At 41.9% G+C, this 72,089-nt stretch overlaps 1 protein-coding gene across 1 annotated transcript; it reads left to right on the top strand.

The window, feature by feature from the left end:
• Positions 1-21,329: 21,329 nt before the first annotated feature.
• On the top strand, positions 21,330-48,200 carry EGLN3 (egl-9 family hypoxia inducible factor 3). Its single transcript, XM_061182430.1, has 5 exons — positions 21,330-21,993; positions 42,721-42,840; positions 44,437-44,573; positions 46,351-46,424; positions 47,291-48,200. Exons 1-5 carry the CDS (start codon positions 21,637-21,639, stop codon positions 47,320-47,322), a joined length of 720 nt encoding a protein of 239 aa, XP_061038413.1. The 5' UTR covers positions 21,330-21,636; the 3' UTR covers positions 47,323-48,200.
• The last annotated feature ends 23,889 nt before the right edge of the window (positions 48,201-72,089 follow it).

Here is a 72,089-nt window from a genome sequence, read left to right as displayed (position 1 = left end):
TTCTTTTTCTGTTTCATATATTTACACAAGTTCAAAATGATATTCACAGCATCTTCTAAATTTTGGCCAAGAGTCAGAAAAATGCATTTAAACTTTGGAGCATTCCCACATAGACAGGAAGCTGACACAAACAGTAATTGGGGCAGATGCCCGAGAACCAAAGAGCCAGGAAAATCAGGAACATCTGAAAGGATCTTCAGCCAGTTTATAAACTTGGTACAGTGGGACCTCCAGGCTGAGACATTTACACCAGAGATGTGGTACCATCTAACTGGCATCCTTCCCTTCTATTACAATTATAAACCTACATCATCATTTTTAATAGCTACATAGAATCATGTAACTTACTTAACCAACATCCTATTGCTGGATATTGAAGTTGTTTCCAATTTTTAGACAATGCTGCAATAAGTATTCTAGCACGGATATCTTGTAACAAAAGTTTTGAATGTTTCTCTTCCCTGAAAATTTTTGAAATTAACCACTTTACCACACGTTTTACACTTATGGGAATCTATTTTGCTGCACATTCTTAAGTTCTTTAAGATGCACTTGTGCAGTCATTTTAGAAAATGATGGTTATCAAAACAATAGCATGTTGTTGCATCGTGAGGTAATGGCAGCTCTTTAAAAATTCAAATAAAGGCTTTTTTGCATATACTGCAATATATTATGCCATGTTAAAAATATTCTCTATAATTATTATTGGTAAGCCTCATAAGGGTAATTTTTATCAGTTTGCAGCTCATTTTGCCACTCTAGGAAAAGTTGGAATAAGCTCAATCTCCTATAGGGAAATCCAATTTACACGAAGTTATGTGTCCATAAAAAAACAGCTGGAGGGGCTTCCCTGGTGGTGCAGTGGTTAAGAATCCGCCTGCCAATGCAGGGGACATGGGTCCGAGCCCAGGTCCGGGAAGAGCCCGCATGCCGCGGAGCAACTACGCCTGTGTGCCACAACTACTGATCCTGCACTCTAGAGCCTGCGAGCCACAACTACTGAAGCCCACGTGCCTAGAGCCCGTGCTCTGCAGCAAGAGAAGCCCGCGCACCGCAATGAAGATTAGCCCCTGCTTGCCGCAACTAGAGAAAGCCGTGCGCAGCAACGAAGACCCAACGCAGCCAAAAAAAAAAAAAAAAAAAAAAAAAAAACCCAGCTAGACTGTGATCCAAATGACTGTAATGAAGCCAATACGATATTTAACAATAAAGTTTTCTCTAATCAAATTGAAGTGAGCTCCAAAAATTCTACCTAGAAAAAAATTCTCAAATGTCCTCAAATGAGTTCTAATAGCAGGATTTCCTCTGTTTGGAAAAGAGAATTCTCTTTGTTAATGCATTTGGGTTGATTAATCTGAGTTTGTGGTATGACCCAGAGGCTATATATAACAGTCAGAAGTAGCTTTCTGGGGAATTCCCTGGTGGTCCAGTGGTTAGGAGTCGGCGCTTTCACTGCCAAGGGCGCAGGTTCGATCCCTGATCGGGGAACTAAGGTCCCACAAGCCGTGCAGTGCGGCCAAAAAAAAAAGCAAAAAAGAAATAGCTTTTTGGTTACAAGTATCAGAAATCAGTTCACACTCTGAAGCTAAAATGGGAAAATTTGTTATGGGAATACAGAGGTGTCTTGTCGATGGGGTCTCGGGGAGGTTCTGACACAAAGATCTGGAAAGCTGGGCAGCCACTCGCACGGGGTATGCTCTCTGCTTCTTCTTAAACATCAGCTCATTCTCTCTTTCCCTGCACGCTGGTCTTTCCTGACTCTGCTGTGGGAGAGGATTGCCCCAAAGCTCAACCACACCCTTTACAATCCAGCTTTCTGAAGAAGGAAAGTCAATGGCTCTTCTGCCATCTCTCCCTCAATTCCAAATTGATAGAAAAGGAGATGCTGACTGGCCCAGGCTGGCTCAGATGACTGCCCTGACCCAACGGACTGTGGCCGGGAGGCAGGCACACAGGGCACAAAATGGCAGCTCGAGGGGCCACTGTGAGCTGGGAACGTTCTCAGAAGAGTTCCCTGTGAGTATGAAGCTTAGGAGAGGAGAGTCCTAGAGAGTTGACAGCCATTAGATTCTAGGTGTTGATTAGAAACATGGGAATAGACGAGACCGGGCAATGAAGTTTTAGCTGGGTGGCGTAAGGAGGGAAGGAATCCTGAAGAATATGACATGAGGGCTGAGCCAAGGAAGAGGAGCCATTTCTCCCAAACCGACCCTGACTTGTTAGGGAGGAGAACTCCAGGGATGTGTCAAGAACTGCCAAAGGCACTTTCTGCTTGCTCTTCCTTTCTGGAATGTATCAGGTTTGCTGCTTGTTTCTCTCAGGGGATTTTCCAGATTCTCTGTCTGCTCCCCTTCCCACCTGTGGGCTCTGTGAATTTTTCACCTTGACTAATGATGACTCGGTTATCTAGTTCGGGGCTCCTCCACGCAGGGACAGATCCAGGTTTGGATGGGATCTTGAAGCCCACACGATAGTGGGGAACATTTTTACAAAATTATAAATTTTGTATAACATACGAAATTATAAATACAAAATAAGTCACAAGATAAATATTTATTTGGAATGAGACAAGAAATGACAGTAGTTACAAAGTTTTGAAAGTTAAATACCACAAAAATCACAAAATCTAGAAAGTCACATAATTTAAAAAATTAATGCCTTTAAATACGTCTAGAACACTTTCACCTGATTTTTTGACTTCATAGATTTTAATCACCCCTTCATACGACAATGATTTTGTAATAATCATTTTCCATAGAGTACATAGAAAGGTAATTCAATCTTTCCTTTAGTATAGTTGTTTAAACTTTCAAAAATTGATAGTTCAGAAAGGTTTTTTTTTCAGCATCACAGAAATTATTGATGATGCCATGTAAGTGTTTAAGATTGTTGTCAGATCTAGGAAAACCATCAGGTTTCTTTCCTATATGAGCTGTGAAATTCAGCTAGCCTAGCTTCTGGCTCCAAACATTTCAATCCTGCTTCTCCTCCACTAAACACAGGCATCCAGTGCTGGGCTCTGTAGCATGCCTTTATTCTGCAGGACAGCCACTGGCTCAGCTCTTTGGTGTCGGGACCTCTCACACAGGAGATGGCTGGGGAAGGGGGTTGGTCTCGAACAGGCTAGTCACTGGGGTGGGAGAGAGCCAGGTGAGGATGTGTCTTAAGGTAGGTAAATCTGGAGAGGAGATGACAGGCAGTTGAGGGAGTTCCTGCTAATGACTTCAGATTTTACTGTGAGACAAAGTTGGCTATGAGAGAGGGCAAGAGAGGTTAGGGGTAGGGTAGATTTAGTAAATAAAAATAGAGGATGTGTTAAATATTGCATGGGACATACCCTAAATTTTATTCATTGTTTATCTAAAATTCCAATTTAACTGGGCATTCTGTATTTTGTCTCACAGTCCTAGGTGGGGCCTTAAGAGAAAAGTGAAGCTCTGGAATCGTCATTGAGAGGATGAACGAGCTGACCAAAGATTAGTACAAGGAGGGCTTAATTGAGATTAGAAATCAGAAACCTCCTGGTGGCGGTCGAGGTGTTTCTCTAATGGAGCTCCGACGCTCGGGTACATTGGTATTCATACAACCTATGATTACAAAAACAAGGTATCAAGTATATGATAAAAGATGGGATTCAGCTAGCTTTCTCTTCTTTTTATGCCCACTATTTGTGCTTTCAGTAAAACCAAGGCAGAAATTTTAAAAAGAAAGATGTGCTGATTATAGATTGGCATCCAAATCACAGAATATATTAACATAAGAATATTTTATTCTATGCTTCCCAAACATGCCATAATATATTCACCCAAAGAAATAAATCCCAGGCTGCACAAGCAAATTATAAACAAATGATACAAGATGAAGCTTCCTCTCAAAAGAGGCTAAAGAACAGATAATTTAGAAAGAACAGATTTTATTGGAACGTCAATAGTTTTCATGACACAGATACTTAAACTACTCGTTTTCAACATACCCATATAAAGAAAATTATAAAAGGATTTTTTTTTTTAAAGAAAGGATAATTTGACAGATGGAGTCTTTTTATGGCATCAGTAGAAGTGATAAAATTGAATAAATTACCAAGATTTTATCTCCATTTCTGTAATTCTCCCTAAAGATTTAGAGATGGCAGATTGAATCAACTGGGAAATAAATTTGCATGTTTATAACATGTCTAAAACAGGAATTAAGGACAAGAACTTCTATGTTGTTTTCAAGAGTGGTTTGTCTTGAGGAAACCTGCTTGTATGAGATCACACATTTCCTAACCAAGTATCAAGGCTCATAGAAAGGACCTGCACTGCCAAGGTTACACAAACCTGGGTTCAGTGAACAGTTTACCGTCTATTATGATAATCAGTGTCAAAGGACAAATAATAATAATGGAGAACTAAAAAATATTGGGACAACTCAAAACATGAACTAAATTCTAGGTAATTTTATATGTGAGATGATTGTCTTATGACCAGGCTAGACTAGATTTTATAATGTAAACTGAGCAAATCATTAAAAATTTAGGATGCTTTATGCTTGTGTATCTAATTGTTCTGCAATGTGTTTAAAGCAAGACAACCCCCATCTCCAACTAAATCCATGGTGGGTAAAAAAAAAAAGGATTTTAGGGTTTATTTTCCTATTGGGTGTTTTTCCTCTGTGTAGGATCCCAATTCCAAATTTTCCTGGTTGGTCTGTGTGGATGAGAGAAGTGTTGAGAGAATGTGTCCCCAGGGAAAGAAGAAATTGGAAAGAAATCCGTGCCTCTAAACTAAGCACATTGATGTCTTCCTTTGAGGAAACACTAAGATGTCATTTGGATAAAACATGGCTCTAGAACAAACATGTTGTTGACCTGGCTATAGAGAGAAGCTGAGAACACGGTAGTAGGTGCGTTTTTCTTTTCCTCCTGCCAAGAGCAGAGCATATCTGCCAGCCCAGTTCACCTGGCTGAGGGCACATCCTACCCTCACCTGGAGACCTCCTGGTCTCTTCTTGGGCTGCCCGGCCAATGTCTTGCAGTAACAGGGGACACTCACTTTTTATTGATGGCATGGAAGGAGTGAGGCCTTGGAATCAGACTGGGTATAAATCCCTACGCCATCACTCACCAACCATGTGACTTTGGGGAAGTCACTTTTCTGAGCCTCAGTTTCCACAGCTGTAAAACAAGGATGATAATTTGTAATTTGCAGAGCTGCCATGAAATTAAATGAAGCAAAATATGTACAGGCCTTAGACGTTTCTGGCCTTCCTAGCGAAGGCACTGGCTCAGTATAAACACCTCTAACCCCTCTTCCCCCCAAGTCCCCCACTGGGTTGCTTCAGTTCTGGTGCCAGGTTCTGGGAACAGCCTAATTCACCCTCCTTTTCTTTTTTTTCCTTCTCATCTCAGTGTCACCTCCTACCCTGGCCCCTCTCCAAATCCGGTGTCACGTGACATTGTCTGCCTCAAGCTTTGGAGATGTTCCTAGGCTAGAAATCTCAGGAGTGTCTTCTCTCTTTCCTTGTCCCTCTACACCTGCTCCCCGACATTCTGACTTAGTGATCCCATCCATAATTGAGGCTTTACCTCATCTATAGGGAAGGCTCTCAAATCCATTTCATGCCCTGACTCCTCAGGCCAGGCTCTGCCCTCCCTGTTCCTAGATCTCAAGCATAGCACAGGGAGATCAGCTCAGTGCTTTGTGACCACCTAGAGGGGTGGGATGGGGAGGGTGGAAGGGAGGGAGACACGAGGGAAGAGATGTGGGGATATATGTATATGTATAGCTGATTCACTTTGTTATAAAGCAGAAACTAACACACCATTGTAAAGCAATTATACTCCAATAAAGATGTTAAAAAAAAAAAAGAGGAAACTCTACCATCTGCACTTAGTCATTTTGCAGACGCAGCCTGTGAAGGCATATTAACATCACCTGTTTATTGAGCACCTAGTGGGTCCATGTCTCTGCACCAGGATACAACACAGGAGGGAACAGATGTGGTTCTTGTCCTCAGAGACTCCTGGGTCAAAGAGGGTTCCAGTGCCAAGTACGTGCACAGCATAGCTATAAGCAGGTACCACTGGAAATAGAAAGTTATTTCCATGTAGACACTATGTCACTGTGGCCTTTAATGCTATCAGTGGAGCCAAGAATAAACCATTGGCAGTACTATCACATGGGAGAAGATAATGGAAAGAAAGAAAGAAGGAAGGAAAAGAAGAAAGAGAAAGAAAAGAAAAGAAAGGAAGGAAAGAAGGAAAGGAGAAAGAAAGGAAGGAAGGAGGGGTAGGAGGGAGGGAAGGAAAAGGAAAGGAAAGGAAGGATTTAAGAACAGAAAAGGAGAGAAGCCGTGAGAAAAGTGAAAAATAGGGGTCTGTACAATGAATGTCTCCTAATCGAACTCCCATATAATGCTGAGTTTCCTCTACAGTGTTTGCACCCAGGTGTGTTACACTTCTGCCTGAAAAATTCCAGGGACAGGAAACTCACCCATAAATACTCTTGGAACCCATTCCACGGTGGACGGTGTAATTATTAGAATGTTCATCTAATAATGTAGAACCTAAACTTGCCTTCCTATCACTTTTTTCATTGGTTTTCGTTCCCCTCTTGCTCCTAAAGCCAAGCCACACTTCCTCCCCTGGGCTTCACAGCCTTCACCATCTGGGCCCCGTCTAGTTCTCCCACTTTATCGTGTGCCGTTTCCTTCTTCGGCGCTATGTTTGCTGGGGCTCCTTTCATTTCTAACACACCAAGCACGTTCCTGCCTGAGAGCCTTCTGACCAGAGCTCTGTCTCCTGCTCTCTGCATGAAATTTAGGCTTCAGCTCAAGTGCCACCTCTCTAGAGGAGCCTTCCCTACCAGCATAGCTAAAATAGCCCCCTCTGGGAGGCTAAATTTGATGACATATAAAAAAAAAACCCAAAACCCTGATGACAAAGCACCTATAAGCTAAGTCAAAAGCCAATAAAAAAACCTGGGAAAATATTTGCATATTAGGTATTACATGGCTAATTTGGTATTACATGGCCTTTAAAATATAAAGGCTTTCTACAGTTCAGTAAGATAAAGACCAATTGGGCTATTGGTCTAATGTGAAAAAAATGGGCAAAGGATAGGAACCGTTCACGAAACAAACAACCCACATATGCTGCTCAAACATGTATAAAAGTACTCAAACTCTCCTATGGTAAAAAAAAGGAAAGAGAGAGAGATACTTTTTTATCTATCAGATTGGCAAAGGTAATAATAATATTGTATCAGCAAGGTTATGGCAACAGTAACCCTCATATCCTGCTGGTAGGAGTGTAAACTGGAACAATTTTTATAGAGGGTGATTTGATAATATTTATCTAAGTTACAAATGCACAAACCCTTTCATCCAGTGATTTTTACTCCTAGAAATTTGCCCTACAGATATGCTCCCGAGTGTGGAAATTGATATGGGTACAAAGGTACTCATGGCAGTGTTGCATGTGATAGCAAGAGGCTGGAAACAACACGTGTATCAATCAACTGGGGAATGGATACGTAAATTACAGTGCATTCATACAGTAAAATAGTACTCAGTTATTAACAAGAATAAGGCAGATGGGTGGCACTGGGGTGCACTGAGTGTATTTTGTATTGGCTTGCAGGCATTTTTTATTTGCTATTTTGTTTTGTTTTTTTTTAAGAGAGCCCCTAAAATTGTATCAGCTTCAGGCCCAACAAAACCGGGATATACCCCTGCAACACAGTGGGGAGACAGACACATTCCTGTCAATGACAGAGGTTTGCTCCACAGTGATGGGAGGGGGAGGAGGATATGGAGGGATATAGGGGTGGGTGGGGATGGATCAGAGTGTGAAAAAGTTCCACAGGTGTCTACTATATATAAAATAGATAAACAACAAGGATCTACTGTATAGCACAGGGAACAATATTCAATATCTTATAATAATATATAATGCAAAGAATCTGAAAAAGAATGTATATATATATATATCTGAATCACTTTGCCGTACACCTAAAACTAACACAACGTTGTAAATCAACTATACTTCAATGAAAAAAAAAGTTCCCCAGGTGATTCTGATATGCTCCACCTCTTTGAGATTCACTACTACTCTGTGTTCAACCGCAAGTCCCCAGTGTTGTACAGCCCTTCCCATGCCCTAACTTCTCCTTTTAATTTTTTAAAATTTAAAAAAAATTTTTTATTTTTTGGCTGAGCCATGCGGCATGCAGGATCTTAGTTCCCTGACCGGGGATCGAACCTGTGCCCCCTGCATTGGAAGCACAGAATCTTTTTTTTTTTTTTTTTTAAATAAATTTATTTTATTTATTTATTTTTGGCTGCATTGGGTCTTTGTTGCTGCCTGCGGGCTTTCTCTAGTTGCGGCGAGCGGGGGCTACTCTTTGTTGCAGTGCACGGGCTTCTCATTGCAGTGACTTCTCTTGTTGCGGAGCACGGGCTCTAGGTGCGTGGGCTTCAGTAGTTGTGGCATGCGGGCTCAGTAGTTGTGGCGCACGGGCTTAGTTGCTCCGTGGCATGTGGGATCTTCCCGGACCAGGGCTCGAACCTGTGTCCCCTGCATTGGCAGGCGGATTCTTAACCACTGCACCACCAGGGAAGCCCAGAAGCGCAGAGTCTTAACCACTGGACCGCCAGGGAAGTCCCCCTAACTTCTCCTTAAGGCTTCAGAGCCACTCGCACTGTCAGATGAAGACTGATCTGTGCAGCTAACGTTCAGGTGGCCTCCATCCATCTCATCGACCTCCCTGCCTTCGTCAGCCTAGTTCCCTCAGCCCTGGAGGTGACCCTAGGATGCTGGGACCAGCCATCCTAACTCCAGAGTGGCTTCCTTTCCCGGGCTTTTCTGACCTCTGATTTGAAACACAGCTACTATTCACCTCGTGTTTAACGAGAAGATGGCAATATATCACCCGAAATTCCCAGATCATCCTCAAAGTCTGTCAGTTCTAGAGGCAAGACGCCTCTAAACAGTTCTTATCTTCTAAAAATCACCTGGCTATCCACTTTCTGTTTGTCTCCTTTTTGCCAGTTGTCAGAGAAACACGTGCTGCTGCTCGGGAAGTTTGGAGAAATTTTGAGGAAGGTAGAGAGTAAACCAGGCTGGCAGGAAAGATCCCAGTTACATAAATCAAGCAGTGAAGTATATACATATATATATATGTAGTTATATATACATATATATGTGTGGTTATATATAGATAACTATAGTTTTTTTAAGTGAAGGAGGCAGAGAAGTCTGAAAAATAGAGGGCAGACTCAGAAATAGCTCCACTCTGTTTAGTAGGACATGATTCCTTTCTCTTTCCTAAATGTCCTCCTCCCCTCCCCTCCCCCTCTCTTCCTCCCTCCCCCCCTCCTTCCATCCATCCTTCTAATGACTAAAAACAGCTAAAAACATTCTGTAAAGCTTTTTCATTATTAATATGATTATGAGGTGTATCTCAGCCTCTGTCTTCACCTGACTGGCCTTCAGCCTTATAAAATGAAGGCACTCTGGGCAGTCCCCACATGGAAGATTCTAATTCAAATCTACAATGATTTGAGGAAAGCAATTTATTTCTTAAAAAATTGAATTGAACCTTGAATACAGTTGTATTGAGAGTGAACAAAAGAGATATGGAAGAAGCCATCCACTCTCCATCAATCAAGGAAGTTTTGTCAGAAACTCCACCCTCCGTCACCCTCCATAGCCCACTCCACTTCCCTTCCTGGTAGGAGCCAACACCCAGAAGAAAGCAGACGTAGACCTGCGGCTGACTCAGAACTCTCAGGTTAGAGAAGAGAAGAGGGGCCCTGCTGTGTGGATCACACAGGAGAGATGCAGGTCTGCTTTGGGTAAAGTCTCAGCTCTTGAGCAAGGAAGCCAGGTAGATGCATCAGCAAAGCCCCCGAAGATTCTGGGCCTGTGGTGAGGACCACAGAGGGGACCCGGTACCAGAACTCTGCCTTTAGCCTCCTAGGAAGCTCACCAGCTTGTCACCTGGAGAAACTGGCAAAAGACAGCAGCCTCCACAGTGCGTTCGTTCCTTATGGCCCGGACAGCTGGCAGAGGCCCTGGGGCACTTTCCTGATGTCTGGAAACAAAATGGGATGCCAGTGTTCCAGAGGTTCCTGCGAAGACCTGCAACTGGGCAGAAGTACATCAGAGGCCTCTCAAGATGATCGATTGGACAGGAGGTCTCAAAAGGCATCTTTTTCTACTGAAAAGTGGTGGACACTCTGCAGAAGAATGAGAGTCCTTTCAAGAGAAAAATAGGCTCATGTTGTTGTATTTGCTGAAGGGTTGGCCCTTTAGGAGACGTGATGCTTACCGCTCCCACTCAAGTCCGAGCCCCGGTGTCTCCCCACAACGATCTCCAAAAAGCCTCTACCTGGTCTCTCCTGTGCCCACCCTCCCCTCACATTCTCCACACAGCTGCCAAAGCCATCTTTTTTTTTTTGGCTGTACTGCTAGGCTTGTGGGATCTCAGTTGCCCGACCAGGGATTGAACCCTGGCCACAGCAGTGAAAGCCCAGAATCCTCAAATGAAAAGGAAAATGAAACCATGCTCCCTCCACAGCTGAAAATTCTCTAACAGCACTTGATATCATTTTATGAACATAAATGAATAAACAAAGCCCAGGGATCAGCAGAGATTTTCTGGAATGGACCACATAGTAAGTATTTCAGGCTTTGTCCAATATGGTGCCTGCTGTGCTGTTGTCCCCCAAAGATGGGCTGCACTAGAGTGAAGCAAGCCAGTTATCCATTGAAACAAAGTCAAAGGAGATGGTCACTCTCAAGGCTGTGAAAGCAGCCACAGAAACACATAAAGAACAGGCATGGCCATGTTCCATGAAAACCATATTTGGCCCCCAGGCTGCATGCACCAAGTTCTCAGGTCAGAGTCTGCATTTGCTCATCCTCTTCCTGGAATCCCCTTTCTCAGATTTTTGCATAGATGGCTCCAAGTGCTAGCTGACTCAGTAAACAGATAAAATGTATATTTGGAAAATCAGCGAAGAAAGAGCTCTAAAAATGAGAAAATATTTTGGAATGAATTTGATTTTAGATATTTCCCCCAAAGTATTCAAGTAATTCTTATAGGGGTGAGGGAAGCAGAACTTCATTGACATTCTTTGCACTTACTTTAAGCCTTGATTGGCTTTTTATATTTTTAGTTGCCTGGGGGTGGGGGGGTGGGGGCGGGGGCTGGGAAGGAGGGAGGCCACCCTAATCTTGTCATGTTTAAAGCCTCTAAAGTCTCAGTGTGGCCCTGCTGGCTCCTTTTGGTCACTGTGGCCTCAGGTCAAGTGTTGCCTTCTCAGGGAAGGTTTCTCCAACCAGTGAGTTTCTGGTGCCCCTTCACCACCTATTACGTTCTGCTGTTGTGTTTTCTCACAGCATGTAATCACTCTCTGCAATTATTGTGCTTTTTTTTCCTTTAATTAATTTATTTTATTTTATTTATTTACTGTTTTTGCCTGCGTTGGGTCTTTGCTGCTGCGCACGGGCTTTTCTCTGATTGTGGCTAGCAGGGGCCACTCCTTGCTGCGGTGCGCGGGCTTCTCACTGTGATGGCTTCTCTTCTTGTGGAGCACGGGCTCTAGGAGCATGGGCTCAGTAGTTGTGGCACACAGGCTTAGTTGCTCCGCGGCATGTGGGATCTTCCCGGACCAGGGCTTGAACCCGTGTCCCCTGCATTGGCAGGCAGATTCCCAACCACTGCGCCACCAGGGGAGCCCCTATTGTGCTTTTTTATGTGCTTCCTTGTTGACTGTCTGTTTCCCTTTCGCATGTGGGCCTCAGAAGCCCAGGAATCCTGTCTGCCTTGTTTACTCTGCATCCTGCACCTAGTACAGTGTCTGGCACATGGAAGGCATGCAAGAAAATATTTGTTGACTGACTCAGTGACTGAATGAAAGAGCTCAAAGCGTTTTACGTATGAGGTCTGATCCTAGGTGAAATTCTCTGCTTGTCCATCATAGAACCTTAAAAGTGACTTGGAACCCAGCTTGGATAACCGAATCGGCTTTAGCTAATGGACTTAAATCAATTTAGGCAAAAGCCAATTTGTCAACTGAAGAATTTGGACCAAATGAGATTTGGTAGAACATTTTGCTACTATATCATGGGAAGATTTTTCAGTTCTTTATCTTTTATCCATTTGGTCTGTTTTTCCAAAATGTTTGCTTTTTACTTTCTACTTCTTAGATTTTAATGAACTTTTGGCTTATTCTCTAGGGAAACATAATTTAAACATCCAACAATAAAAATTTTATTGAGAAAATCAGATTTCCTTGAGTTCTGTGCATGAATATAGAAACAGTTAAATATGCAGTGCATATATAACAGTTAAATATTGAGTGTATGGTGAACATCTGACTTGTGTCAGGCATTGTTTTGGGCACTGGGATTGCTGTGGTGAACCCATTCTGCCTTCAGACTCCTGGGAGGAATAGATGTAAAACAGATTCAAACCAAAAAAGTCAAGTTTTGATAGGTACTAAAAAGGAAATAAACAGGGAGCTGAGATGGGCGATGCCTCCTCTTGTTCGGGTGATAAGGAAGGCCTTATGGAAGAAGTAACATGGAGGAAATGATGAGAAGCTGCCTTTATGGAGGGTAGGGAAAAGTGTATTGCAAGGTGAAGATACCACATTATGCAGCGTTACTAAGGTAGGAAAGAGAGCTTGGCTTATTTCAAGAACAACAAAAAACAGGGGTGTGACTGGATCACAGTGGGTAAAGAAGATGAGGCACAATGAACTGGTCACTGGGGCTTCCCGGGCCACGGTAATGAGTTTGGATTTTAAGTGCAGAGGTTTCACAAAGCAGAGTGATGCCAGCTTATTTAAGTCTAAGGAAGATTGCTCTGGCTTCCGTGTAGAAAACAGATTGATGTGGGGCAAGTGTAAAAGTGGGGAGCCCTGAGAGAAGGCTGTTGCAGTAATCCACTCGGGAGACGATGGCAGTCTGGAATGGTTGTGGCAGTGAGACTGGGAAGGAGGAGAAGTTGGAGGTACAACTTGGCAGTCTAATTGAGAGGCGTTGTTGGTGAGTCCAACGTAGGAACTGAGTAGGCATATCAGTCAGTGTCCAGCTGGGAGAACAGAAATCATTCCAGGTATTTCAAGTGGAGGGAATTTAACCTAAGGAATCAGTTACAAAAGTGTTGGAAAGGTTGGAGGAACCAAAAGGGGAGGATGCAGTGACCTAGAGATAAGTATCTGCAAGAAGTCTTGGACCACTCCTAAGGCTGGAGATAGAATAGAGAAGTGCTGATGTTTTCAGAGCCCAGGAGTACCTGGCATCTGACACCGCAGGAAGCTGCCAATGCTGTTGGCACTGGCCACTGCCCCAAGCATGGATGCTGTTGCTGGAGCTGCTGAAGGCCACTGCCACAGCCACTGTCAGAAGCTTGTTTTTAAAGGGGGGTGTCTCTCCCTCCCTCATTTTATCCAGTTTCCCACCAGTGCTTCCCACTGGCAGCATTTAACTCGGCCGGCTGGCAAGGGAGTCTGGGAGATGCATTTCACAGGATCCCAGCCACCTCCAACAGAGCAGCGCACAGAATGGCAGGGCCTGTGCTTAGCACGAGCAAGCCAACGGCCAGCACATGGAAGAAATAAAGGTTTGTTTTAAGTAGGAAAAACAATCTATATTTTATAAAAATATATATTATATTTCTTTTTTTTTTTTAACAAAAGCAATATATGCCCATTAGAAAATACAGGAGGGACTTCCCTGGTGGCGCAGTGGTTAAGAATCCACCTGCCAATGCAGGGGACATGGGTTCAAGCCCTGGTCCGGGAAGATCCCACGTGCCACGGAGCAACTAAGCCCGTGTGCCGCAACTACTGAGCCTGCACTGTAGAGCCCATGAGCCACAACTACTGAGCCCACATGCCACAACTACTGAAGCCCACGCGCCTAGAGCCCGTGCTCCGCAACGAGAGAAGCCACTGCAATGAGAAGCCCACACACCGCAATGAGAAGCCCACACACCGCAATGAAGAGTAACCCCCGCTCTCCGCAACTAAAGACCGCACACAGCAACGAAGACCCAGTGCAGCCATTAAATAAATAAATAAATAAATAAGGAAAACAATAGAACGTAAAAACTTCCATATTCCCACCTACCCAAAAACAATCATTAATAACATCTTGATCTCAATCTCTCTCAAAAAGGGACTCTAATTCTACATTCAATTTTGTAACCCACTGCACTAAATTTATGCAATCAAACATTTGCTGGACATTTACTTCGTTACAACTAGCTCCCGGGGTTGAATATTTATGTTCTATAAACATTTTCCAATTATAAATGTAAAAAAGGAATTATTGCCTGAAAACAAATTTGCAGTTTAAGAAAACAGTTCATGAAGAATACAGTCGTAAACTCTAATTTGACTATTAGGAGATTATTTGCTTAGGTAGAAAGAGAAAACTAATTCTTTTAAATATAAGGTAGAATGTCAGGTCTTTCTTTATCCTGTTCATTTCCTTTTTTGGAAAGAAGAAAACACAGTAGAATTTCAGAGCTGGAAATGGAGAGGAGCTTTAGCTACAGAATACACTAGAACTCTCCTGCTGCCCATCTGCCTGGTCTCCATAGAGTCAGACTTCTTGAGGAAGCTGGTCCTCTGAAGTGTGCAGAAGGGGTGACACGGAGACAAGGTGGCTTTAAGAGTGGGTGCTAATTATTATGGCTACAGGGTGACCATTTCTCTGGTGTTATCTGTTAGAATCCTTTTGACAACTAGTAGCAGAAAACCGTGACTTGAATTGGCTTTAAAAATGAGGAAATGCATTATCTCACATAACTGGAAGTCCAGAGGTAGGACAGGCTACCGGAATAGTAAGATGAGCCGCTCAGTGATGTCACCAAGGTCCCAAGTTCTTGCCACACTCTGTTCTGCCTTCCTCCTGAGACTGGCTCCCTTCATGGTGACTAGATGGCTGCCAGAGGCCACAGAGCTGCCTGCCCTTCTCCATGTTCAGCAAGAAAATGAGATCCTTCCCTTCAATACAAATTCTTTTCAAGCAGACCAGTGGTTCCCAGTACTGCTGCATATTAAAATCACCAGGAGTGCTGTATCATTTATTTATTTATTGTGATTATTTAATTTCTACTTTATTATTTCATTTGTACTTTATTATTTATTAATTGATGATGATGATCTATTATTTATTTGCTATTTTATTTTTTTAACTGCAATACCTAGGCCTTTTCTCTAGAAATATTAGTCTGGGGTAGGGCCCAGCTGGAGGTCATTTTTAGAAGCTCCCAGCTGATTCTCATGTACAGCCAGGGCAGAGAACCACTGGTTTAGGGTGGTTTAGGTCACCTGCCCACCCCTAGACTAACAGTCACCAGGGTAATGCCATGAACTGATTGGCTTAGGAAAGTGGACCTCCAAGTGTGACCCCCCCCCCCCCGCCGCCCCCGGCTCCGGTCTCGACCAGCAGAAACAGCTCCCAGGACCCTGTCAGAGATGCAGATTCTCGGGCCTCACCCAGGACTATGGACTCAGAAACTCCAGGGGTGGGACCCAGAAGTTTGTGTTTTAACAAGCTTGCCACGTGATTCTGATGGATACTAATGTTTGAGACCCCCGGCCTGAGATCAATCAGGCTCCTCTCTGGAGCTTGGGAGGAGATAAATACGAGAACAAAATCGAGGTCTGTTAGAACGGTGAACCCCAGGACCCCGAGCCTTTTAACGTTCCCTCCTCCCACCGACAGGCCAGAACAGGGCAGGGGATCCGCCACCTGAACCCCCAGACCCCTAGCTGTACAGAGAGGCCGCCCAACTGTGCCACCAAGCCTCAGCCACAGCAACGGGCTTAGCAGTGGGCCCAGCTAAGATGGGAAGAAAGCATGTGCTGTAGGATCCATTCCTTCCTACCCTGGGGAACCTGGAAGTTTCTGTAGGTGCTAAAGGGCTGAAAAGACAGGCCTGGTATATACTTTCCTGAAAACCCTTTGAACTAATTTCAACTACTGTACAATTTCAACAGGATCCTGGGGGGAAAAAAAAGGCCATTCAGTAAAAACAAAAGAAATCTGAGCACGGTAAGGACTTTAGTTAACAATAACGTCACAATATTGGTTCATAAATTGTGACAAATGTAACCATATTAATATCTGATGTCAGTAGGGGAGACTGGGTGTGTGGCATGTGGGGACTATGTATAAATCTTCACAACTTTCCTGTAAATCTAAAACTATTCTAAAATAAGGTTATTTTAAATACAGCACATTCAGATGTGAAATTCTAATGAATGAAAACACCTTTGGAAAAAGCTTTATAAAATTAAGCAAAAAAAGTTCTTTAAAATATTCCATATTAATAAAAATTTGACACTGCTGTATTTTTATGATCGGTGCCATGTTTTTAGCCAGAGAGAATGCTTTTTAGACGTTTTCAGCTTAAACAAAAGTTGAATTGGAAACCACTAATGAATATTCCTGATATGTCACACTTCCTAGAACCTGCACACAGCAGAATTATCAAAGAGCAATTGAGAGAGGCTTAAACTTGTTCATATGCTTAGAAATAATTAAGAACCAATCAAGTCACATTCTGTGCCATCCCCTTAGACTTGGAAAGGAGTAGGATGGCTGGACTCCACAGGGAATGGGACATAATCTGATGCATCTCTCTCTCAACCCAATTCATAGCGGTGAGCTCAAGCGTAAATTCCCTTCAGGCACTCTTCTCTTGTTTCACCAGCTCCATTTAAATGAAATGGACATCTTGTGTCCTGAGGGGTGAGTCTCGCAATCCAATCCGGTGGACTGAGGTGTGGCTCATTACTGACGACTACTCTCAACAGACTGTACGTCACTGAATTTACATGGGATTCCTGGAAACACTGGGCCATAATTGGAATGAAGCAAGGAGCAAATCCTAATTTGTAGCTTGGAATGTTACTCCCAATGTAGTCAACTAAATAATTCGTGGTAAATTTTGCTTATTGTCCTTCTACACTAAGTATCAGTAAGGAAACCAAGAGTTAAAATTGTCATTGCAGGTGAACGTGCTATAATTAAGAGTTATAATAAAAAAGAGTACTTAAGGGCAAAAACGTTGCTATATCAAGCAAGTGGCTCAAAATGATCCCCACCCCACCCCCAATCTTATCTCATTTGGAATCTCTTAGATTTTGTCCAGCATTGTTCTATTCTCTCACTATGTGAACTTGGACAAGTTCCTTAGCCTCTCTACTCCTCGCTTTTGTCCTCTTCACAATAGTGAAAATAATAATCCCTTGGTGGTGTTAGAAGAATTCATAGAAATAATATTTGTAATACTTTTAGCACAGTGCCTGGAATATATGGTGTTAAAAAAAGTGTTGGATAAATCAAAAAATAAGATCATCCTTGCCCACATTAAAGCCATTCAATGTAATGATAAACCTCTTGATAATATGGCATGGCAAAAACACAGAAAAGAATATTCAGATGCCAGCTTGGAGGGAGGGAAACTGGCACAGAAAGATGTTGAAGGGGTGAAAGAAATGTAGATGGTTTTCATCAGAAATAAAAAAGGATGTGATGGAACTCTCCCAAATTACCAGTAAAAAATGTAAAATGGTGCAGCTGCTGTGTAAAACAGTGTGGCAGTTCCTCAAAAAATTAAATGTAAAATTACTATATGACCCAGCAATTCCACTCCTAGGTATACACCCAAGAGAACTGAAAGCAGGCACTGAGGTACTTACACATACATGCTCATAAGAGCATTACTCACAATAACCTAAAGGTGGAAACAACCCAAATGTCCATCGGCTTATGATGGATAGATAAATGTCATATATCCATGCAATGGAATATTAGCCATAAAAAGGAATGATACATGGTACAACATGAATGGACCTGGAAAACATTATACTAAGTGAAATAAGCCAGACATACAAGGTTACATATCCTATGATTCCACTTATCACTTATCAGGGAATATCCAGAAAAGGTGAATCCATAGATACTAAAAGCAGATTGGTGGTTGCCAGGGGCTGGGGAAGTGGGGAGTAACTGCTTACTGGATACAGGGTTTTCTTTTGGAATGGTGAAAATGTTCTGGAACTGGAGAGAGGTGGTGGTTGCACAATACTGTGAATGTACTAAATGCCACTGAATTGCACACTATTTTTGGTGAATTTTACCTCATCCAAAACAAAAACAAAAACAAAAAAAAACCCACATACGTACATAAACAGGACAAGAGTTGAGTGCTGTCTTGTTGTGGTTGAGAACACAAAAGCATTCCAGGCTTCCTCTTCCACTGACCAGAGATTCCTTTCTTAGGGAAGTTACCTAATGTCCAGCCCCTCTGGGCCCTGGTTTCCTCATCAGTAGGAAAATGAAGTTGGACTACCAGGATCCCTTCCAACTCAAATTCCAAGGCAAAGAAATTCAGCTTCCTTCTTTTACCCTCTCTCATCCACATGCTTGAAAAATGACTGCGTCTGTACTGCAGATATACACTGGAAGACAATTTATTGAAATTAAATTACAGGGAAATTAATTTTAGTTATTAACAGGAAAAGTATTTTAATATTTATTGTGATAATGATGGAAATTAATGGGCAAATAACTAGAACAAATGCACTTGAACCATTATCTTGGTGTTTGCCACTCTGATGTTCAGCCTCCTCTGAGCCCGTGCATGGCTCCAGCCTGTCTGCACCCCTCGGTGTAATCACACCCTGTGCTTTTTGCCAGTCACTGTATCTAAGGCTGCTCTGCCAAATGCAGTGCTGGCAGCCCCGAGTTGATTAGGAGGCCCTTGATTGATTAATAGGTGCCCTTGCCAAGTAGGCAAGAACCAGTCCCTGGTTCTTCTAAGGGATGGTTCTTACTTAGAATACCTTTCTAAGCTGCCCATGCTTTGCAACCAAAGTAATCTAGAACAATTTAAAGATTACAGTCACTAAAACTTGCTCGTAGACTGTTGCTCTGGTTACACCTAAACTAGTTGTAACTTTATTCTAAAATTATGGAAATATTATTTGAATAGTGAGCCAAATTTACCAGTCCCGGGATTTAAAGTCCTGGGTCCACATGTTCATTCTGGGAGGTGGGGATGTAATTTTGTGTATTTTATTGACCACTACCTCCTCCACCTTCTACTGCGGATTTCTGGTCCTCTGTAAATCCCCTAATTATTCCTAGGAGTGTCAGGTGTATTTCCAAAGAACCTTCAGAAAATTTTCAGCCAGCTACCAAGTCTGTCATTTCCCCCCTTTTAAATTCAAGGATATCTACTTCTGAGGTCTACAACAAACCCCGAAGCTGCAAAAAACACAAGCCACTGCCTACCAGGGCCCACCTTCAGGCGGCCTCAGACGGCTCTTCTCCTGGTTACTTGTTATCCATGATGCCCCTGAAGGAGATCACTGTATGGGCCAAGGTATTGTGGCTATGCAGGGTTCCAGCACAAGTCGGGGAAGGGCCTTCCTCTCTTTTGGTATTGCAGCTCCATTTTACTCCTTGCAGCAAATGAACAGTCCCCAGGTTTCCAACCCAGTCCCCAGTCCCTGAACATCCACCATGGCTGGACAGGGAGGCAAAGCCAGGAGACAAGTATCCTACAGAATGCCTGACTGCCCCCTTCACTGGCCCCTGAGGTTTTGCTCTGAGCCAGGCTGCTCTGCCTGACACTCTCCCAGTGACTTCTCTCTGGGGAGGCTCCCCCCCCCCCGCCTTCATGCAAGTAGACCCTTGGGCAGGCTTCGTACAAGCCCAGACATGCCCCAATCCCACTTGGAGGTTGCCATGCCTCAGGGTCGGACACCAGGTTCCCGGTACCTATTTATTAGGCACTTACTATGTGCTACGTGCTGGGGGTCCAAGGATGATGGGCTCCTGTCATCCAGGAGCTGCTGTGGGAATTTAGACGGCAGCTCCTCGAGGCTGACCAATCAAGCCATTACCCCAGTTGGTGCACCTCCTGCCGAAAGGTCATACCAAGGGTGCCCACTATCGCCATCTCGGCAGAGGTCCTCCTCCTTGTATAACTAGGAGTTTCACCAAGTTTCTCGTGGACCACTTCTTCAGGTTCTTACTTGATGACCATGTGCCTCTGTCTGCTTCTTTCCATCAGTAGCAGCAGCATGCCTTTCCTGTTCTACTCTTTGTTCTTGGCCCAGACTTCACTCCATTTCTCCTCTCAGATGAAGAAAAGAGAGGGCTACGGGCAGGAGAATAAAAGTGTAAACGCTGTAGGGGATTGTGTACAAAATGATACCTGAAAAACCCGTACATTCTCCTTCTTCTTCTTCTTCACAAATGTTAGTTGTACTTTTATCTTTTACTCAGTTTATTTAAACTAAAAAACAGAAACAGGTCACCCATTTTTTTGTTGTTCAACTTTATATAAGACCTAACGCATTGTAACTTACAACTTAATGTGAGAACTGTACATTCTTTTGTTCAACCTACATGAAGAACCCAAGTGCAAACTGATGTAAAATTAAAAATGTAGAAAGGGCTTTGCACGCAATTTCTGAATCTTTTTCTCCAGAGTCTGTTCTCTGGTGTTCGGTAGGAAAGGGAATAAAAAAAAATTCATTAAGCAATCAGCTTACCTTTGGATAACTAAAAAGTCTTGCGGGACATGCCTGTGTTAGCTGTTACATGAGCATGTGGTGAATTCTGAAGGCAGACTTTCAGAACATCATATTTTAGTAAGAAGCTTGAAAGATAAGTGGATGAAAACATTCAGCAAAGCAAAATACAGTATTTTTAGGATTCAGTGAGATATGACCCAGTATTTTTTCATTGTTCACAACCCCCTTCATTGAGCTCATGGGGCCTTGAACATAGTAGGGGTCAGGGAGATGCTTGTTAATTTTATTTAAAATTGTATTCCTCCCAGTCTCTCAGTGTCTTTGTACCTCCCGACCTGGGTCAAACAGCAGAGGAAAGGGGAATAAGGTACCAGGTAAAGCTAAAACGAGATCATTGCTAAAATATTTGTTTGTTCCTGGGTTTATTATTTTATTCAAAAGCCTGGGAGGTGACCAGCCTAGAATGGCAGTAAACTGTGCTGTTAATCCATTTGCATTTTCAGAGTTGGGATCCAGGTTTTCAAGTTTGTTATGGGATTTTATGCAAAACAATATGCAAATCGATAGCATTCTAAAAATGCCGTCTGTTCTCCGGCCCCTCTCCTGGTCACAAACAAGGGAGGCTGGCGCCGGGCTCGCCGGGCTCCTTGGGCAAGGGGTAAACCCGGCGGGGTGACGGGCCGAGGGGGAGGGCTGTCCCGGAGGCGGTCCTGGGGCGGAGCCTGGGCGGGGCCCGTGACGCGCCGAGTCGGCCTGCTCAGGGGCTGGACCTCAGCCTCTCCCCGCCTGGGGCCGCCGCCGCGCCAGTGGTGGCTCCGCGTTTCCAAAAGGGGCCCTCCGACTCCTCGCTGGGCCAGTCCGGCGCTGAGTCGTGGAGCCCCGCACAACTCCCGCTGGTCGCTGAACGGGATCCCTCCTCCCCAGAGTTGCGAACAACTTTCGGTGGCTCGGGGACCGTGGCCGCCGCAGGTAGCTGAACTCCGGGCCACGCTCCCTGCGCCTCGGCTGAGCGCGCTCGCAGGTCGCTCTCTCTCCGGGTGCACGCTGGGGGTCCCCGAGCTCGGCTCTGCGGGCGAGATGCCCCTAGGACATATCATGAGGCTGGATCTGGAGAAGATCGCCCTGGAGTACATCGTGCCCTGTCTGCACGAGGTCGGCTTCTGCTACCTGGACAACTTCCTGGGCGAGGTGGTGGGCGACTGTGTCCTGGAGCGAGTCAAGCAGCTGCACTGCAACGGGGCCCTGCGGGACGGCCAGCTGGCCGGGCCCCGAGCCGGCGTCTCCAAGCGGCACCTGCGGGGCGACCAGATCACGTGGATCGGGGGCAACGAGGAAGGCTGCGAGGCCATCAGCTTCCTCTTGTCCCTCATCGACAGGCTGGTCCTGTATTGCGGGAGCCGGCTGGGCAAATACTACGTCAAGGAAAGGTCCAAGGTAGGACGCGCGCGGGTGCCCGGCCGCTGCTGCAGCCCGCGGGGACTGGGGACGTTCGGAGTCCGTTGTCTGTCGCCTTCGCAGGGCTGCAAGCGAACTTTAGATTTTAACCAAGAAGCAAGAAGTCCGCCTGGTTCCCCCCTACACTCCCCACTCCCCCGCCCCACGTTGGGACAGGTTATTAGAAACATTATGTATGGTCCGAGACACGCGAACTCATGATCTTAAATGTCTACTTTCAAGTCACCTAATATTGCCCGTCAGCCCTTCATTGTGTTCAGAGGGGATTCCAACGAAAGCACTTTTAGAGAATTCTAGAGACAGTGTGACTTCACAGTGTGGCATTTGGTTTGTGGAGTTTGGCAGGTGTGGGAAGAGTTTGACCTGTGAAGGAGTAAGGCTCATCATCATCACTCTCTAGTGCTGCCCTTGGCTTTCTGTGCCCAGGACATTATTTGATCATCCACTTGAGTTGAAAATTCTCTCCTGGTGCTGAGCCCCAGCCCCCTTTCCTAACTATCAATTGCTGGGGAAATCCACTGAGAACAACCAGTTAAGTGATCAGAAGAGGGTAGTCAAGTACCTCTGGAAAGAAACCATGTTTTTGTTCAAATGGCCAGCAGTCACTCCCTGGGTGGTAATTTTTCTTGGAAACATTTACAGGTAGATTGGCAGAAATATGGGAACGTGGAGTACCATGATGTAGGTGCGTGTACGTTACGTTGGGATAGTCGAGCTACTCAGTCTTTTCTACAAATGATAATCCAGCCAGTTTTCCAGGGCAGTTCTGAGAGTGATTTTGTACCTCTTTTATTGTGGACTGGTCAAGGGGCACTCAGAACTGTAGACAAGTTTTACTTTAACACAGTGAGGCAAAATATACTAGCGTGAGAAGGAAGGTGAACATTCACCTATGTACTACTCTGTCACACTGTATGTAGTATTCCTCAATTTAAGATTGATCCTGTGATAAAACGTACCATTGTTGTCTCATTTGTCCCATAAACTATGAGGAATACTTTTAATAAAGGGCAAGTGGTAAAGACTGGAAGTGTATAGAAATGAAGGGGTTGGATTGGGCGAGTGGAATAGAGAAGAGATTGCTGTATACCTTTCAAGCCAGGAGGACATGGTTAGAATATCTGAAAGCACTGTTTTTAATAGAATGCAAATAAAGTAAATCTTAGAAGAAAATGCTACTTCCTAAATTTTACTTTGATTAGGGGAAAATTCAGTTAGCCGGACTCTGTAGAAGATTGATGGTAAAGTGTTTCTTTATTCTTGTTGCATCCTTTTGGTGATGGAGTAGAAAGCCATTTGTCTTGATTAGTTTTGTTTTTGCACTTGTTTTGTAAATGACCGCGCCTTTGGGATGGGTTCAGGAGGGGACCAGCTATCCTCAGTGTTGAAGAGGTGTACATAGCTTCAACCTAGAACAGCAGGTGGCTTCTCATCAGTTTTTTAGAGTTTCTTTTAAATTTTGGTGTTAGGAAATTCACCCCTAGCATTCTAGGAACAGAATTTGCTCTGCAGGAGGGAGATCAGAATTCGTTGATGGAAAGAGGTCACTAACATATTTGAAAGTTAAATTTTTGTCCTTATTTTAGCTTTGACTTAATGGACAATGGTAGGGTTTTAGGCTAGAATTTAACTCCACAAATTGAGTGAAAAGCACTGTGTACGTCTGGGTAAGGAAAAATAAAAGATCTCTAGATGTGATTTTTCAATTATGGATTATCATCTGGGTAGAACAAATAACTTTTCAGTTAACCCTTTCAGAAGGCGACTGTGAATTGAAAAGAGAAAATTCATCTTTTGTCCACTGAAGAGACATCTGCCCGTACCTTGACTTCCAGCTTTCCTTTAGCGGTTTGGCACAAAGTTCTTTATTTCTGCCCTTTAGGAAAATCACCACTAAATTGGGATATTCCTTGGCCAGCTAAAACCAAATGTAAACCAGGCTTGAGCAAACAATTATTATATGTACTCCAAAAAAAAAAAAAAAGTTTGGTTTGTTTGTATAAAGAAGTCTCCTTAGTAATGTCTTGTAGCCCTGGGTCTCTTAACTTGAAGTTCATTATTAAAGCATTGTAGAAACACATTCCATTTCTATATGATTTATATTAGTTCCACCTTAATTTAACCTTATTTACTTCTCTTCCCTCAACTGAGTGCCTTACTCTGTGCTGTTTCCCAGAGTAGTGATACATACCCAGTTTCCTGCTCTCCATCCTAGAAGCAGGTATTCAGTAAAATCTAAATTATTAAAAGGTAGAATTTGTACATTTATTTTAAACATTTATTTGTAACTTTTTATTATGGAAATTTCCAAACATATATAAATGTAGAGAGGCTAGTATAATGAGCTCCTATCACCCATTTTCAACAATTGCCAATATATACATTTACATATTTTAGACCAGTTTTTTTTTAGGTACTTTACATTTCTTGGTGTTATGCTTGTTAATCCTAATGAAATACTTTTTTCCCTGAACTTTTAAAGGTCATTGAAGAAGGTAATAATGCTCTTTATCTCAATGAAACAATTGCAGAGGCATTGGAAATAGAATAGGAATATAGTGGACCTAAAATTGAAATTGTGGAAGGTTATGGAAAGAAATATTAAAGTGTTCCCCTCCCTGCCATAAAAGGTGTTAACTGATCAGAATTTATCTACCTCCGCTTTGTTGGAGAAAAATCCAAGGGTGCTTCTGAAGACTCTGGGGCAGATGTTTCTATGATATACAGCAGTATGGTGCCCCCTAACTTCAAGCACAATCATTGCTTTCAGGCTATGAAAAGATTTCTTATCTGCTACTCCCTATTGGAGAACTTAGATCATATCCAAGATAAATATTGGTCCTAATTTGCTCCTTTTGCTTTGGCTGCCTAGATCTTGGACATGGCTGTTTTCCAGAGAATGTGTAATTTATAGAACCCACAGTGCTTCTGTTTGCAGCAGAAGTTAGTAACTCTAATAATAATAACTACCTTTTAATGAGCCGTTGGCTCCGTCTGGTACTGTGCTAAGCACTTTGCAGACACTGTCTGACAGTCTTCAGAACCATAATCTTCGGCAAATTGAGTAATTAAATCATTTGCCCAAGGACACGAAGTCAGCAGTAAATGCAGTTTGTCATAGGGGTTAGGGTCTTGGACTTGGGGTGACTAACCTTGTGGCCACAGGTAAGTTGCACAGTTTTCACCAAGTGTGAAATGAGAGAGAATACCTTAAAGCTTTGGCGGGGGAAGGAGCATGAAATAAGACGGTGTACATAAAATTCTTAGCAGAATTCTGAGCCTTCATAAATGTTCTAAGGGGAGATTTGGGAGTCTAACCCAGGTCTGTCTGAGCCCAGAGTTTGTGTTTTTGACTCTTAGGCTCCTACTTACCCTCCTTTCATTCCCTCAGCAAATGTTCACTCAGCATGGGGTACTGTGCAGGGGTGGGGATACAAAAGTAGACAGGCATCATCCCTGCCCCGTAGAGCTTATATTCACGTGTACTTTTGAACTGTAGGATCCTCTAGCTCACGCTTGATTATTCTCAAGCTTAAAAAAGAAAAAAGACAAAACCCAAACATTGAAGTGGGTCAGTAAAGTACATTTGAAGAAGAGAATGGAATGCTGTGCTAATGTTTTCCTACTGTTATTTGCAGGAAAAGCATTTGTTAACCAGCTTGGTTGTTAGGATCCCCAACTGGAGTAGCTGTGGATGATAGGGTTATGGGGCTTGTATTATGAATCAACAGGTCAATCCTCCCCTGGAAACTGTACAGAGAAATGATGAAACAGTAGTAAGTTGTAGATAACAAAAAATATGTTACAAATGGTGGATTTGTTCCTTTGCTGCTAGAGCAAGAACAGTTTTGGCCCTTCCTTCTCCTGTGATATCAGGAATATTCATGACTCGATGGAGCTTAGCATGGTTGTAAACTACTTTAGACAAACCTGGGATAATGAATTTCAAAGATCAGGATCTCTCTCAGGACCCAAGTGCAGGAAATGCAACTGGGGTTCACAGAAGCCTGAAGCCATGAACTAGGAACTAGAAAGTCCTTAACGTCCAGGGGAGCTGGTGTGTTAGTTCTTTTCTCTGGTGCTCTATGGCCTCCATCTTTGCTTCTCTGCTTGTACTCTTTATTTCTAGCCCTCTCGACCTTCCGTCCAGCTTTTGCTGCTTTTCCATGCTCACGGCTCAAGATGGCTACCCCACAGTGGCCATCTCAGCCTCAGTTTGAGTTCAACAGAGACTTGACTAACATTCTAGAATCCCTGTTTTCATCCCCTGAAAGAGGACCTGTCAACCTTGGGTGGGGATGGTTTGGGAGGGCATGTGGAATCATACATCACAAATACAGTTGCCAGGGCCCATGAGAGGTGCAGTTCTTAGAGCATGGGGTTTGGGGACTAGGCATCATACGTGGTGTCTCTGCAATTAAAATCTTAAAAATTTATCTGTGAATAAGGTATTTTAGGGCTTCCCTGGTGGCACAGCGGTTAAGAATCCGCCTGCCAATGCATGCGACACGGGTTCGAGCCCTGGTCCGGGAAGATCCCACATGCCACGTAGCAACTAAGCCCACGCGCTGCATCTACTGAAGCCCACGCGCCACATCTACTGAAGCCCGCGCGCTCTAGAGCCCGTGCTCTGCAACAAGAGAAGCCACCGCAATGAGAAGCCTGTGCACCGCAACAAAGAGTAGCCCCCACTCGCTGCAACTAGAGAAAGCCCACGCACAGCAACGAAGACCCAACGCAGCCAAAAATAAATTAATTAATTAAAAAAAAAATAAGGTATTTTAGGGGGAGGAGGCACTGAGTTTGAAGCACGGGAACATCTTTCTATAAGGTGAGGATTCTTAATAAAAGGTTTTGTATTTTAGCTCTTGGAGGAAGGAAATAATTTACAGAATACAGCCTCAGTGACAGTGAAGCAAGTTTCTCCATAGTGTGAGTTTTCATAATGTTCTTTGTCTATTTTGTTGAATGACACTTGGGAACAAAGAAAAGAAGGTGCGCGTATGTGTGTTTCCTTTATAATTTCTTTTGTTCAATTTTGGCCCACTGGCCACTCCACCATGACCTTGTCTGCTTGCAGTGAAGCGGGAAATCAGGGGGTATCAATTTAATTTATTCATTCACAAATCATTAAATGCCTTGCACTGTGGTAGATCTGTACATGGATGGGAGAAAGGAGGTGGAAAGGGATGATAAAAGCACCTAAAGAAGTAAGCTGAAAGTTGAGTGGCGTGAAATGGTTGTCACCAACTTTGTTTTCTCTTTTTCTGGTTAAACAGACCAGTTTTACACTGATTAGTCATTTTTGTTTCTCTTCTTTGGGCTTTGTCCAGTTTCTCTATTTACTTAACATGAAGTGACTAAAATAAGTGACCAAAACTATTAGGACTTTAACAATAAAGGTTTTTGGAGCTAGGGAGGTATCAGAAATTACATCTGTCCAATTGCTCAATCATTCAGCAATTAGGTGGTTTTTGTATTTGGAGAAATGAGGTCTTGCATAGGCCCTTGAGAAGAGATTGGAGTAGGTCTTGGGCTTGAGCAAAGTGCTTTAATAGAGAAGGCGCTACCCCGGTTGGGGTTGCTTCATAAGTCAGGTGGGCTGGGAGACCCGGTCAGTAGGTGAAGTCAGCTGCGTCAGTGTCTTATTTGGGAATTTTTTTTTTTTTTTAAGGAAAAGAAAAAAGTTGCTCTACTTTATTAACTATTTTAAGCTCAAGAAAACTAGGGCTAGGATGTAGCCTCTTAAAATCAATCATGGTCTTTAATTTACCAGGAATATCTTAAAACAGTTGTTTATCTCCTTTGTCCATCTGGCTCTTTTTTTGAAGAAATTAGTATATGTTTACCGTTTTCAGAATTATTTATGTGGAAAATAGGCGTTAAAATTCAGATGGCCAGTGGTTTATAATTTTTAAATATAATTCTGACTTAAAATTGATTAGCACCCATCCTTAGGTGGGAATTAAGTAGCCAGTCTGTGCATTCGACTTGTGGGTGTCATGAATTATTTCCCTTTCTGACCTTACTCAGCTCAAGCAAAATTTGTAAATGCTTCCCTGATTCCCAACTCTGGCTAGAAAAATTTCAGATTTGATAAATAACAAGCAGTCTTGGAGTTGCGTGTTACAACTCTATCCTGAAAATGCACCTTGTCTGGGAGACTTCTCTGATGAGCTTAAAATTGGGGGTGGAGTTTAACCCATGATAAGCAGAGCGCATCTGAGAAGCATCCTAGCACTTGAGGATAAAGTTCAGAGGGCATCTCGCCTTTGGACCATGTTTGCTCAGTTTGGCAAGACCTCTGATTTTGACTCACCTTTGTGGCCTCCAGTAAGTTAAATGACAGTTTGACCCATGTCTACTGAACACCAAGGCGCAGCTTGCAGGTTAGCACTACGGAGAAGGTTATTAACTCTTCATTAATTATTATAGCTACAGACTTTGATAATTCCTTTGTAGCAGCACTTCGTAGCTGTTAACTAATATTGCTCTAAGAAATGAGTGTCATTTTTCTCCAGTGTTTGTCAAATGCACATGTTCTGACAGTAATGATAGTTCAGATATATTCTGCTGGGCAACTGCCAGGGGTACCCAGTGGGTAGCTGACTCCAGAGACACTGGAATTGTAAATTTGACAGACAAATCATTTTATGATGCCAGACCAAGGAATTTGGCTTTGGCTCAGATTCAGAACTATGTGTCTGTTTGCCAAGCAAGATCAGTTAGCTTGGTTCTTTATACATAGAAATTTGTGCCCTGTTTCCCTCGATTATTTCAATCTTAAACCAATATGGCTCTTACCTTAATTTTGTATCTTCTTTTGATATTGATTTGTAGGTGAGTTCCTATTCTTGTTTTTGGTGAGCTGGTAGTGACTGAGTGTCATATTTTTTACCCCCTGCCTCTACCCAGTCCCAGCCTTACAGACCCATGGGTTTGCAGTTGTGTAATGTAGGCTTTCACATCTTGTGTTGGATTCATTTGGTTCCTACTTACTGAGTGTCCTCCATGTTCAGTACAATGTTAATACCTCCTTAAGTCAAACCAATTTTATTTTAATTTTTTATTTTTATACAATTTTTAAAGGTTAGTTTCCATTTACAGTTACTACGAAATATTGGCTATATTCCCCGTGTTGTACAATATGTCCTTGAACCTGTCTTACACCCAATAGTTTGTACGTCCTACTCCCCCACTCCCATTTTGGCCCTGCCCCCCTCCCCACTGGTGACCACTAGTTTGTTCTCTGTATCTGTGAGTCTGCTTCTGTTTTGTTATATTTGTCCATTTGTTGTATTTTTTAGATTTCACGTACAAGTGATTCATACAGTATTTGTCTTTTTCCATCTGACTTATCTCACTTAGCATAATCCCCTCCAAGTCCATCCATGTTGCTGCAAATGGCAAAATTTCATTCATTGTTATGGCTGAGTAGTATTCCGTTGTATATATACCACATCTTCTTTATCCATTCATCTGTGGATGGACCGTTGGGTTGCTTCCATATATTGGCTGTTGTAAAGAATGCTGCTATGAACATTGAGGTTCATGTATCTTTTCAAAGTAGTGTTTTCATTTTCTTTGGGCATATACCCAGGAGTGGAATTGCTGGGTCATATGGTAGTTCTATTTTTAGTCAAACCAATTTTTCATTCTTTAGGAGATGCAATGATCACTGTTTCTCAAGTTCTGGAGTAAATGTACCTATCTCATATTAACTCTTATTTTTGTTTCCAAAATGAAGCCAAAATAATAACAGCATATAAAAATAATTCCAAAATACAGAGATTCAAAGAATATGATAGTAGTCTTGATTATTTGCCAGTGGGAAGAAGACAAATGGAAAAACACAATTCCAGGTGTCAGTGACATCTACTTTTGGTTCTCTTAGGACAACTTGAAGTTGTTTTGAAGTATTCAGGAGAATACTCTTCTTTCTGAGCATTGCTTGGAAGTAAAGATACACTGTTTTAAACAGTCTGAACATTTTGGGGGAGCTTGCTCTGTGTTCTCCAGACAAATAGATCACAGATTCTGCCTGTGCCCCTCCCTCCACATCCCCTCCCAGTTCTACTTATCTGTCTAGTCATACCTGAGGGACTATTCCTTAGAAATCTCAATACCCCACACAATGTTGGCAGTGAGTCTTTTTTCTTTTTTTTGGATGGCTTCTTTCCTATTTATATTGTTTTGCAGTTTAATTTGATTGTTTGGAGTAGGTAAACAAAACTGTTTTAAACGTTGAAGGTTCATTCAGGAACGTGCAATATTATTGGTCAAAATTTGGCTATTTTGTGCTGTTTTGGCTTTTTGAGGGTTTTTTTTTTGGCTCCCTGTGGAACCTTAAGTTTTGTCTTTTTTTAAAAAACTAAATGTTGTTTCTCTTTCACAGTAGAAATCCTTGAGGAGGGAAGTATTTTAAAGATACCTACTTTAATCAGAAATCACCTGCCTTTGGTTCTTGTTCTCCTTGTGATCCATTTTAATGAGCTTTGCCAGTGTTATGCAGTGTAAAACCCAATGCTAATCATGCAGTCTCCATGCTTACAAAAAAAACAAACAAACAAAAACACACCCAACCGTGCTCTCTCCCCATTGTCCACCGTATATGCTGTGAATTTAGCGTGCCATTTAAGGCCCTCCACGTCTGACCCCATCTGACCTTTCTACATTTAATCTCCCACTGACAGCCTTCCTGCCCTCCGGATCCCTGAAGTGCTAGAAACAGATTTGCCAGGCAAACCAAGCTTCCCCATTGTCTTCTCCTCAAAAATCCATCCTCCTGCCTTCTCCGTGAAGTTCCCTTCTGCTTCCTAGAACTCTGTGGGTGGCTCAACCTGGGCCACCCCAGTACATTTATTTCTTTGCTGCTTACCCTGCCTGCCTCATTTACCTATAAATTCTTTGAAGGCAGGGACTATTAAGCTTGATATATATTTTTAGTGCCTCCAATAGTCCTTTATTGTTGACTTAATTTCATCTTTAAAAGGAACTTCGATTTTAAGGATGTCAGGGTGTCAAAAAAAAAAGCTATAAATATATATATATATTTTTTAGAAATTTCATGTAATGTCTGAAACATTTATATTAACATATTTCCATACAAATAACCCAAAGAAAGTTTAGTATTAGATGTTTTTTTGTTTGTTTGTTTATACTGCAGCTTCTTATTAGTCATCCATTTTATACACATCACTGTATACATGTCAATCCAATCGCCCAATTCAGCACACCACCACCCCCACCCCACCGCGGTTTTCCCCCCTTGGTGTCCATACGTTTGTTCTCTACATCTGTGTCTCAACTTCTGCCCTGCAAACCGGTTCATCTGTACCATTTTTCTAGGTTCCACATACACGCGTTAATATACGATATTTGTTTTTCTCTTTCTGACTTACTTCACTCTGTATGACAGTCTCTAGATCCATCCACGTCTCAACAAATGACTCAATTTCGTTCCTTTTTATGGCTGAGTATATATGTACCACATTCCATTGTATATATGTACCACAACTTCTTTATCCATTCGTGCTATAAATATTTTGTTAGGCCAAAAAGAAAAAGAAAAAAGAAAAAGGTTTTACAACTTGGTCCCTAATTTGATGCTAAAGGGTTTAACTATTTTATTACATTAACAGTCTGTGAGGGACCATCTCAAAGGAGGGACTTTGGCTTTGTAAGGTTGTTTTTTTCTTAGTTCTGGTACTCTATGCTTGGCCCTAGAAAGTACCAAGTCACATCAGATCCTGGCAGGTCATACTTAGAGGTCTGCCTCAGAGAAGCCCGGGACCACGAGGCTAGGACCCTGGCTTCTGGTCCTCGCTCAGACCCTGGCAGGCAGCATCTCAGGACCTTAATCTCCACTTCTTTAGGAACAAGGTCGATTTTTATTTTTATATTTGAACTTAATTTGGTCAGTAACTTACTAGGCACTGGGATGGACATTTTACGTTTTATTTTGTCTCACTGTGATCTTTGGCAAGTCAGTTCTCGGAGCCTCACTCTCCTCGTCTATAACATGGGTACAATAATATAAATCTACCTCCAGATGACAAGGAATTCAATGAAAATTGAGACTAAAATTTTATTTGAGAGGGCAAATAGGTGCTTTCAGTGCCTCTTACTGGATTCCTGAAGAAGAGATCTGACTCTATCCACAGTCACACCCCAGCGCTGACAGGACAGTAATCCTCAGCAATGCTGCAGAGTTGCAATTGGAATGTTTCCTGCCAGTTTCAGGAATCGTGATGCCAGGGCTGTGCCAGAAACTGCCCTATAGGAATTCCTCTCACTTCCTGCTTTACCCACCATCTCCTGTTCTCCAAGTTAACTAGTGCAGGTGACTAATTCTAATTCCCCTTGACTTTTTATTATTTAGGGTGAGGCATTGCACAAAAACTCGTGCTTTGCCACAAAATAGCCATGGATTCTCAGTGTGGTCATGGGACCAGCAGCATGAGCATCACCTGGGAACGTGCTGCAAATGCATGTTCTTGAGCTTCTCCCCAAACCTAGTGAATCAGAAGCTCACAAGTCCTCCAGGCAATTCTCATACAGGCTGAAGTTTGAGAACCACTGAATAAAATGAATATGAGGAGGCTAAATGGGGATGGTGCTCTATCTTCCTGGAGTTTCTCTATCAGTGAGAAAATCGGCGTTCAATCAGTTGATCAGATCTGAGCTTATTCATTGCTAAAACTAAAAAATGCAAGTGTTCTTGTTTCATTTGGGAAATTTTTGAGAAAAACACATTAACGTGTTAAGTACACACACACACACACACACACACAACGCACAAAATTTTTCTATTATTTTTTCCAATAAAAGTTAATTTTCCAGAACCAGAATTGGAGTATAATTTGGAACTGATTCTCTCCTGTTGCGTTGAATGGAGGGGAACACTCTTTGTTAATATCTGCGCAGTATTGCTCCCCTGTATCCTACAGCCTGGCAAGGAGTGCAAGCTCAAGGCACCAGGGAGAACAAGAAAGCATCGTAGTGATTTGGGGTGAGAACAAACTGGAAAAGAGCAGATGATTCTGTCAGTATTGAGTATCTATTATGCGCTAACTGAACACCACACAGAAGCCTAGGGTTGTTTCTGACCCTCTAGGGTAAGATGGCTGAAGTGTGGGACTCTTTGGGGAAGCAAAGACGAAAAACGAATCCAGCTTGACCGTAATCAAAGGCTTTACTAGGTAGAGACTGGAGAGTAGCTGGCACTTGCCTTTTCCTACTTCTGCATGGAGGGCTTTGATTTCCCAGTTAAAATAGTTTGAGCCTCTATTTGATAAGCCATGATAATCATCTGAGAATCCTTTGTTGTGTTATCTTGAAGGAAGACAATTTCATTCATGGTCACTCTGGAAATAATTGCACCTGTTTTCAGTGAACAACTTTTTCCTGATATTAGAGAAGCAGTGTTTAGCAGTGGGAAGACCATGCTTAGTTCTATAATGTCCCGTAAATCACTTTTTGTCTCTCAGTTTCCACGTTTGTAAAATGGGGCTTCTCTTGGAGCCCCATCTTGAAGGGACATAGGTACAATTATATTCACCATCGCTGCCCCCTAGACTCAGGGCCAGGCAGCTCCTTTATTTCTAGTCCCCTTGCTGCTCCCCAAAGTAGTTTACACATTTCTCTCAGAAGAGCCTTTTACTTTTCACGTGTCTGAGTGGTCCTCTAGATCTCACCCCTCCTGTAAGCCATAGTGGGTCTGTATCCAGCGTATTCTAATTCACTTGATATTAGAAAGTTCTGTACTCAGTGAATTCTAATTAATGTGGTAGTAGTGGAGTTAAGAGTCTCCTGAATAAGCTTTGCACCTAAGTAAGGAAAATTTGTCTCATCCCTGGGATTCCTTGGAGTTTACCAGGTGCCTTCCCAAGGGAAATACACTTCTGTATTTCCTTTAAAGTTTTTTCTTAATTGTTCATTTGCTTTCTGACTTTGAAAAAGTCTGAAAACCTTGGCTGGTGTTCACCTGAGCTAAAAGAAAAGGTCCTGGAGAGGCTGACTTCCTTCCACAGACCCCGAGGTAAGGGGAAGAGCAGCCTGGGGAGAAGACTGATTGCTGACCAACTGCATCCCAGTCAGATATGGGGCTACAGAGTTTAGAGTGGGATTGAGTTTGTCCTGCAGTGGGAATAACCAATCAAAGGCAACTTGGACAACTAGTGTTTTGCTGCGGGGCTGAGTCAGTTTCCTTTGCTCTCGGCTTTTGTGGAAATGAACCCTACCTGCAGCCTACCCCCTACCCCCTTCACTGCCCTGGAGCTTTTAGTTCACAGACTCAATACCAAGGACACTCTTTTTTTTTTTTCTTTCTTTTTGCATTTTGTGATTTTCTATCATTATGGCAAGGGTGATAGGCGAGGGTGAGAAGAAGTGAAATACTTCAAGAAGAACCGAAGATCTTAGTTCTCTCAAAAAAGAGGTGAACCGGTTAATGTTAGACAAAGGATAAGCTGCGCCCGTAAAGCGTGAGCTCACTCTCTGCGGCCAGACTAACTGGGTTCGAAAAGGCTGGTTACCTAAACTCCTCGTGCCTCAGTTTCCTCATTTGTAAAATGGAGATAATAATGGTTCCTGCCTCATGGAGCTGTTATGAATATTGAATGAGGTAATATTTGGGAGGCACATAGAACAATGTCAGGCACGTACACATGTTTGTTCAGTAAATAAATGTGCCTCCCGAGTTTCATGAGTTCTAGTTCTGACTTGCTGTGTGTCATTCCTTTCATTCAGCAGATATATTTTTCCAAGTGCTGAAATCCAAATGTGAATGTTAAGATCTGGTTTCCTAGAAAGTTCTTTAACTTTTTCTTTTTCCAACATAGTTACATTGTCCCACGTTAAGACTCCTCAGAGTCACTGGGAATTGCAAGTAAAGTGCTTCCTGGTTTCTCTGAAGAACATCGCTTCAAGGCATTTTTCTTGACATGTTTTGATTGGTAACTATATATTTTTGTATATTACTCAATAAAATCTTGTCTTACCAACTGTATTTAAGTTATCATGGCTTCCCTCAAGTATTTTAGGATTCATTCCAGATGAGAATTTAAAGCCAACCATATTTAATTCTCTGACAATCCTGCGGTCACAGACATTCTTTTTTTTCTATTCGGCTCAAAGCCTTTAGAGAGCTACATGTAAAGTTTTATTTACTGATAAGTCTGTTTCTCACATCAAAGGAAGTTAAACGTCCCTACCCCCATATTGCCTTAAGGATTACTCATGAATTTGTTTTTCTATAGGAATAAGATAACTTCTAGGTCAATATGATAGCTCCCAGGGTTAATGACTTCTACCGAAAACTTGTGGGCAGGGTGACTCAGGGCAGGTGACCGCTGCTCACCTTCCCCTTAACCTGGAAATTAAATGAGAGAATACGTGTAAATTGCCACGCTAACGTGCTCCCTGGCTTCATGGGTCTTCAGGAAATGGCAGTTGTTAACGATTTGAGGAGAGGTAGCGGAATGGATACGGTTAAATGCCTGTGTTAATGTCCTTAACCCAGGGCCTGGGTGACTTGTGCGGATTTCATAATTGCAAGGAAGCCCTTACTGAGTACATTTCTCTGGTGACTCGGGTAGTGATGGGGGAGGGCTTTCCCGTGCCGGTTCCCTCCGCGGGCTGCCGGGCTGTGTGCTCGGGTGTGGGCTCGCTGCCACCCTCACGCAGCGCACGTAGCCCTGTCACTCAGCCGTCACCCCGCTGGCCGGGAGCCAGGTCTCTGCGGGAAGGGCCGCCTTCCCAAACCCAAACAGCCTGTATTGCTGTGTCGATGTTCCGGGGCCTGTTTACTGTGCTTAATTGCAGGGCTCTGCTTGAATCCCTTCCAAGGAGAGGAATTAAGCAGAATTCGAAAAGGAGTGACAATAGTCTCTTAAATTCCTGGCCTCGGAGAGTTTCAGTGGCTTCTGGGGAAGGGTGATTCACTCAAGTTCAGGGTGATTTACTCAGGTTCATGCACGAAGTACAGGATCCCCTGAAATAGAATCTTGATCTAGTTCAGTTAGACCTTACAAGCCCGTGAATCCTTTGTGATCTTATGCATGCTTCTGTGTGTGTGTGTGTGTGTGTGTGTGTGCATCTATGCATATTTCTGAGGGTGGGTGTGGGAGCCCAGCTCTTTAATGTAAGAATCACAAGGAGCGAAGAGAACTGAGTAGAAGGTTTCAGAGTCTTGATAGTTGTTGATAGTTGGTTGAATGATCCCAAAGTTAGGACCAAGTTCATAGTAAAGAGGGGCATTGATGAAAAAGGTCTCCCCGAGGACAGGTTTTCAAGTGAATATGGTAAATTCCCTGCTCTTCTAGGCAGGATGCTCTTGCCTGATCAGGAGGAACCAGCAGGCCTACTTCACCGGAGCAACTGAGAGTTGCTTATATCAATAACTTCTGATTTTTCATTTTCAGAATTACTGAAGCTCCTGCATTTCAACAAAGTTCAGGTATGGGGGCATAATGATTATTGTTCTAAATTGGAGGTGAGGTTATATGTAGCAGAGTTCTGGGTACGTGGGTTCAGGGAGGGGAATTTTTAGTGTGGATTTAGGGCACATGAGGAAGGCAGAAGTTCCCAGGATAGAAATAGAATAATAGAAGACATTTTAGTGAATAACTTGGGGTTCGTTTTCAAGATTACTTACCTGATGGATATTGACTGTCTGATGTTCTGAATCTTCTGAATTGTATGGTCAGATGCTGAAACTTTGGGAAGGGGAACGTGGTAGCTGGACACAGCTCTTGCTATTGCCCACCAAAAGCATATTTCCCATTTCTCTCTCATTTCGTTACATCAGTCTTTAACTGGGACACTAGGAGGAAGGAACTAGCTAGGCTTGCTCTTAACTAACAAGACAGATAACAAGCAAGATGCCAAGATAACTAGTGACAGTTTGCACACTTGTTTCCTTAAAGTGCCTACATTATCTCCAGCTAATTTCTTTATGCCAATCTAGATGACATGAGAATGAATATAAAGACTCTAAAGCACTTTTTCTGCTTATGAGCTGTTCATCATCACACTGAGAGCTTGCTTTTTTGTAAGAGACTGGCCGCAACGTGAACTCTTGTTTAGTGACATTTTCTTGAAACTGTTGGAGAAAGCTTTGCATAGTTGCAACTATGTTGTAAAGATGCATTGTAAATATTGTAGGAATTTAAGTAGTTTAGGTAATATATATATTTTTTAAATTTTTATTGAAGTGTAGTTGATTTACAATATTATGTTAGTTTCAGGTGTACAGCAAAGTGATTCAGTTATACACACACACACACACACACACACACACACACACACGTATTCTTTTTTAGATTCTTTTCCATTGTAGGTTCTTACAAGATATTGAGTATAAGTTCCCTGTGCTATGCAGTACGTCCTTGATGGTTATCTATTTTATATATAGTCATGTGTATATTTTAATCCCAAAGTCCTAATTTATCCCCCACCGCTTCCCCTTTGGTAACCATAAGTTTGTTTTCTATGTCTATGAGTCTATCTCTGTTTGGTAAATAAGTTCATTTGTATCATTTTTTAAGATTCCACATGTAAGTGATATCGTATGATTTTTGTCCGATTTAGGTAGTATAAATTGGACCCATTTCTGGCCAGAAAACTTCAGCTATTACATTTGCTTAGCTGTTTTTCCAAGCTAACCAAGGTGCATGGTCTTGTGTATTTCTTCTCAAGTCTTTACACATCTAATACTCTATGTGGTTAGTGTCTTATGGTAAAGAGAGGAGGGATCCTGGGCCCCCATTGCTATATCCAGAGCGGACACGGGGGAAGGACTTGAGGGGAGAGAGGTTTGGTGGAGGCCTGTGCAATGTGGATGGCACTGAAGGATAAAGGATACAGCTGAGCCTGGTAAAGAGAAATGGGGAAGGTGCCTCCTTGTAGCTCAGGAAGTAACACAGAGTAGCTTGATCTCTTAGGAGAGCCTCAGACAGTGATCTCAAAATCCAGCCTGATATGTTTTTTTGTGGCCCTGATTTAACAATCGGGATAAAAAATATACAGGAGAGTTTACATACAAATCCGGTTCAGTTCCCTGCTACTGTCCTAAAATCTGAAGATTTTGTAACACCGGCCCCTCATTGCCAAGGTTAGAAAATTCCCTAGTTGTAGGTAGCATAGTACACACTCTAGAGTTTTGACACATATATACCTGGTTGGCTTCAATTTTTTATGTTACTTGCAAGTGCCACAGGCTATATGAGTTTGCCAGCCCTGGGTTCGAAGCTACAAAGCACTTAGGTAGGATCGGATCCCTGAAGGGGAGACATTCTGAAGCCCCAGTGGAGGGGAACACAAAAACATGCACATCATCAGTTTTAAAAATAGCTGACACTAAGCAGCATTTAGTGTGTGCCAGGCCTTGCGCTGTTTTACATGGATTATCACCTTCAATCCTCATAAACCCATTTTTCAGATGAGAAAACTGAGGTGTGAAGAGGTTAAGTACAGGTTATTCTGTGTTTAGGTGGCATTTTATTAAAATATGCTCTGCTAGGGACCGTTCGTAATTCAAAACAAATCCTTACCAAGATTGGCTGGTATTTCTGCTTCACAGTTAGAGGGACCTAGCATTTGGCCGTGGACCAAAATGCCAGTTTAAAGGTCACTCAACCTGGCAGCTTTGAAGTTATGCTATTCTTGACAAATTTTTAAAAATGGATTCATATTTATTGCAAATTTGGTAAATAAAATAAGACTTGATTACTATTTTAATTTGCTGAGTTAAACTTTATGTAAAACGTCACTCTCTCTTTTAAGATCAAGTCATACTAGTGACTGACGCTGAAGTCATGAGTGATGTAAAATACGTTTCTATAAAACATCTATGTTGTTGATTGTTTTTAGAGAAGTGGTGAATCTGAGTGGAGGCTGGGATGGGACAGATGTATCCCCTTCCCACCCATGAATGGACAGTGGAGGTCAATGATGCCAGTTTTTTGAAATGGTGTATATATGCGATCAAACTGGTTTCAATTAAGAACATTCTGTTTAGGCATTGGGATGGAAATCCTGGACTTTCCTTTTTCAACTTTACCTTTGGGATTGATGAGATATGGCTTTTTATGAAGCCAACTCAGTAATACCCCTTAACAGAAACTGTTTTCTTTTCCACCTGTGGCATTTGGGGAACAGATTTTGTTACTTGGGTTTTGCTGTCAAAGTTCTATATGTCTATGTACATTTTCAAAGAATCCTTACACATTTACTGCCTGAACGTGGCCACCTAGGTATCCAGAGCACATATCTCTGGTCTAGAGCCAGTTTAGGAGCCTGGGAGGGGTTCACCCCTCTCCACTCATTTCCTGTTGCTACAGAGCTATGGAGAAGCCTCTGGGGATGGTGCAGGGGGTTGGGGGTGTCCACTATGGGGCCATAGGAAAGGATGGTGAATACATAAGGGGACATGTGGATTTGTCTGCCCATCCAAGAATAGAAGTATAGGACTAAATTGTATGTGCTATTGCAGGTCACACTAACACGTTATTAAATTTGTATAAATTTCAAATATTAATCTAGTCCGCAAGTTCTGGCAAATAAAAAGTCGGCAATAAGTGAGACTTCCTCCTGATGGGTGTCAGTGCTATTGCGCAGCGTGTTTGTCATGTGATCATTGAAGTACTCTGGTGATGTTCTTATTGTCCTGGAGCATTCTCCTCCTCTGTACACTCTAAGTCCCTTCCTGGCTTGATGAGGTTTGGATAGCAGCTCTGTTGAACTAACTGATCAGTTTCCGGGGTTTGTTTCTGCCCCGTGCACAGTTTGGCACAGAAACGCGTGATGTCATTGAAGTGAGCCTTGCTTCTCAGCACATCCTTAGCCTCCTGGTTTTAGACTGTGTCAAAACCCAACAGATACTGGGAATGTGCCCAAGCCGAGACCCATCTCCTGTGGCTCTTGTCCAGAAAACACTGATAAAATTGGCCTGTGTAGTTTCAGCAGGCCCACTGAGGCTCACAATGATTTGCTTGCATTGTTTTGAACTTGATGCTATAGTTTCAGGAACCAGGAGAGAAGGTGAAGATTCACTCTGGCCAGAAAAATTCTCTATATTTCTCTCCCTTAAGCAATCAGATACCTTGCTGACACTTAGGAGTTTTGTCCTAATGATAAGTCCCCTGGAATGTGCTAGCTCCTTCTCTATGCGTGCGTTTTATAGATGCAGCAGTACATACAAAAGGATGTACTTTTGTGCGTTTGTATCTCTTTCTATCAGTATTTAATCTAAGCTGAGTCCTGAGGCAGTTAAGCACTTCCTAATGCCCTGAAGAACTCTGTTGCTGCTTCTGGGGTTGATGCTTAGATAGACTGAGATCTTCTTGGACCATCAGAGGCTGGGTAACCCAAGCCATTTTTTACAGGAAAGAAACCAAGCCTGGGATCACATGATTAGTTGCAGAGTAAGTTAGATGGCGGACATCCAGACCACTGACCTTTTCCTTAGAGTAGAGCTGTTTAAGAATATAAGATTATGTAGCGTTTTTTTTTTGAATTTTATTTTATTTATTTTTTATACAGCAGGTTCTTATTAGTTATCTATTTTATGCATTTTAGTGTATATATGTCAATCCCAATCTCCCAATTCATCCCACCACCACCACCTCCCCCCGTCACTTTCCCCCCTTGGTGCCCATACGTTTGTTCTCTACATCTGTGTCTCTGTTTCTGCCCGATTATGTAGCATTGATGGAGTACTTTTTCTTCTTTTCAGAGCTTCACAGTGGGGAGAGGCTGAGTTGGTAGGGAATTCAGCCTATAATTGTTTGTGGCTTAAGTGACTTTCATTATTGGCTCAGTGGTGGCTCTTATAATCCTAATAGCTGCTTCCAGGGATGGGTAATTCCCTAGTCATTATAGGCGACTTCATTTATCTCTTCTTCCCCAGCTAGACCCATCATTTCTGTCTGCTACCAATCACCTTTCCCCAAGCCATCCTTTGCCTGGTGGTACCATCATTTGTTAAATCTCGATTGCAGTAGCCTCAGAATTCCACCTCTGAAAGATGTTCAAGCTAACAGCCTAACTTCAGCTCTAAGATGACATTGCATTGACATTTTAGACATTCAGAGGCAGGATATGGGGATTGCTAGCCGCCTAGGGATATAACGTTTGAGAGATATGGTGACTTAAGCCTTAAGATCAGTGTAAAGCCAAGTTACTATTCAGCCTTCTTTTTGTTCTAGTATGCAAGAAGCCTTTCAAGTACATGCCTGGTTCATGTCTTCGTGTTACCACTGGGAGTGACTTGGCACCCATGGTTTTGAAGCTGATTCATTGAGCCACTAGTGTTATTAGTTTGGGCTCTACCTGACTGGTTATTTTACCAATGAAACAGTCTTGCCATTTATGAAAGAAAATGTGAACTGGATCGCTACATGTATGTTTGAAGATATGCTTTAAAATGACAAAAATCTCCATTGATCTAGGTAGAAAGTAAACTTACTGTTTAGAGGAAAGAGCTGTTTGCTATTCATTCATTTATTTATCAAATTTTAAAACAAAACAAAACAAAAAAGGGAATTCCCTGGCAGTCCAGTGGTTAGGACACCGCGCTGTCGCTGCTGAGGGCCTGGGTTCAATCCCTGGTTGGGGAATTAAGATCCCACAAGCCCCGCGGTGCCCCCTTCCCCACCAAGAAACAAAATCAAATTTAAACAGTTACCTTCTGTGCGTCAGGAACTGTTCTAGACACTAAGAATACATCAGTAAACAAAACAGAAAAAATATCCCTTTTCTCATCTTGTGTTGCCAAGATCTTCCCTGCATGTATCTCATCCCTACAAAGATATTTTAGAAATAAGGCAGTGTCCTGTGAAAAGAACTGGCTTTTTACACTTTGTCTAATTTTTTCTACTCTTTGCTATAAATTTTCCAGGGAACAATTAGAGATTTGTTACCCTCTTCGTAGTAATTCCCTAATAGTAATTTTTAGTAGGATTTTTAGTTTGGCTTCCTGCTTTATTTCTCCACCTGACTGATACAGGTAGCGCTTGGGCAAAAGGAAGAGGATTTCAGGTTATCATTTAATTTGATAATTGTCAGTAGGAAGAAGACAAGCATTGAAAAATGCATTAAGATGTGTCTGTGGCTTTTTCTATGAACTGGATCTGACTGTCATCTATGCTGACAAGTCGGGGCACAGCTTCCATTGACCCTCCCCTCTTCTTTCTGTCCTAAGCATTTTATTGAGCAAGCCTAACCTTTTTCTCCTTCGTCATTGGTTCCTGTCTCTTTGTAAATGCAAGTATCTTTAGCCATTGATTGAGACAGCGGGTGATTCGGTGATTCAGGGGCACTTGTCAATAATGCATAATCCCTAAACTCCAAACCTAGTGATTATGATTTTGTGGCTCTAGGGTGGGAACCCAGAACCTGCTTTTTCAAAAAGAAAGGTTGAAGAAAGGCGGGGCATCCTAATGACAACCATAGATACTGTCCAAAATGTTCTAGAATTGTGGGAATATTGTTGAACTACTTTCCACTGGGCTGAGCCATAAGGTATAACTTGGCCGTTAATCATATATGCTGAAGAGTCCAAATTCATGTACTGTACGTGAAGTTAAGAAGCCAACAGTCACCTATGTCACGTGGCACCCAAGGAGACTGTGTTACTCAGCTGTTCACTGGTGGGAGAAGATTGGTTCAGCTTTGTTAACCAGCTTCCTTGGGATTTCTCCATAGGCGATGGTGGCTTGCTACCCAGGAAATGGAACAGGTTATGTTCGACATGTGGACAACCCCAGTGGTGACGGCCGCTGCATCACCTGCATCTACTATCTGAACAAGAACTGGGATGCCAAGGTACTTGGAATAATGGGAGTAGAGTGAGGGGTTAGGAACTATGGGAAAAGAATTCAGATGACTTAGAGGAAAGTTTGCAGTTCATAATCCCCACTGATGAATCCTTTCTATTTCATATTTTTTCTTTTTTCCTCTTACGGTGTTAGTACTAAAGTTGATGAGATGGAAATAATAGATATGAAGTTAATTTGATGGGGGTGGGTGGGTAGGGCCATTATTAGGTTATAGGTTATAATTTGATGGTTGATGAAGAGAAAATAATTTATAATTTTAGGAATGGGGATCAATTTCTTTAGTCTAATCCAGAGCTGATAGGATTCTCGATTCTCAATGTGGAATAAGATATATACTTTTCCCTGCCAGGACCAACACTGAGAGAATTTCACAAAAATAGAACTGTAGGATATTAAACTATCCCCAAGTGAGGTTTCCCACACAGTCCTCCCTCTTGGGGTAAAATGTCTCCCTGGTGGCCTCTTGCCATGGTTTACTATGGTTTGTGAATGCCAAAGGTTTTATGGCTTATTTTTATATTTTTGAACATATATATAGATAGAGATATGAAGTCTGGTTCCACACTGACAAACATTTGTCTGGAATTTGTATGCTTTCTGAAAGTTAGGGATGATTTAGGAGTCTGAGACGTTGGAGAACTTTTCAGGCTTATTTGGCTTTTGAACCTTCTGCATCTCCTTTCGCTATTCATTAGGCCAGATACTTGCTGTCATGAAGCAAGGATATTTTATCTGGGGTCAGAAAAACTGAACCTGGGAAACCAGTGAATTAGTGACAAGGTTTGTGTCAGCTCCCTATTGGTAACGTGACTGAACTATATCCCTTAGTTGTCCTTTAAAATCTTGAAAGGTAGTGTTATAGGCGAGAGGGTAAAGTTGTCAGATCAGTGATGATAAATCACAAAGTATGAAAACATTCAAAAAATATTTGAGTGCCTGCTAGTGCCAGGCATTGTGCTGTGAGGAAACATCGATGTGTGAGGTCTGAATTCTACCTGGACATGGTTATTCTAGTAGGACAGCTTGGGTGTACATGTAAAAAAAAGTAATTCAAGGAAGAGAGTGATATATGTCATGAAAGATAAGGTGGTCTGAGAGTTCAGAAAAAAGAGCATGTAACTTCCAACTGATGAAATCAGATAGGAGATAGGGGAGCTCAAAAGAAAGCTGTAAATTCTCATTGAAGGGGAGGTTATGTGTGGTCACTATCCTAGGGAGCTGTTAGTATTAGATTGAACTATATGAAATTGCCGGGGGGAGGGGCGGGAGGGGGTTATAGGTCAGAAACAATCGAAAATTGGCAATTCTGTATGATCTGACCTAGTAGTACTCCATGTTGTATCCATGGACTCCGTGATTGTGAGGGTGGGAAGGCTTCATTTGGTGGGAGGTGAATAAGGAGATATGTCTAGCCAAATTTGAAATAACATTTAATACAAAGGATGAGGCTGAAGTAAAAATTTGGGAGTAATATACGCTTGGAGTGGTGGTTGGAAGATGGCTTTGTTTCTAGATGAGGCTGAAATATCATTGATAATGAGCTATGTGTGAGGAAATAATCTACCTTCTTTGTGGCCCTCAGCTACATGGTGGGGTCCTGCGGATATTTCCAGAAGGGAAATCGTTCATAGCGGATGTGGAGCCCATTTTTGACAGACTCTTGTTCTTCTGGTCAGACCGCAGGAACCCACATGAAGTCCAGCCTTCCTATGCAACCAGGTAACAGCCAGGGCCATGATTCCTCTTGAGAAGCTTCATGTACAAACCCCCAGAGAATTCTCTAAACTTGTGCTCTATGCAGATGAGAGACCAACCACCCCCCAAAGCTGATAGCAAACCTGTTTGAAGTCAATAAAAATTAAAGGAGAAATCTTGGGTTCTTTAGTACACAAACCTAACATCAGTTTGAACTATTAACAAATTGTTTTCCATTTGGTGAGCATCTTGGATTCCGAATTTCCCAGAGCATTTTTCTCTTCTCTCCTTTCTTCCCCCTACCCCCCTTTAAAAAAAACCTAATGTTGAACCACCCCTAGAGAATGTTGGCTGCCACATAACAGGAATTCTGTCTGGTTAGCTCTGGATGAGTTTACAAGTTGCCAGCTGCAAGCAGAGAAAGAACCTCGAGAAAAGAAAGAGGAATTTGTAACACAACATTGTAAATCAACTATACTCCAATAAAAACTTGAAAGAAAAAAAAAAGAAAGAGGAATTTGTTCTGATTTCTTTTCCTTTTTACCCTTTCCTGAGCTTAAAATTGGATTGGGCTTACTGTACCCATCATGTCCCAACAATTGGATTTTTCAGACTTCTTTTTTTAGATCATGCATGGGGAGATTTTCAGAGTAACTGAACAATTTAGTATTGTTTAGTATTAATCTGGAAACTCTTGATATAATCTTGATTTCAGATTCTGCCTCTCATTTGCCTTTGTTTTATGGCCAAAGCTGTAAACCAGGTGGTATTGGAGCTCTGTGGGGTGCAGCCTGAGTTGGGAATAGCAGTTGGGGGCAGGGAGGAGAGAGGTTGGGTAGAAAGATAATGACTAAACCTTAACAAGACTGATTAAATTAAAATCACAGGTGTTAAGAGCTTAAGGTTTATGTGGCCCCATCCAGAAATCACAGATCTGAGCCCCACATAGAGTTGCATATGAAATATCAAATTGGGATGTGCCCTAGGTGAGCAGGTAACTGATTCCACCACCAAAGCCTGCTTGTGGCTTGTTTAATGTTGTACAATAATTGGACCCTGTCATTTGTGCAGAATTCCCTCGTTCTTCCCCAGTTCCTCTATGACCAGGGTCACAGGGGAAACATTAGCACATGTTGATGGGAAGCCTTTGGAAAAAATCAAGTGCTATAGAAATTCCATTAACTAATAATAATAATAAAATGAAACTTTTTGAAAACTCATGCATGAAATTACTCCTATTATAGTCTATCCCATAGATGGGACGCAGTAGAAAGCTTGAGGGCATTAGTATTCCATTGCATCTTTGCCTCAATGTCCAAAACTAAAGAAAAAAGCCAGGAGTTTTAGGTGTCCTGTCATTTGATAAGTTATTCTTCAAAGCTTCACTCCTTTGTGCTCTCCCCATCAACTTAGGTCTCTCAGTCTTTAGCAGAATGACTCCCTTCTAGCCCTTTCTGTGTAGATCATCTTGACCTGTTACATTATTTGTTAAATTTCCTTTCCTGCCTGCTAGAGCCGAGCTCCTTGAGAAAGAGGCTGATGTATTCACATGACCATTTGAATTCCCATCGCCCAGGATAATGCCTGGAGCATACTTGGAATTCCTTAAATGTTTTATTACATTTAAATAGACTTGAAACCAGATAAGTTTATTTTAAATTAAAATTGGGATGGACCTCTGATAATAGGAAAAATTTTAAATGTTGGCTTTACAAATGACTGTTATGTGAAATCTATAGTATTTTTTTTTTTTTGGTAGTATTTTTAAACCTCTTTTCTAATATCTACTTATCTTTCACAGATATGCCATGACTGTTTGGTACTTTGATGCTGAAGAAAGGGCAGAAGCCAAAAAGAAATTCAGGAATTTAACTAGTATGTGTTTGATAATTTTCTGTGACTTTTGATCAAGTCAGTCCCTGACTTTTATTCCAGATTTTTATGTATATTCTAATATACTCTGTTCAGTCTCAGCCATATATATATGCAAGACTGCATATATATATGATGACAGCCTGGTGGGCTTAATTCTGAAACCTTGGCCTTAGCTCTGCTGGAAAAATCAGGAAAAAATGCAAAGGACATCCCCTGTGACTGTCCACTGATTGTGTGACAGTTTATAATAGATGGGAAATAGTTAACTTTTGATCATTAATGTTTGTCCGTCAAACATAACGTTAAATTTTGCCCATGATTTTGGCACATTGCAAAGGAAATACAGTGGATCCCAACAACGATGGTTAATTTATTATATTGGTACGGGAGTGTGACTCATTAAAAAAACTGGGCTCATGTAATATATACTGAATATGACGTAAGGTCATTCCTGTCCCCTCCAACCAGTATTGTAAGGCAGCGTTTCCCAAAATACATTGTATTGAAAGCCGAGTTAGTTTGAGAGAAGGTAAAATTCCTGGTCCCCAAATGTGGGAAATGTTACATACTGTATCTCTTTCTTGAAGAGTCACAGTGCTTATGGGCATATTAATCAAGAAAAATTAATCTAAGAAATCTTAAAGATGTATGTAACATTGCCTAACCCATGATCCATTTGGACTGTCTACCTGGCAAATCCCAAAGAAAACACATTTTGCTAAGCCCTGTCAGGAGGCACTCCGCTCAACTTTGTTCTGTAAGATGGGAAGCATTTGCTGGAGGCTTTTGGGGTGACAGTTTGTGACATGAAAGTCATCAGATCTGGTTCCTTACCCTCTTCATTTTCTTTTCTCTTCCCAACCCAGGGAAAACTGAAGCTGCCCTCACTGAGGACTGACCCTGATCTGAAATCCGCTGGCCTCATTCATTTTAGTAACAGTTCCTGAATTCACTTTTAAGAGTGGAGATCCAAAGAAGGCCACTTCTTTAGTGACTCGGTGATGAGAACCCCCCTACTGCTTGCATCATTCACATCCCTGTCTTGCGTACGGTACTTTGTGTTTTCTTGCCAAGACTGCATCTACCTTCAGACACTCTCTTTACCAGATGAACTCATTTGCTAACTCCAGAAATACCTGCAGACGACCTAGCTGGCCAGCGGTTTAATTGTCAGATTTGGTAATCCTGGGTATCAAAGCAAGAACCTGGAAGCACAGGCGAGGGACTGAATCTTACTTGCACTTTATGTACACTTCCTGATTTGAAAGGAGGAGGTTTGCAAAGAAGTTAGACGGCGACAGATGCCACAGAGAGGCATCACTGAAGCCTTAACAGCAGGAAACAGAAATCTGTGTCATCTGAACAATTTCCAGATGTTCTTAATCCAGGGCTGTTGGGGTTTCTGGAGGATTATCACAACCTAATGACGTTATTACCTCTAGAAAGGGCTGCTGTCATAGTCATCAATTTCTAAGTATCCTGTGGGTGGACACTCCTTTTTCATGGTCCTGCAAACTGGACTTGCTGCCTCTGCCCCATTTTGCTGAAAATATGACTTTCTGATCAAAGATGACAACACCATTTATTTTCTATTTTCACTTCTGACTTAGAGAACCTAATTCATTAATTGTTCTGGTTGCTTTGTTGAAATGAAATTTGAATTTAAATCAAAGGGTAAAAAATCTTCCTGGTAGTTTAGAGCCGACAACGTCTGACAATGGTGTCAAAAGACCTGGGTCTACTGGTATACAATAAACGTGTGCATCTTGAACGATTTGAGATTGGAAATGGAGTTGGAAATGTGGGCATTCCTGTTTTTCAGTTTTCCTTTCTAATGAGCTCACCCTTCTTCTCTAACAAAATAAGAAAATCACAAAAACTAGGGCACTGTATTTTAAAAAGGAAATGGAAATAAACCAAAAAATCCTGAAAAGCTGCTTGAGTTCTTCCACATTTTCTGACCCTAGTAGCCTCTTTTCAACAGATTTGACTCTTCAGATCCACTGTGGTTGGCAGTGTGGCCAGAATCATGGAATTTGCTAGAACTGTGGGAAGCTCTGCTCCTACAGTAAGCACAGATTCCGCTGCCTCAAGAACTCTGTATTGAGCTCCTGTTTTATGAAAGTTACTTTTCTTAGTTTTCAACTCCATTTTCATATTTTTAAAATCCTTGTAATTTCTTGCTTGAAAATCCCATGAACATTAAGTGGCCAGAAATATTTTCTTTGGTCACTGACGGATACATAGACTTTCCAAGAAAGAAGCATATTTTTGTGTGAGTGTGTCTGGTTTTGGAAAATTTCCAGATAAGACTTGTCTTCATTCTCACGACTGCTCTGTTTTTTTTCTGTAGTACTCATCACCTCCTAACTTACTATGTAATTTACTTATTTATTATGTTCATTGTCTGGTATCCTTCCTCTAGAGTGTAAGCACAATGAAGACAGGGATTTTTGTACGTTTTTAATCAATGGAATGTATTCCCAGCACCTAAAATAGTGCCTGGCACATAGTAAGGGCTCAGTAAATACTTGTTGAATAAACTCACTCTCCTGCTGTAGCATTTTTTTGTTTTTTAATTTATTTATTTTATTTTATTTTATTTTTGGCTGAGTTAGGTCTCTGTTGCTGCGCGCGGGCTTTTCTCTAGTGGCGGCGAGCGGGGGCTGCTCTTCGTTGCAGTGCGAGGGCTTCTCATTGCAGTGGCTTCTCTTGTTGCGGAGCACGGGCACTGGGCGCCTGAGCTTCAGTAGTTGTGGCACATGGGCTCAGTAGTTGTGGCTCACAGGCTCTAGAGCGCAGGCTCAGTAGTTGTGGCGCACGGGTTTAGTTGCTTTGCGGCATATGGGATCTTCCTGGACCAGGGCTCGAACCTGTGTCCCCTGCATTGGCAGGCGGACTCCCAACCACTGCGCCACCAGGGAAGCCCCTGTCGTCGCTTTTTAATGGTTTGATTCATTTCCTCCATCTTGGGCAGGAAGGGCTCGCTAGAATTTTTGCACATACGTCTTTCTCTTGTTGTTGACTTGTAAGTTTAGGCTAAGAGTTTTAGAAAGCTTTGGTCACAGTGTCCTCTCCTATCTATTTGCCTGTTTGAAGAGGTCATTGACCACAATGAATCTGAAGATTGAACCAAGGGGATTCTGCCCTCTGTGTCCAGGGACCGTGAGAGTAACATAAGAGTAGCTTCAGATAGGACAGACTACATTCCTCCTTCAGAACAATTTCGAAAAACTTCAGCAAGAGAGAATGAAAGAAGGTTATTTATTAGGGATTTTATATTCCCTAAAATGGTAGCTAAGTTTTTTTCATGATTACTAATGTCATGAGAATGATAATGATGATATTCTGAAGGAATATCATGTCGTTCCAATAGTATGTCTTGTATCTTTCATTTTCGTCAATATTTTGACTTGCCAGAAGATCAGACCTCGTAGGCCTTGCTTATTCCTTCCAGACAAAGGTCCTATAACCTAATAAACTTTATATCAAATCAATTTTTAATGCACTGATTTTTTTCATGGCTGAATTTGAGTCCTGAAAAATACAACTAATAGTGACTGCTTTTTGCTCCTCTCTGTGACAGCACACTTAGGGGAGGACTTAGCCCTGATGAAGAAACATTATTTAGCAAATAATCGGATCAATTTCTTTTATATTCCTGGCAATGACATGTTAAGAGCCTACCTCAGTGTTACGTTACCTACATAGTGCAGAGTCCTTGGCAGGAGATTAAATTTTGAACCAAAGATCCAATTTCATGGAAATAAAAAGTGTTACCTAAGTGCATTAAATAGGTCTTTAGTAGAGTAGTTAATACCAATTAGATGCTGGGCTGTCTGGATCATGAATTATCCATTCAGATATGATTTTGTTTTTCTTCTTTAAATCAGGTTTTTTAGAGGCTGGGTCATCCTAATTTCTTTTGGTCCTACGGTCTTGAAATTTCCTGTGATTTAGGAAGCAGTGATGGGAAATGCCATGCTGGGTCAGCAGTTTATATAAAATAGGGATTTGGACATGTCAGGTACTTTTATATTTGATCAACTATGAGGACAAGCCCAAGGAATGTACTTGGTAAAGTTATTTTAAATAAAAGTAATACAAAATTGACTTAGCTTCAGTCTTGACTCTTTTGAATGGCATGAAAAGAATACTGGTTAGCCAGGTGGTTAGAGACTATTGTCAAAACAGAATGGGAATAAATAGTTCTTTTCAAGATGAAGCTGGTTATAGTTGAACTCTTGGCTAATATATGCTGGTTTATGTTTAAGACCCAGTCTGGCTTCAGATCGAATCTACTCCCATCCAAAAGTGATTTTTTAATATGTTGCTGTCTTTCCTTGTTGATAGGTTAGATCCTTTGAGATCCTGGACTTACTGTGGCTTATCTTCTTTACATTTGCAAGGCCGTCAGAGGTTCAAGTCCTGATGTAGTGCAGTCGGTAAGAATGACTCTGCATACTCAGAGAATAGCTCTATGCCAGGCCTGTGCTACGTGCCCTCACATGTTTATTCTTTGCAGCTTTGAGACCGCTCTTCCTCTTTTCAGATGAGGAAACGGACTCAGAGCAACTAGATGGCTTGTCAGAGGTTACCTGGTGAAGGAGTAGCACGCTCAAGACTTCCAGCTCCTCAGTATTTGCTGTCTTTGGTGTCTCCTCCCTGCAGAGGAGATGCCAGACAAGAGCAGGAATGAGTCGAGTTGGAAGAGGGGAATCTTTTTTTTTTTTTTTTTTTTTTTTTGAGGGGAATCTTTAAGTGTTTGCCGCCTGATATCTTTACATGAGGTTTGGGTTATCAACAAGGGTCTCATGCCCAGCATCCTAAAGGAATGTCAGTTATTCAGTAGAAACCACGTGAGCAGAAAACATCAATGTCATAGTTGAATTCTCCCTTGTCTTTGCAATGGGATCTTTGCTGCATGCCTCCCAGGATCGTGGAGGAAGTATGGGCAACATTGGCCTCCCGGCTAACCCTGGGCATGAGCTGTATGGAGTGTGCCATTCCCCATGGAGCAGAGTTAAGCATTGTGGACCATCTGGAAGAAAAACAGATTGGGACTTCCTGGGTGCGGTTTGGAGGCCTCCCAGCAGGCCACAGTGCATGGGGACATTTGGACAGCGTCCAAGCTGCTGCCCTCATGTCCCTACGTTGATGCCCTCTGAGGGGAGGAAAGGAAACTTTTTTTTTTAATACACCTAACATTCCAGTTTGGGCTTAAGGCTGAGATGTCGGTGTGGTTCTATTACTGACAATTCTCCATCTGATACGTGGAAACCAAGAGAGGAGGCAAGGCTCTGTCATCTTAGGGAATTCTTGTCATCCCCTCTGAGTGACATTGAGTGGAGATTTAGAAACATTTTTAATTCTCCAAAGCACTTGGACAGTCTCTTATCTAATCTTTTTAAGGTGGCTTGTAGAAGGATGCCATTTTAATTTCTTGAAACACACAGCTCTTTTGCTTATTTAAATACCTTGAAAGACTATGAGTGTTGAAAAAGCACCAGATTTCTTTCTTGAATTCTGTTTGTTTGACCTTTGATAAACTTAGTACTTAGAAAAGTCAGCTTTTTTGGAAGTAGTTGCTACTCGTGCTCCTATGTGCTGAGATTTTTCAGAAATTTTATAAGACCGTCCTGCAATTCTTTTTTTAAGGTTAGAGAAACATCTCAGATAGGGAATGGCAGTTGTGTTTTATTGTCACAATTTTGCATACAGATTTAAGATCAGTTGTGGAACAAAATTCATTATTTACATTGGGTTATTAAAAATTAATTCAACAGGTAGTCTTTGTTTTGTGCCTATTTCTTGAAGGAAAAACGGCATATCCCTTATGACGGATGCCGGCGGATGTAGAGGTAGAAGATTTGGGACTTCGTTTATCATTTGTGATGGGAGTTAAATGGGAATGGAGTCTGGGTGTGGTAGGCCTGTTTGGAAGAGAGCTTTGGGAGCAGCCCAAATTCATGGCAGATCTCAAGATAAGCTGTTGAGGGTGGGATGGGGTGAGGGGGTTTGGATGGGGGTGGGTTCCTAGCGGCCAAGGGCTGGCTGCTTGCTGCCAGCTTCCTTCATCCTCAACCCAGTTTAAGCATTTGCTAACTCTCTGGATTTTGAAAAATTCACTGGGATAAGGTTACCTGCCATAAAAGTGCTGAGAAGTAGGAATTCCCCTAGAGTGTTTTCCAAAGACCTATTATTTTTCTGAAAATGTAACAAATGCACATGGGGGTGGGGACGGAAAGCAAACAGCTTGAAAAAGGTATAGAGGGGAAAAAAATGTCTCTCTCCACCAGAATCAGCCCCTCGGCCAGTTTCTTCTGTATCCCTGGAGGGTGACGCCTGTCCTGGAAGGTCAGCACCTCCTGAAAAGCCCTCCTCCCGCAGGATTGGCACGTCTGCTTGGTCATTTCCTCCTATTTTTATGCTTATTCATCCTGTGGCCTATGTTCTCCTTGACATGCAGATTTTTTTTTCCATCCTCCTGTGGGAAGAGATAACATTCTCAGGACTTAATTCTCATCTGATAAATTTTATTTTTAACCAACCTCTACATCCTTTCTTCTTTGCTTCTTATTTTCATGGGCCCCCTGCACTTCTTGGCCTTTTCTGGCTTTCTCAGAAGGTGGGAGCAAAATGTCTGGGTACAATGTATTGCATCAAAGTTTTTTGGCTTAGCTACCAACGTCAGGGAAACTTTTCCTCTGCACAGGGTCCTGTTGTCAACTGGACAATCCACTTTTACCTCCTGCTTCCTCTCTGGGCTGTCTGTCTGTAGATTTCCTTTTGTCAGTAAATTAATATGATCTTGATGAAGGAAACACGCTTTAAAAAACAAGACAGGGCTTCCCTGGCGGCGCAGTGGTTAAGAATCTGCCTGCCAATGCAGGGGACACGGGTTCGAGCTCTGGTCTGGGAGGAGCCCACATGCCGTGGAGCAACTAAGCCCATGCGCCACAACTACTGAGCCTGTGCTCTAGAGCCCGCGAGCGACAACTACTGAGCTCGCGTGCCACAACTACTGGAGCTTGCGTGCCACAACTTCTGAAGCCCGCGCACCACAACTACTGAAGCCCGCGTGCCACAACTACTGAAGCCCGGGCGCCTAGAGCCCGTGTACCACAACTGCTGGGGCCTGTGAGCCTAGAGCCCGTGCTCCACAACAGGAGAGGCCACCGCAATGAGAAGCCTGCGCACCACGACGAAGAGTAGCCCCTGCTCACTGCAACTAGAGAAAGCCCGCGCGCAGCAACGAAGACCCAACACAGCCAAAAATAAATAATAAAATAAATAAATTTATACAAAAGAAAAAAAAACAAGACAGCTGTGACTTGCAGTGATTAGCGTGGAGTCTCCCATCAGCAGTGGCCTTGCAGCCACCTAAGGCTTCCACAGTGTGATAAAGCCATGACTTGACAGGGTGATTCTTGGATTGAGATGAATGAAAGCAGCTAGTGTCCACCCACTTGAAGGGAAAGGTTTTATTTGGCTTGGTTTGTTTTTTTGTCCTGAGCCCTCTGACTGAGGCTTTCCCAGACAAGTGTGTTAGCAGTGACTGTGACCTTAGCTACGTAAGCATATATACATTCTTTTTCTTCTTTTTGACTTTTGACCCCCCTCCCCAGATATGACTAAATATGGTTATGGCTAAAAGTTTTCCAACTAACACTAGGGGGAAGTGGAAGTTTTGAACCTGGGGAGGGCAGTGGAGTTTGCGTTCCCCAGAGAGGGTTGTGCATGGGAATGCTGTTCCAGACTTGAACTTCATGGCCTCCAACTGCATTTTGTTCTCCATGGACCAGTTGTCTCTCAAGTATCTCTTGGCTGTGTTATGCATTATGTATACGGTCACTATGCTTTTCCTATAACACTGTAATAGGCGCTTGGAAACAAAAGCTAAAAAAAAAAACCCAAAAGGTCTGTGATGTAGCTTCACAGGATGGAAGACAATTATCAAAGGACTTAAGAATACTACTAATAAAATGTGACCACTTAATCATGGAATACCAACCAGGGTCCCAGGAAGATATGGATGACACCTACAAATTAGGATAATTGGAGGAGAGTTAAATAAAAGGACTTTTCACCAAGGTAGGGAGCAGGTAGGGAAACCATAAGAGACAACGCAGTACCCAACGTTCCAAAGCAGGTGGTACCACCCCAGGCACCAAGGCTTGCAGGAAGGAAAGGGAAGGAAACAGTAACGAGAAACAGAGAGGCTCCCTGACAGGAGCTGGGACCTTTGCTGAAGGAACCCAGCCAGCCCATGGGACCCTGCAAGAAGGGAGCCGGGGTAGTAAACATCCCACCCTCTTGCTTTTCCCTCGTCAGAACTGCTGGAGTGCACTCTTGGCTAAGCACATCTAGAAGTCACCAGTCAACTGCCCACTGACAGAGACACAGGTCAGGTCAGGCTTCTGTGGCTCAGAACAGGGCCATAACAGTAGTGAGTGTGGAGGGGCAAAACGAAGAGATCAGCACAATAGTATCCGGAGTTCTACATGATCCAGCCCCACCTCCCCCTCACAGCCTATCTCTCACTACACTAGCATTTTTCTGTTTGTCAAACAAGTCAAGTTTGTCTCTGCCTCAGGGCCTTTGCACTTGTTCCTTCTGTCTGCTCCCACCGTTTTGTGTGGATGATGATGGGTCATTTAGATCCCGGTTCCCTAAAGAGGATCTCCACTCTTAGTGTTCCTCCGCCTCACCTTCCAGTCATTCCATCTCATGGTCTAGTTTTATTTTTACATTTAAGAGAGTAACAGAACAGTTTTATGTTAAAATGTCAATCTTTACTGGAAGTTGTATTCTTTGCAACTGTTTAAGCTTAGGACGAAAACCAGATATCAGCTTTCAAATATGCAGGGGGTACTTATTTTTATGAATTTCACTGGGGGGGTGTAAAAATGTTTCGAGATCACTGAGAAAGCCTGAGTGCTCCCCAAGGGCAGTTTGAAGGAGTGAGTGGTCCTCCTCCTCTACTGGAAGGCTGTGTGCTTGTGCTTTTTACCGTGGCCACCAGCACTGTATTTCTTTATTTACAGGGACCTACAAAATCTCCCCCAAGAGCTTCAGAGAGAGATTCTCCCTTCTCTGATGGCCACATCCTTACTCATGCTAACTCATGTGCCTGCAGAGCAACCAAAATTTGAAATGACTTTTTTAGCTCCACCTGCGGATTTGGTTTGCATGCCAGACCAGGGGCGATTCCCTTGTCTTTCCTAAGGGCCCCAGTCCACTCCTCTCTGGCCCCATCGAACAGGGAGCGAGGCTTGCAGAGCCAAGTCTGGATGGGAGCAATTGGAAGACTGTGCCACCCTGATAATTTACAGTGAGCTTTTAAGACATTATTTCATTTAGGGAAGGGCGTGAAGCCATTCTCGATGGCCTCCCTCCAACTCCCATGACTCGCCCGATTTCGCCTGGCAACCGGCACACACCTGCTGGCGTCTGAAGGGGCAGACCTCCCTTCTGACGAGTGGGACCTCGGCCACACAACTGTCAAGCATTTTCAGGGCCACCCCTGCTTTTGAGGTCAGACTCATCAGTTTGGTCTGGAGGCCGGGATTCTGTTCCAAGGTCTGCTGCTAATTGAGGGCCCCCATGCTCATCCTCCAGGAAGTGCTCTGGTGGGGTCTGGATTCCAGAGGAAATGTCATGGGCATCCAAGAACAGCCCACAAACAGGGCAAGGCTCACCGGACTAGCGCAGGAGCCATGAGAGCAGTCAGGACTGAGGAAACTCTCTCTCTCTCTTTCTTTCTCTCTTCCACTCTCTCTCAGCTGAAGAGTTTCCTGACACCCTAGTTATACAACTTTCCTGCTCTGTGACTTTCCACTTACGGAACATTCCAGCTGCTTTCAGTTTTCCAATTCCCAAGGAAAGAATATGATTTGCAAAGCTCATCTTTTGGGGCCAGACCAGAAATCTGGACTGACTGCCCTGGGGGCAGGTGTTCACTAGGGTTACGGATGGAGGGGATGGGGTAGAATCCCTATAGGGCTGCTTAGGGCTCTTTCTCTCAGAAAGGCACTGGGCAGGGCAGGCCCCTCCAGATCACACAGAGCCATGTGGGCTCTTTTGGGTTTTGTGAAAAACAAGTGAAGTAATTCCAGCTGACACTTAAACAAAAGGTGAAAGCTATGTTTTACTAAAAATATACCAAAATGGTGGTAGGCTGTTGATTGGCCTCTTCCCATGTGCACTGACTTGTGAAGCAGATTTGCTGTTTGCCATCCAGGCTCTGAGAGCCGGGGCTGCAGGAACCAGGGTTCAGTCAGGCGAAAGCACAGGCCAAGGAGGAGAGGCCGGGCTCGGGGAGCGTGGAGGAGGGGTGCAGGTGTGGCGTCTGCTGGGTGGCAGCAACTGGAGGCACTTCTCCTCATTTTACAACGTTCCCCCAAGGGGGGCTCTGCCTCCTGCTTCACTTGACTCATTGGTAAGAGGGAAGCGGTGGGTGAGTAACGGCTGACCCTGCCTGAGCACTTAGAGCTGGACAAGTTAGATCACATCTCTAAACCCACAAAGGAGCCTGGTCTTGGCGGGGGTGACCTAGACAAATGAAAGTCACAATATTCTGAAGTTTCATCCTCACGGAGAATAACCACAGCACGGTCATTTCTTTCCCTATTAGATTACATCTAACTGCTTCTTAAAAAAAAAGACTCTGTGTTTACCGTGGGTCCCAGGACTATTTGCCCTGGACCTCAGCCACGGGCTTCTCCTGCTCCCATTAGCGTGCGTGCAGGTGAGGGAGCCATAAACAGGTATTTGGAGGCTGCGTTAGCCACGCCCCGCCATCTCCTGAAGGAGCAGCGTTCCTGACCTTTAACCACCCGTAAGGGCTGAGTTCCTTCACAGCTGCTGTTCCTTTGCTAAACAAACAGCCAAGCTCGGGCTTGGAGGCATCCTTAAAGATCAGCTGATCCTCCCTCAGAAGCTTGGATTTCTCCCCGCTCATCACCAGTTCTGCCCTTTTTTCCTGCAAAACCACTGTCACCACGCTTGAGCCAGACTCAGTGTCAACTGCCCACAGGGTAGGAAGTGTGATTATACACTCGCCCAAGGTCTGGACCCACGACTAGTTCTTGCTGTAGTGTTTCCAAGCTCGGAAAATGTACCGCTCTGAGATCAGGGAAGGAGACTCTAGCTACAAAGGTGAGCCACTCGGGTTTGACATTCTTGGGTCAATGGTGTTGCTTTTGGGGTGAAAAAAACAGCACAAATGGGCAGGGAATGCTGTCAGCCCCCTTGGGAATGAGGGTTCAGGGCACTGTGCCAGGTAAAGAGCCCCCGCAGCTGTGGGACTGGTTGAAGGAAAAGGAGGTGCAATGGACAGCAAGTAAGTTAGATGGTTACCAATTTCCTGCCTCTCGGCTCCATCCCACCCTTCATTGCCTTGATAATGGAGCCAGACTCTCTGCCATCCGGAACAATGCTAAATTTGTCAGTAGAGGGTGCTGGAGGGACATTGTAGGAGGAAAGGAGTGCCTTCCAGTTTTCAGTGTGCCCCATGGTTGCCAGCGTTAAGTGTAGGACACTGAGTGGTGCTCGCCATCTAGCAAGTTGTAATGCTGGTCCCCAGCCCGTGTGCTCTGCCTGTGACACCTGACCGCCAGCCTCAGCTCACTCATTTTGGACCAGCTTTGGCCCCGGGCATCTAGACCTTCTCCACCATGCAGTGGGCTGCAGCCTTGTCTCTGGAAGGAGATCTGAATCTCAGCCTAGGAAAGTTTGTTTTTTCTTTGGCTACTCTTCCTCAGTCCTAGGGTATTCTTTCTTTATTAGTGTGTACTCCCTGTAAATAGTTCTTTATATTAACCATCCCCATATGGTTGCAAATGTTCAAATTCCTATGTAGTTTCTGTCTCTGTCTGGACCCTGACTGTCATAGAATTGATAGCAGAAGTGGTCCCAGTAGATAGATGTCCCCCTCCCCCCTCCAACCACACACACAAATAGTATTTGGGGATTTGTCTGGGCTTAAGTGCAGTGCTCAGCTCCTTGCCAGTGGGAAATGGGATGCTGGTAATGTAGCGGCACCACAGTTAATCAAACTATCACCTGTGGTTCATTATGATGCAATATCAATGGAAGCAAATGCCTCGGAATCCCAAGCAGCTGCTGGACTGACTGTTAATGGCAGTCATAATAACAACGAGGACTGCGATGTGGGGTGGCTTGTCCTGAGGGTACTAGAGTATTTACGGAGAGAAAATGACAAGGTCAGGTCCTTTAACTCTCAGCTCAAGTCATGGTCTGACTACAGAGCTTCTCTTAAGCCCTTACAAGGATTCTTTCTTATAGCCACAGGGCTGATAATCGCTGAAATGTTATACAAAATTTAATTGTGTGGGTTGTTGAATTATGATTGCTAAATTCACAGTGATGCCAAGTTTCTTATGTTAAAGTTTAGGGCATTGACTGGGAAAGAATGGGATTCTGAAACTTGGAAGAGAAACATCTTGTTAGATTCTGATAAAACTAACAATCTTGAAACCCCAAGTCACCCCAGGATTCCATTGCCAGTGGAACTATCTTGCCCTCTGGTATCTGAAGAGACTAGCCTTCCTTTGCTTGAAAACCCCATGCTAACCTCATCTGGGGCAGATGCTTTGAAAGGGGATGCTTGTTCTCCTCAAGACCCACCAAAATCAGCCCTTGTTACCATTAGCCCTGTAACTAGGGTCAATTCTCTGCACGCTCCAGGGATAGGGATATACTAACATCTGGGAAGAAACAACTTACACACTACACACACTGTAAGACTTTGCTAATCTATCAGGAGAAACCTGAGGAATATATAGGAGTGGATTTTAAGGGTGTTAGACCTACTGTGGTTATGGATTTTCCTCTTCTTATATTTTTACAAGGCTTTTTGCTTTATGTACTTTGAAATTCTGGGGATAATGGACAACTGTTTGTCACTCTTATGATTTCTGTGGATTGCAGTTTTTTAAAAATAAAAACACCCCTCATTGTTTTCTCTTAGCAATTGTTTCCTTGTATGCTATTTTGTCAGATTAATACTATGCTACACATTTTCTTTTAGTTAGCATTTTCTGATATGTTTTTTTCATCCCTTTATGTTCAATATTTTGCTGTCATTTTATTTTAGGAGTATCTCTTGTAAATAGCTCATAGCCATAGCTTTGCTTCCCCTCATGCAAGGCATCTGTTACTGTCACGTATTGGATTGACGCTTTGTTTTACCATGCTTCTTGTTTTTTGTTTGTTTTGTTCCTTTCCTGTTTTTGATCAATTTCTTGTTTGCTTTTGTTCTTGTTTTTTACTCTGGTGGTTTAGAAACAATAAACTGTTTTTCTACTAGCTAACCTTAAATTTTTGATGTGTATATAAATATTTTTCTATGTTCTAGAGTTAACCAGAATCTATACCTTCCTCTTGCACAAAATAATGTTTGCATTCTTTCACTTCCTCCTTCCTCTATTCCATGTATCTCTCATATTAAGATAATCTCATAATATTTCTAGGGTTATTATTGTTCCCTGTAATAAAGAGTTTCTGGAGGATTTCTTTTTCATTTTTGTTTAATTGATTTTTTTGAATTTTATTTTATTTTTTTATACAGCAGGTTCTTATTAGTTATCCATTTTATACATATTAGTGTATATATGTCAATCCCAATCTCTCAGTTCATCCCACGACCACCACCCCACCCCGCGCTTTCCCCCTTTGGTGTCCATACGTTTGTTCTCTACATCTGTGTCTCAATTTCTGCCCTGCAAACCGGTTCATCTGTACCATTTTTCTAGGTTCCACATATATGCGATAATATACGATATTTGTTTTTCTCTTTCTGACTTACTTCAGTCTGTATGACAGTCTCTAGATCCATCCACGTCTCTACAAATGACCCAATTTCGTTCCTTTTTATGGCTGAGTAATATTCCATTGTATATATATACCACATCTTCTTTATCCATTTGTCTGTCAGTGGGCATTTAGGTTGCTTCCATGACCTGGCTATTGTAAATAGTGCTGCAATGAACATTGAGCTGCATGTGTCCTTTTGAATTATGGTTTTCTCTGGGTATATACCCAATAATGGGATTGCTGGGTCATATGGTAATTCTATTTTTAGTTTTTTAAGGAACCTCCATACTGTTCTCCATAGTGGCTGTGTCAATTTACTTTCCCACCAACAGTGCAAGAGGGTTCCCTTTTCTCCACACCCTCTCCAGCATTTGTTGTTTGTAGATTTTCTGATGATGGCCATTCTAACTGGTGTGAGGTGATACCTCATTGTAGTTTTGATTTGCATTTCTCTAATAATTAGTGATGTTGAGCAGCTTTTCATGTGCTTCTTGGCCATCTGTATGTGTTCTTTGGAGAAATGTCTAAGGTCTTCTGCCCATTTTTGGATTGGGTTGTTTGTTTTTTTGATATTTAGCTGCATGAGCTGTTTATATATTTTGGAGATTAATCCTTTGTCCATTGATTCGTTTGCAAATATTTTCTCCCATTCTGAGGGTTGTCTTTTCATCTTGTTTGCAGTTTCCTTTGCTTTGCAAAAGCTTTGAAGTTTCATTAGGTCCCATTTGTTTATTTTTGTTTTTATTTCCATTACTCTAGGAGGTGGATCAAAAAAGATCTTGCTGTGATTTATGTCAAAGAGTGTTCTTCCTATGTTTTCCTCAAGAGTTTTATAGTGTCCAGTCTTACATTTAGGTCTCTAATCCATTTTGAGTTTATTTTTGTGTATGGTGTTAGGGAGTGTTCTAATTTCATTCTTTTACGTGTAGCTGTCCAGTTTTCCCAGCACCACTTATTGAAGAGACTGTCATTTTTCCATCATATATCCTTGCCTGCTTTGTCATAGATTAGTTGACCATATGTGCATGTGTTTATCTCTGGGTTTTCTGTCCTGTTCCATTGATCTATATCTCTATTTTTGTGCCAGTACCATATTGTCTTGATTCCTGTAGCTTTGTAGTATAGTCTGAAGTCAGGGAGTCTGATTCCTCCAGCTCCGTTTTTTCCCCTCAAGACTGCTTTGGCTATTTGGGGTCTTCTGCGTCTCCATACAAATTTTAAGATTTTTTGTTCTAGTTCTGTAAAAAAGTGCTATTGGTAATTTGATAAGGATTTCATTGAATCTGTAGATTGCTTTGAGTAGTATAGTCATTTTCACAATGTTGATTCTTCCAATCCAAGAACATGGTATATCTCTCTATCTGTTTGTATCATCTTTAATTTCTTTCATCAGTGTCTTATAGTTTTCTGCATACAGGTCTTTTGTCTCCCTAGGTAGGTTAATTCCTAGGTATTTTATTGTTTTTGTTGCAGTGGTAAATGGGAGTGTTTCCTTAATTTCTCTTTCAGATTTTTCAACATTAGAGTATAGGTATGCAAGAGATTTCTGTGCATTAATTTTGTATCCTGCAACTTTACCAGATTCATTGATTAGCTCTAGTAGTTTTCTGGTGGCATCTTTAGGATTCTCTATGTATAGTATCATGTGTCTGCAAACAGTGACAGTTTTACTTCTTCTTTTCCAATTTGTATTCCTTTTGTTTCTTTTTCTTCTCTGATTGCCGGGGCTAGGACTTCCAAAACTATGTTGAATAATTGTGGTGAGAGTGGACATCCTTGTCTTGTTCCTGATCTTAGAGGAAATGCTTTCAGTTTTTCACAATTGAGAATGATATTTGCTATGGGTCTGTCATATATGACCTTTATTATGTTGAGGTAGGTTCCCTCTTTGCCCACTTTCTGGAGAGTTTTTATCATAAACGGGTGTTGAATTTTGTCAAAAGCTTTTTCTGCATCTATTGAGATGATCATATTGTTTTTCTTCTTCAGTTTGTTAATATGGTGTATCACGTTGATTGATTTGCGTATATTGAAGAATATTTGCATCCCTGGGATAAATCCCACTTGATCATGGTGTATGATCCTTTTAATGTGTTGTTGGATTCTGTTTGCTAGTATTTTGTTGAGGATTTTTGCATCTATATTCATCAGTGATATTGGTCTGTAATTTTCTTTTTTTGTAGTGTCTTTGTCTGGTTTTGGTATCAGGGTGATGGTGGCCTCATAGAATGAGTTTGGGGGTATTCCTTCCTCTGCAGTTTTTGGAAGTGTTTGAGAAGGATGGGTGTTAGCTCTTCTCTACATGTTTGATAGAATTCACCTGTGAAGCCATCTGGTCCTGGACTTTTATTTGTTGGAAGATTTTTAATCACAGTTTCAATTTCATTACTTGTGATTGGTCTGTTCATATTTTCTATATCTTCCTGGTTCAGTCTTGGAAGGTTATACCTTTCTAAGAATTTGTCCATTTCTTCCAGGTTGTCCATTTTATTGGCATAGAGTTGCTTATAGTAGTCTCTTAGGATGCTTTGTATTTCTGTGGTGTCTGTTGTAACTTCTCCTTTCTCATTTCTAATATTATTGATTTGAGTCCTCTCCCTCTTTTTCTTATTGAGTCTGGCTAATGGTTTATCAATTTTGTTTATCTTCTCAAAGAACCAGCTTTTAGTTTTATTGGTCTTTGCCATTGTTTTCTTTGTTTCTATTTCATTTATTTCTGCTTTGATCTTTATGATTTCTTTCCTTCTACTAACTTTGGGTTTTGCTTGTTCTTCTTTCTCTAGTTCCTTTAGGTGTAAGGTTAGATTGTTTTTTTGAGGTTTTTCTTGTTCCTTGAGGTAGGCTTGTATTGTTATAAACTTTCCTCTTAGAACTGCTTTTGCTGCATCCCATAGGTTCTGGATTGTCGTGTTTTCATGGTCATTTGTCTCTAGGTATTTTTTGATTTCCTCTTTGATTTCTACAGTGATCTCTTGGTTATTTAGTAACATATTGTTTAGCCTCCATGTGTTTGTGTTTTTTGCATTTTTTCCCTGTAATTGATTTCTAATCTCATAGCATTGTGATCAGAAAAGATGCTTGATATGGTTTCAATTTTCTTGAATTTACTGAGGCTTGATTTGTGACCCAAGATGTGATCTATCCTGGAGAATGTTCCATGCACACTTGAGAAGAAAGTGTAATCTGCTCTTTTTGGATGGAATGTCCTATAAACATCAATTAAATCTATCTGGTCTATTGTGTTATTTAAAGCTTGTGTTTCCTTAGTAATTTTCTGTTTGGATGATCTGTGCACTGGTGTAAGTGAGGTGTTGAAGTCCCCCACTATTATTGTGTTACTGTTGATTTCCTCTCTTATAGCTGTTAGCAGTTGCCTTATGTATTGAGGTGCTCCTTTGTTGGGTGCATAAGTATTTACAGTTGTTATATCTTCTTCTTGGATTGATCCCTTGATCATTATGTAGTGTCCTTCCTTGTCTCTTGTAACATTCTTTATTTTAAAGTCTATTTTATCTGATATGAGTATTGCTACTCCAGCTTTCTTTTGATTTCCATTTGCATGGAATATCTTTTTCCATCCCCTCACTTTCAGTCTGTATGTGTCCCTAGACCTGAAGTGGATCTCTTGTAGACAGCATATATATGGGTCTTGTTTTTGTATGCATTCAGCAAGCCTGTGTCTTTTGGTTGGAGCATTTAATCCATTCACGTTTAAGGTAATTATCAATATGTATATTCCTATGACCATTCTCTTAATTGTTTTGGGTTTGTTTTTGTAGGTCCTTTTCTTCTCTTGTGTTTCCCACTTAGAGAAGTTCCTTTAGCATTTGCTGTAAAGCTGGTTTGGTGGTGCTGAATTCTCTTAGGTTTTGCTTGTCTGTAAAGCTTTTGATTTCTCCATCGAATCTGAATGAGATCCATGTTGGGTAGAGTAATCTTGGTTGTAGGTTCTTCCCTTTCATCACTTTAAATATGTCATGCCACTCCCTTCTGGCTTGTAGAGTTTCTGCTGAGAAATCAGCTGTTAACCTTATGGGAGTTCCCTTGTATGTTATTTGTCGTTTTTCCCTTGCTGCTTTCAATAATTTTTCTTTGTCTTTAGTTTTTGCCAATTTGATTACTGTGTGTCTCGTCATGTTTCTCCTTGGGTTTATCCTGCCTGGGACTCTCTGTGCTTCCTGGACTTGGGTGGTTATTTCCTTCCCCATGTTAGGGAAGTTTTCGACCATGATCTCTTCAAATGTTTTCTTGGGTTCTTTCTCTCTTCTCCTTCTGGGACCCCTATAATGCGAATGTTGTTGCATTTAATGTTGTCCCAGAGGTCTCTTAGGCTGTCTTCATTTCTTTTCATTCTTTGTTCTTTATTCTGTTCTGCAGCAGTGAATTCCACCATTCTGTCTTCCAGGCCACTTATCCGTTCTTCTGCCTCATTTATTCTGCTATTGATTCCTTCTAGTGTATTTTTCATTTCAGTTATTGTATTGCATCTCTGTTTGTTTGTTCTTTAATTCTTCTAGGTTTTTGTTAAACATTTCTTGCATCTTCTCGATCTTTGCCTCCATTCTTTTTCCGAGGTCCTGGATCATCTTCACTATCATTATTCTGAATTCTTTTTCTGGAAGGTTGTATATCTCCACTTCGTTTGGTTGTTTTTTGGGGTTTTATCTTGTTCCTTCATCTGGTACATACCCTCTGCCTTTTCATCTTGTCTGTCTTTCTGTGAATGTGGTTTTTGTTCCACAGGCTGCAGGATTGTAGTTCCTCTTCCTTCTGCTGTCTGCCCTCTGGTGGATGAGGCTATCTAAGAGGGTTGAGCAAGTTTCCTGATGGGAGGGACTGGTGGTGGATAAAGCTGGCTGTTGCTCTGGTGGGCAGAGCTCAGTAAAACTTTAGTCCCCTTGTCTGCTGATGGGTGGGGCTGGTTTCCTTCCCTGTTGGTTGTTTGGCCTGAGACGACCCAACACTGGAGCCTACCCGGGCTCTTTGGTGGGGCTAATGGCAGACTCTGGGAGGGCTCACGCCAAGGAGTACTTCCTAGAACTTCTGCTGCCAGTGTCCTTATCCTCACGGTGAGCCACAGCCACCCCCGCCTCTGCAGGAGACCCTCCAACACTAGCAGGTAGGTCTGGTTCAGTGTCCTATGGGGTCACTGCTCCTTCCCCTGGGTCCTGATGCACACACTACTTGGTGTGTACCCTCCAAGAGTGGAGTCTCTGTTTCTCCCAGTCCTGTCGAAGTCCCGCAATCAAATCCCGCTAGGCTTCGAAATCTGATTCTCTAGGAATTCCTCGTCCCGTTGCCGGCCCCCCAGGTTGGGAAGTCTGACATGGGGCTCAGAACCTTGACTCCAGTGGGTGGACTTCTGTGGTATAAGTGTTCTCCAGTTTGTGAGTCACCCACCCAGCAGTTATGGGATTTGATTTTATTGTGATTGCGCCCCTCCTACCATCTCATTGAGGCTTCTCCTTTGTCTTTGGATGTGGGGTATCCTTTTTGGTGAGTTCCAGTGTCTTCCTGTCAATGATTGTTCAGCAGTTAGCTGTGATTCCGGTGCTCTTGCAAGAGGGAGTGAGAGCATGTCCTTCTAGTCTGCCATCTTGAACCAATCTGTTTAATTGCTTTCTTGATTGCCATTGTTTTTTGTACTCCATGTCTTCCTTTTGGATTCTTTTTTTTTTTTTCTTTAGTAAGAGATATCCTTTAGTATTTCAGAAGGTGTTTGTGGCTGCTAAACTTTGGGTCCTTGCATGTCTGGATTTTTTTCCTCTCTCGTTTGAATTCTACTTTTGCCACTTAGTCTATCAATAACAGAGATTTAGGTTAAAATCTTTCACTATGAATGTAGGATTTTTCTATTTCTTCTTGTAGTTTTATCAATTTTGGTTTATATATTGAAGACCTCATTCGATGTAAACGTTTTAGGGATTTTTTAATCACTTCTTTGTGAATTGAACTTTTTGAAAAATCATTATGAGACAACTCTTTATTTCTGGTAATGCTTTTTGTTTAAAATTGGTTTTGTCTGATATTTATAGAGCCACCTGAGCTTTCTTTTTTTAATCATGTTTATTTTCAATCTTTTAGTATCTTTAGGTTTAAATGTAGCTTTTACACTGCATATACTAGTTGGATTTTCTCCCTTTACCTAGTATAACAATATTTGTCTTTTAGATAAATAAATCTTTGTTAAATTTTCCCCAACCTTTATTTTTAAAAAGTTCAAGTCTACAGAAAACTCACAAGAATAATAAACATCAATTCGATTCACCAATTATTAACACTTTGCTACACTTTGTGAATATGTGTATATACAAATGCATATGTATATCATTCATTTTTACATGTATGTATTTATGTATGTATACATACACACACACGTACTTCTTCTAACTGGATGAGAGTTGAGCCTTTATCTCTTAAGAACATGGACATTCTCCTACCACAGTATAATTATCCTCTCCAAAATTTAACATTAATGCAATATTATCATTTAATATACAGTCCACATTCAGATATGCCCAGGTGTCCCAATAAAGTATTTAAAAATTTTTCTTCCATCCAGGACCCAGTTAAGGGTCATGAACTACACTTAGTTTTCTCTGTAGGTAGAACAAGTCCCCAGCCTTTTGGTTTTTTTCTTTTTTTTCTCTCTTTCCTTTTTCCTTTTCTTCTCTCTTTTCTCCTTTTTAAATGATCCACCTCAGTTATTTTGCAGGACATCCTTCTGCCTATTTGTATCTGTCTGACTCTTTCCCTCCACACAATCAGGCCCAGGTAAACATTTTTTTTGTCAGGGGTGTCCCATGCCATGTTCCCCTCAGTGTAGTGTGTGAGGGGTGCATGACACAGTTCCATTATTACTGATACTAAGTTTGAACACTTGGTTAAGGCGGGTGTCTGTCAAATTTCTCCACATTCTGCTCCCTAACAATCTCTTACTCCATATTTTATCATCCACGGGTGATTTCTACTAATGTAAAATAATGATTTTCTATTTCTCTTATTCCTCCTACACCTGTTAGTTGGTACCTGCTCTAAGGAAAACTTTCTCTTCGCTCCTCTCGCCCCATTTCCTTTTTAAAGGAAAGGGATTTTAGAACCAGTGTGGATTTATGAATTATTTTTATTCAGCATTACAATCTATTCCTGTCACTATTTGTTTTGAAGTTTAAATTCTCCCATATTTGGCCATTGTGAGCTCCTTTAAGTTTCTGAGTCACGGGATCCTGTGTATTTTTGATAGTTTCCATAAGTTTTGAGCACTTTTTAACTCTCTGCTACCAGATGTTCCAGGCTTCCTTTTTACTTTCCCTGTCTCCGTCCTGAAGTCAGGCATTTCTCCAAGACGTCCTGCTGTTCCTTTGTAGTGGGGAATAGTATTCAAAACTAAGATCTGGATGCTAGGTGTGCTCCTTGGTACAGAGATGTGATTGCTTCCAGGCCCTTTCCGTGGAAAGAGCTTAAGAAATCTCAAGTTTATACTGGCAATGTCTCCAATTTCATCCTAACACCACAGGGTTTTTTCTGTCCTGCCCACACTGGCTATTTGTACTTCTCTGCTCCCACAAGGAGAACCTGTGTTCCCAACAGTATATTTGCTCAGTCATGCAGTAAACTCAAAATATTTCATAATTGATTCATCAACAACAAACTTACTTAAGTGTAAGATTTCTTTTTGTTCTAAGACTGAACTATATTACATTGGGTGTGTATTGTCAGAGTACTGTGGTCAGAAATTATTATTTTTTTCCTTCTGGGTAATTATATATCAGTGTGATATGGTTTTGTTTCTATCTGCCTTCAATGTTAGAGTTTTCCTCATTTCTTGTTTCAATTTATTTTTTGAATGTATAAAAGATTAACAAGGTTCAAAAGTCAAAATTCTATAAAAAGGTCTGCTTAAAAGTCTCATTCCCTTCTCTATCCCTCCTACCCTGTGGATACCAACCTCCACACCCTTGTAGGCCACTGATTTTATTTCTCATTTGTCCTTTCTGTTTAATTTTGCAACAATAAATGTGTGTATTCTTATTTTTTTCTCACACAAAATGTGACATAATTTTTGCATCTTGCTTTTTCACTTAAGAATATATCCTGAAAATCACCCTATGTCAACTCATAGGGATTTTCTTTATTCTTTTATTCTTATACTTCAAATCGATTAAAATATGAATTTAATTGTTTTATTTGGGCTTAAATCTGACATCTTATTTTGTGCTTTGTACTTACCCTATCTTGTTGCACTCTTTTCTTTCATGCATCTCTTAAATTATTTTATAATTCCATTTTTCCTCTACAAGCTTAGACATTATACATTCTTTTTTTAATTCCTTTTAGATCTTATCCTAAAAATTACAACATGTATCAATGTTTAAAGTTAATTGGTAACTACCCTCCTTCTGGAAAATGCAATGACCTTTCTATATTTAAAACCTGCATGACCTAGTTTATGCATTCAATGTTTATTTAGATGAATTCACAAATCCTTCTCACATCTCTGATCTTCACTTTGGGTCATATTTGCTACCTAAAGAGCATCTGTTAGATTTTCCTTTATTTAGGTGATAAATTCTGTTTTTGTTTTCTAAAAGTATCTTTATTTCACCTTCATTCTAGAAATATTTCAACTGGAAATGGAATTCTAGCTTAACAGCAATCTTCAACATACAAAAAGGAAAGATCATTCTACTGTTTTCTCTCTTGTTACTGTTAGTTTGACACTCCTTTTAAGAAAATCTGTTGCTTTTTCTTGGACTTCATTTAAGGGTTATCTTCCTTGCCTTTGATTATCAGCAGTTTTACTATGATGTGTGTAAGTGTGGACTTATTTTTATTTATTCCGAATGGAGTTCATTGAACTTCTTGAATCTGGATTGGTTTGGTAAATTCTCAGCCACCATCTCTTCAAATGTGTTTATCCCACTCTCTTCTTCCTTGGGGATCCCAACTGAATACCCTTGATCTCACATCTGTACTTCCTATTTCCTACCAGCTTTTCTGCATTTTCTGTTTATTTCTTCAGGCTACATTCTGGATAACTTCTTTTGATTTTTATCCCTATTCATGAACATGCTTGATTTGCTATTAACTTATCCACTGAGTTAACTTTAGTTACCACATTTTTAAATTCTAGAGACGTGGATGGATCTAGAGACTGTCATACAGAGTGAAGTTAAGTCAGAAACAGAAAAACAAATATCGTATATTAATGCATATATATGGAACCTAGAAAAATGGTACAGATGAACCGGTTTGCAGGGCAGAAATAGAAGCACAGATGTAGAGAACAAACGTACGGACACCAAGGCGGGGAAAGTGGTGGGGGAAGTGGTGGTGGTGGGATGCATTGGGAGATTGGGATTGACATGTATACACTAATACGTATAAAATAGATAGCTAATAAGAACCTGCTGTATAAAAAATAAAATTCAAAAATTCAAAAGAAAAGCTATTAAGGTATGAATTTTCCTCTTTATGGCTTTGGCCGTTCCCATGGGTTTTTATATGAAATTACATGGTATAGTGGTTAAGGATGTATGCTTTAGAACCAGGCTGCCTGGGTTCAAATTCTGCTTCTGCCACTATCTATATAATCTTAGGCAAGCTTTTTGACATCTATGTGCCTCAGTTTCCTCACCTGGAAAATGGAGATCAGGGCATCTACCTCTTAGTGTTATTATGAAGATTAAGTGTAAAGTGGTTAGTGTTTGACACACAAGTTACAATTAAATGCTTATGCTTAGTAAGTTTTTCATTATTGCTGAATAACCTCTAACTAGGTTGTTTTTTTTTTGAAAATTTGTTAAAATTTTCAAGTTTTTAGAGTGTGTGTGTATGTACATATATATTATATATATACACACACATCATTTGTGTATATATATACACTATTTGTTTTTTACTTATTTTTACTTACTTTCAGTTTTTATTGCATATTGTAAATCTTGAAAGTATTTTAGTAATCTAATGCCTAAACAAATTTTGTCCCAGAAGCGTTTGAAAATTTCTATTTTCTAAAGAATACAATGCTATTTGTGTACCTATAGATGTCTATTAAACCATATTTGTTAATGTTAATTTTCTATACTTTTTAGTCTGATGCTGAAAACCCAGCCTCTATGCACAGGTGCCGAGCCAAATCTCATCTCAGAGACAGAGTTTTGGGTGAAGCAGAAAAGAATAGCTTTATTGCTTTGCCAGGCAAAAGGGAACACAGCAGGCTCCTGCCCTTGATAACTGTGTGTCCCCACCTGGGAGGATTTGGTGGAGTTTTTATAGCAATAGTTCAAGGGCAGGGTTGCCGATAAGATTAGGGTGTGCGCAGGGCCTGCACTCCTTACTCTGGTCTCAGGTAATCTCTTAATGAGCTTCTCTGGTTCCTTTAATCTGGCCTCTGGTGGTCTTCTCTGGAATGAAGAATGCTAATTCCATTTGTTGGGAGTTTTAGTTCTGTAAAGAGCTCAAAGACATTGTTTTGTGCATCCCTTGAGGCAGAACCAGGACCCTGCCCCAAGGCTGCGCTGTTGTTTCTTGGCTGCTCCTCCCTTGTCTCTGCATCCCCTCCCTTCCCTGATAAGCCACTGTTTGAATCTGCCCTTTGGGACTCAGGGAAGGTCATGGAGGCTGGAGTCTGTTCCCTACAAACAAGGAACGGGGGACACAGAAAGGCTTCCATGTCCAGGAGCCCCACAGGGTCCTGCTTGGTTTCAAGTCTACTAGATCTGAAAATCAGAAATTCTCCACAATATCTCCAGATACATGTATTTTGGATTTAGGCTTCCCTGTGACCCCCTCCCCCTTTTTTTAAAGTACTGCTCTGATGTTAGGTAGTTAGTGAATTCTTCTCATTTCTGCTCAGTGAAATATTTTTCTATTCAACTGTCCCTTTTCCTCTCCTTTCTCTTCTTGCTGCTTTCTCAGAATCCCTGAGAGTCAAATTTTGGCTTAAGATTAGGAAGCTCTTTCTGGGAGCTGGAGGAGCCCATGATGGTGGGAGCCAGCTGTGCTCCCTGTCACTGGACTGGCACCAGCAGAAACAGGGACTGTCCTGTCGAGATGCTGGAGTGAGAAGGCTATGGAAACTGATGCTATTAAGCTTACTCATGCTTACTTTTAAACCACAATATTCCTTTGGCTTCAAATAATACAACTTTCCTCTTCCTCCTGGCAGCCTGAGGAGAAAGCCCCAAGAACCAACCGGATATACGATTCTACATGAAAAGACATGAAGAGGTAAGAACACTCACCAGAACTTCTTGGTTGGGGGCAGCTCTGCAGAGGTCATGTTACTAAACCTCACAGAGGTAGTGTTATTCAAGCTCATAAGACACGGTGCCTGCTTATTCTCAGGCTTCCATGAGAATTTTCCCTCTCCACATGAAAATGTCTAGGCAGCAAGGAGATAAAAGTGCTACAGGATGTGACCATTTTCTTGCAACTCTTTGTTTCTACCCACATAGAGCAAAGCAGCTTTCCTGTGGGGATTTAACTTCAAAAGCAAAGCGTTCTTGTCTTTGCTCCTCTGCCTACATTGTTAGTAGTGATGGAATGGCCCAGTTTTCTAAGGCTGCACAATCAAGGGAGCACAACCTCTGCATTTAACTGCCTGTGCGAACCTCCTGCCTTGAATGCCTTCCCCTTCAATCAAAGGACTTCCAAGGTGGCTCAGTGCAGGGTTTGGTGCTGCACCAGTGGAAGGAGTGGATTTGCTGCCAGACTTTGTCTTGCGCAGCTCTGAATTTTTATTCCCACAGTTTTTTGGTCTGCTTTCTTTTGTATAACTTTTTTGTATCACAATGGTATCTTTGGTCCACCATCAGCTGGATT

Source organism: Eubalaena glacialis, chromosome 2 (genome assembly GCF_028564815.1).
Source record: "Eubalaena glacialis isolate mEubGla1 chromosome 2, mEubGla1.1.hap2.+ XY, whole genome shotgun sequence".
NCBI classification, from domain to species: domain Eukaryota; kingdom Metazoa; phylum Chordata; class Mammalia; order Artiodactyla; family Balaenidae; genus Eubalaena; species Eubalaena glacialis.
This window is presented reverse-complemented; position numbering and strand designations above follow the sequence as displayed.

What these genes read in the sequence shown, in the direction of transcription:
- EGLN3 (XM_061182430.1), top strand. Translation starts at nt 21,637, where the DNA reads ATGCCCCTAGGACATATCATGAGGCTGGATCTGGAGAAGATCGCCCTG. An exon ending in CAGCCTTCCTATGCAACCAG is followed by an intron (nt 44,574 to 46,350) that starts GTAACAGCCAGG and finishes TATCTTTCACAG; the next exon opens with ATATGCCATGACTGTTTGGT. An exon ending in GAAATTCAGGAATTTAACTA is followed by an intron (nt 46,425 to 47,290) that starts GTATGTGTTTGA and finishes TTCCCAACCCAG; the next exon opens with GGAAAACTGAAGCTGCCCTC.